Below are 72089 nucleotides of genomic sequence, written 5' to 3'. Positions count from 1 at the left end.
GATCCAGGAGCATTCGGTCTCCTAGAAACAAACTCCTTCTCACAATGACCTTGAATAGATTGGCAGAATCTCATCAGAAGCTAGATAAAAGTGGTGGTTTATTCTTCGGAGCTGTTGTTAATGTGCACTTATGCGTTGCGCGGTGCTCAAACATAGCTTTACACGGGCACCCATCAGCTTCTTCTTGAAGTGCAGGTTGGAGAAAATTAGCCAATTGGATTGTATCTCTTGAAGTCCACCACCCCCGGAATATTCAGTACAGCGTGTTCTTTCTATTGGCCTTGCTTTCTAAAAGCTGCCACTTAAGTCATAGTAATGTGGATTTCCACACTTCATTTTCATGGACTTTTCGGTGGACCTTAGTGGAGGAATAGACAAAGCTACAAACCCAGGCAATACCTGGTTTGATTCTGGTAGGAGTCCTGCTTTGTTAATCGCGATCACTGCATGTTACAATTTAGCATGATCAAGCGGGATTACCTTGTAGCTAACATGTATGTTCACAATACCTGCTCACATTTCAGGATACTAGAGCCATTTTGGTCTAGTGGTTAAGGCACCACGCTACAAAGCAGGAGAGGGTGAGTTCTAGTCCCATCTTAGGCAGGAAAGCCAACTGGGTCACTTGGTCCAATGTCCAGGAGATGGTGAGTTCTAGTCCCACCTAGGCATGAAAGCCAAATGGGTGACTTGGTCCAAAAACCAGGAGATGGTGAGTTCTACTTCTGTGTTAGCCATGAAAGTCAGCTGGTAGATTTGGTCCAATGACAGGAGATGGTGAGTTCTAGTTCCAATTTAGACATGAAAGCCAGCCAGGTGACTTGGGCCAATCACATGGAGATGATGAGTTCTAGTCCTGTGTTAGCCATGAAAGTCGGCTGGGTGTCCTTGGGCTACTCACTCTCTCATTCCAGTTGAGGGTTGTTGTTGTGGGGACAATAGGAGGCATTAGATATGCATCATGCATTAGATACGTTAGCAGGCTTGAGTTATTTATAAAAGTAGTAAACGTGGGATCTAAATTAATTAAATAAAAATAAAATACTTAAGATTCTAAAGATAGTACGCCTGGAAAATAGTGTAGATAAGAAAGCACAATAATATGTGTCCTATTCTCTTTTTCCACTCGCTGTTTTCCAAAATAAAACCAAAAAACCCAGAAATGGACCGTTGGAATTAACAAGCCGATGGGGGAAACTCAAACAAACAAACACACACTTGAGCTATGCTTTCCCATCAGGAGATCTCTCTCTCTCTCTCTTATTCTATAAAGCAGAAAAAGAATGACCTTGAAGCTTTTAAGCAATGGCTTGATTGAAAGGAAATATTTATTTTTTAAAAAAACGCATATCCCTTTTTTTTAATCTATTCGGTTTTTTTCTTTAGCCTGGCCTGCAAAGTTTCACCTTTTTTTTTTAATAGCACGATCGCCATCTCCTGTTCGACCCCAGGATGGCAGGCACCTTAAATGAGCAGGCCCAAATTTTGTCGGTTGTTCACGCGAAAGGCCAAAGGACCAAGTAACCTTTCAAAGAGCATTCGGCTCATCATTATGGTGAGACCGTCTGTGTTTGCTGTTAACTTTAGGCTTCTGTGACCCATTTCTCCATAAGGTCAGAATCAAAAAGATCCAATTTCCACATTCTCGCTTGGCTGAGAATGCTTTTAATGATCGTGGAACTCTCAAGACATCCTTCAGCCCCTGCTGTGGCAAGCCAGGAGAAGACATAGATGTTCCTCTATTTTTGGACATCTGATATCCTGATTGAACAGAAAAGAACTTCGTAGTTGGCAGGACCTGATAGGAATATTTCTGATCAGGTCCATTTCATGCCTTGTGTCTTTAAATATTTAAAGGGAACATTAGACACGCTGGTGCGCTTATGCACGCCCCTTACAGACCTGCCAAGAGAAAGAGAGAGGAGAAATCAGCAGAGTTCTTGAATGCCTGAAGAACTTCAGGAGTTGTCCATCTCTCTGAGATCATCCCAGTTCTTGACTTCATTATCCACAGGCCTCAACTGATCATTTCCCAAGGATTCGGCAAAACAATGACCCTTTGCACGTCATCTTGGTAAACTCACAACACTGTGTGTTGAAATAAGACATCCATTTTTACATCATAGTTATTCTTAAGTGAGGGACGTGGGTGGGTGAGTGCGGAATATTGCATATTTATTATTTATTTGAGTGACGTGGTGGCCTAGAAGTGTCGTCTAGCCTCACAATCAGGAGGCTGTGAGTTCGATCCTAGGTAGCGGCAGATATTTTTCTCTCTGGCCGCAATGAGTAATTGTCTGCTGCAGACTCTCCTTAGGTGTCAGGAAGGGCATCCAGCCAGGAAATGCTCAGCTGCATTCAGTTACCTCAAGTCCCTTCTGACGTAAGGGTCGTTAAAAGAAAAAAAAATATTTGTTAGAGATACCACCTAGGACTGCAAAGAAATAAAGCTACTAGAGGTCAACAAAAGTTAAGAAGTGTCTGAATTTCTCTTCTGCCATCTAGAGCCCAGTATAGAAACTCTGTTCTTGATCTTGATATTCTTTGAGCTTGATTGCATTTTTGCAAGCTAGGTAACATCACTTGTGTGTGGCACACAATAGCCAAGCTCAGCAAACACCGACAACACGACAGTTCATCCCAGAAATGCATTTATTCTCCAGTATTGCAACTCTACTCTTTCTGGATATTTTGACAGGAGAGTTGATATGTGAGTGAAAAGTACAGAACAAGCCAGAACTCTGGCTTTATTGTTGTAATAAATTATGAGTTAATTATAGTTCCTTAGATTTAATAGTCTAAACATTGAATAGTAGCAGACGTAACTTAGCTACCAAATCTGGACTTGGTAGGAGGGTAGGAGGGGCCGTGATAGCTCAGGCTGTAACAATTAGAACACAGCAGCCTGCAATTACTGCAGGTTCAAGCCGGGCCCGAGGTTGACTCAGCCTTCCATCCTTTATAAGGTAGGTAAAATGAGGACCCAGATTGTTGGGGGGGGGCAATAAGTTGACTTTGTAAATATACAAATAGAATGAGACTATTGCCTTATACACTGTAAGCCGCCCTGAGTCTTCGGAGAAGGGCGGGATATAAGTGTAAATAATAAAAAAAAAAACCTATAATTGGCAGTGACGGGTTACATCAAGTCTAACTCTCAGCTAACGTCACCGTAAGGAAGTGTAGAATGAGTTAGCTGACCAGCAACTAAATACCATCTCCAACAGCAGATCATCATTATCCTCTTTTAACAACCCCATAATCCCTTGCGGGGTGGTATCTGGGCAAATGAATGGAGCTGGGTGTTTATTGGCCGGATGCCTTTCCTGTCACCGATGCAGAGGGATTTCCCCCCCCCCAGCAGATATAATAATAATAATAATAATAATAATAATAATAATAATAATAATAATAATAATAATAATAATAATAATAATAATAATAATAATAATTTAATTTGTATACCGCCCTTCTCTCGAAGGACTCAGGGCAGTTTACAGCCAAATAAAATAACAATCAAGACACATACATTATTACTAAAAACAATAATTTAAAAATTTATTAAATTTGGCCCAAATTTTAAAATACATTCAAACCCTAAAAAACTAATTAAAATTTAAAACCCATAAAATCATCTAAAAAATTAAAATTCAAGCCAGTCCTGCGTGAGAGAATAGATATGTCTTAAGTTCGCGGCGAAAGGTCCGAAGGTCAGATAGCTGTCGAAGTCCAGGGGGAAGCTCGTTCCACAGGGTGGGAGCCCCCACAGAGAAGGCCCTTCCCCTGGGGGTCGCCAGCCGACATTGCTTGGCTGACGGCACCCTAAGGAGTCCTCTCTGTGAGAGCGCACGGGTCGATAGGAGGTACAAGATGGCAGTAGGCGGTCCCGTAAATAACCCGGTCCTAAGCCATGGAGCGCTTTAAAGGTGGTAACCAATACCTTGAAGCGCACCCAGAAGACAACAGGCAGCCAGTGCAGTCTGCGCAGGATAAGTGTTATATGGGAGCTGTGAACCGCTCCCTCTATCACCCGCGCAGCTGCATTCTGGACTAACTGGAGCCTCCGGGTGCTCTTCAAGGGGAGCCCCATGTAGAGAGCATTGCAATATATTCTCAGTGTGCCCAGAGAGACAAATATCTGCCTCTACCTAGGATTGAACTCACAGCCTCCTGATTGTGAGGTGAGAGCTCCACCTCTAGGCTACCACACCACTCCACCATTTCCAACAGTGGATGGTGGTTGCAATATAGAAAGAACTCAGCCAATGCTAATATCAATGCATTCTCCTTTTCTTTTTTTTTTTGCATATTCTATTCTATTCTATATTCTACAGCTCCTGGGCCTTTATTATAGATAGATGATAGAGATGTCATTGTGAGCAGTTATTTACCGATCTTCCTATCAGCAAGAGTTTGTGTTGAATTAGTAACTAAGGCCCACTGGTTTTTCATTTCCACCGTTACATCTTAAAGCAGCAAGCGCTCACTTTTGTAGAGGGACAATCGCATCGACAGAACGGCACACCTGGGGAACGGCAGAGCCCTAGAAGTGGATTTGTTCTATGGATCTGCAAATAAAGAAGAGGAGGAAAGAAGGAAAGGAAAGGAAAATATTTTTTGCCGGATGAAGAAAAGCGGATGATTGCAGGGAAGGAAACGCAGACACACAAAAGGAAGTACAAGAGCACATTGTCTAATCGTGACTCATCAAGTACACTTTCTCTAGCAGATGAAAGAAATACCTGCAGCCTTTCATAGGGGTAAAGTACAACTTGCTAGAAATGGCTAATGAAAAGAAAGCCTTTAATGGGACCACAGAAAGATAGTGGTGATGGATTAGTAGTTGGAAAATCTTTTGCTGAGCATTTCTACAGCTTCTACTGTATTTATCAGGGTTCTTTTCAAACCATTAGCTGGAAAGCCAATATTTTTTAAAAAATATTGAAATTATATTTTAGGCAGCAACATGTACCTACAGTTCTAATGGGCTCTTGCTCTGATCTTAGATGAGTTAGGAGCTGTGATGGCAGAGTGGTTAGAGTGAGGTATTGCAGGCAAACTCTGCCCACTTTCAGGAGTTCGATCCTGACTGGCTCAAGGTTGATTCAGCCTTCCATCCTTCTGAGGTTGATAAAATGAGGACCCAGATTGTTAGGGACAATATTCTGACAATATGCTGACTCTATAAACCGCGTAGAGAGTGTTGTAAAGCATGATAGAGTGGTATACAGTGGTACCATGGTACTCAACTGCTTTGAAACTCATCAAATTTGGTACTCAACATATTTTGATGCACAAATTTTGTCCCGGCACTCATCATTTATTTGGTACTCAACGAACAAGCTAGAACATGTCAGCTGCCTTGTGACTCACTATATGTTCCCTTATGAGAAAAAAATTGTCTGGTACTCTTCGTTTTTTGTACTCATCGCACCTCCCAGAACCAATTAACAATGAGTACTGAAGTACCACCATATAAGTCTAAGTGCTATTGCTATGAGCCATGGTGGCGCAGTGGTTAGAGTGCAGTACCGCAGGCTACTTCTGCTGACTGCCGGCTGACTGCAATTTGGCAGTTCAAATCTCACCAGGCTCAAGGTTGACTCAGCCTTCCATATTTCTGAGGTGGGTAATATGAGGACCCAAATTGTTGGGGGAAAATATGCTGACTCTGTAAACTGCTTAGAGAGGGGCTGTAGAGCACTGTAAAGTGGTATATAAGTCTAAGTGCTATCGCTATTAAAGGAATGAAACAATTCAGCACAACAGTGTAGAATGACAATAAGCAAAGAGATGCATTTCTTGGACCTTCCTCATCCATATAAAGTCAACAATCCATTTCAAACGTATTCTTAAGCAGCAGTGTGAAGCAGGGGGTTGGACTAGATGATCTCCAAGGTCCCTTCCAACTCTGTTACTGTTACATGAATCTCTCTGATCCTTCTTTAAACCCATATAAACTATCAACTGTCAACGTGTTTATCGCAGCGAATTCCACGGTTTATTTACTATCATGTGACAAGGTGTTACTTTCCCTCAATGTGCTGTCCATCATATGAGTTTCACGAAACAAGGCATTATTTAAAGAAGAAGAGAGAGAGAGAAACATGACATTATTGAAATGAGCTTCTTTCAAACTGAAATACGCCCCCATAAAAAAAAAGTTAGGTAAATAAAACACTTTGGTACTGAATTTTGCAGTAATTAAACACGTTCTTAGCTTGTGTACAATGCACAATGGGTGTTGTTAAAGAAAGACAATTTTCTCAGGTTTGAGGGGACGGGAATAACACATTTGCTTGTTAAATCTAGCATGCATCTGATTTTTTTTTTTTTAAACAAATAAAGCAGATTATGTGAGGCATTTTTTAAAAATTCAATCCAGGATCCAGGTGTCTGTGAGAATCCCTGAACAGACTGACTGCAGGAAAGAAATGGCTTTCGATGAATTTCCAAATTTGTACATTTTAATTTTGGCTAAGGAAGCACAGCTCACTGCTTCAGCCTGCTGCAGAGGCGTTGAACGCAAACAAGTAAGGGCAGACTAAATGGAAATGAGCACGGATGCAATCCAACACATCTGGAAGACATCTGGTTGGGGAGAACGGATTTAACCACCGGGGAAAGGCAGATTGAAGCTGCTGTTGGGACCTTCAGATCCTGACCTGGGGTTAAGGTGGGTTGCAGAAACAGAGCTCATAATCAAAGTTAGTTGCAACAACGCCTCTTCTGAGACCCGAACTAAATACAATAATCTGATGGAAATGAAGTGCATGGAAGCACAAGTGAAAAGACTACAGTTCTGAGAGCAGAGATATCTGTTATGCTCAGAGGATTCCTGAATCCATCACTCCGCATGGGCTGTGGTGAATGGTAGTTGGAGTCCAGCCACATCTGAAAGCTTTCATCCCAATGTCCATTATCTTTTCAACAACCTTTTACGAGTGTTATCCTGTTCTCTGCCTCAGATTTTTCATGTGTTCTCTCTTAATAACAGTCTTTTGTATACCCACAAATGCGTATGCACACCTACGCACAAATAAACCACAATTTTCTCAAGTGAGAAGATAGCTTTCCCTCCCTTAATGCAGGGTGGTTGCTGGTCAGCTATTGTGGTAAAGTCGGAATCCAATTTAAAAAATTGTCAAGCCCGTCAGTCATAGTTTTTTTCCCCTGAAAAATGGACTATACCCAAGGTCAATTGTGGTATTTTCAAGGTACTTAAAAATGACGGCTGGCAGTAACACAACCGTGACTATATTGAACTGCCGCTATTATTCGCTTACAGATGTGCTTGTTCCTTTTTTTTTTAAGCTACACAATCATCCAAGTTCTAGTACAAAGTTAGAGTTTATTTGGTTGATCTCACCATGGAATTTCCTTATCTGCTCTTGCAGGTCTTAGACTTACAATGGCCTGAAACCAGGGATGAAATGCTCCTGGTTCGGACGGTAGTGGCTGATCCGGTAGCGATGGGGGCGGGTGGTTTGGAGAACCGGTAGCAAAAATCCCTGCCCCCCCCCCATGCCCAGCTGAGCCATGTGATCATCAGAGGCTTTTTTTAAAAACTTTTTAAAATGCTTTTAAAAGGTAATAATAATAATAATAATAATAATAATAATAATAATAATAATAATAATAATAATAATAATAATAATAACAACAACAACAACAACAACAACAACAATAATAATAATAATAATAATAATAATAATAATAATAATAATAATAATAATATTTTAATTTTTATACCGCCCTTCTCCTGAAGGACTCAGGGCGGTTAACAGCCAGATACAATACAATACACTAAAACCAATTAAAAAACTTATTCAATATGGCCAATAATTTAGTTATAAAATACATAATTTAAAACCCCATTTAAAATCCAATTTAAAACCCGTTTTATGCCAGTCCTGCTCGGAAGAATAGATACATCTTCAGCTCACGTCGAAAGGTCCGGAGGTCATGAAGTTGACGGAGTCCAGGGGGAAGCTCATTCCAGAGGGTAGGTGCCCCCACAGAGGAAAAAAAAGAGGCTCAGATGATCACAGCTGAAGCCAGCTAGGAAAAAAGTGGGGGGTGTAGGCAAAAATGGGGGTGGGGTTCATGAGAGAGAGAGAGAGAGAGTGAGAGAGAGAAGGAAGGAAGGAAGGAAGGAAGGAAGGAAGGAAGGAAGGAAAAAAAAGAAGGAAGGAAGGAAGGAAGGAAAGAAAAAGAAAGAAAGAAAGAAAGAAAGAAAGAAAGAAAGAAAGAAAGAGAGAGAGAGAGAGAGAGAGAGAGGGAGGGAGGGAGGGAGGGAGGGAGGGAGGAAAAAGGAGAGGAAGGAAGGACTACAGACCTGGCACTAGATGCAGCTTCAGAGGATAATCCAGGGCTGGAAGGGACCTGGAGATCATCTAGTCCAATCCTGCTCCAGCAGGACATTGTTCGTGAGTTTCTATCTTTTGATCCCCCAGTCACATGGTTACACAGCCACGCCTACCCAATCACATGACCCCACCAAGCCACACCCACAGAACTGGTAGGAAAGAAATTTAGATTTCACCACTGCCTGAAACCCCATTCCTTATTAAGAGACATAAGAGTCCAAACTAGATCTGTAGACAAACTCCAGAACTAAGAAAAAGTCTACTCGAACGAGTCAAAAGTTGTATACAATCCACCACTCAGCAACCAACCAACCCACTCACTATTTGAACTCAAGAAACTCATAAACAATAGCCCTCTTCTATTAGCCCATGGAGATTCTCAGTCATCCACGTCATCGTTGTCCCAAGGGTCCTTTTATCAGGAGGCCACTTTCTTGTTTTTTTAATTCTTCAGCTCTGATTGGATGGTGGGGAATGGAAGAATTTACACTCCTTGCAGACAGCTGGTTATCTTCATTCTTTTGGAGTGTCGTTAAGGCCACTTGGAGGTTTATCTGTGTCCTCAGGGTCACCTGAGCAGTGCAAATGGGTGTGGAGCCTCTTCTATTGTTGTTCATCATCAACGGTTTCTTAGACATCTCTCAATCCTCCAAGTATACAGTGGTCAAGAGTACTAGCCTTGGGGAACTGTATTCTCCATGGATTTGTCAATCTCCTGAAACCATTTAAACTGGGAGTTCTAATCACAAAGAGGGACTCCTCAGGGTGCCGTCCGCCAAGCAATGTCAGCTGGCGGCCCCCAGGGGAAGGGCCTTCTCTGTGGGGGCTCCCACCCTCTGGAATGAACTTCCCCCTGGACTTCGTCAATTGCCGGATCTTCGGACCTTCCGCCGCGAGATGAAGACCTATTTGTTTATTCACGCAGGGCTGGCATAGGATTTTAATAGTTTTAATATTTGATATAAATTTTATGGGGGTTTTATGATTTTCAATGTTTTAATTCGGCCATATGTTTAATAAGTTTTTTAATTTATTGTTTTAATTGTATACTATTGTCGTTTTATCTAGGCTGTAAACCGCCCTGAGTCCTTCGGGAGAAGGGCGGTATAAAAATCCAATAAATAAATAAATAAATAAATAAATAAATAAATAAATAAATAAATAAATAAATAAATAAATAAATAAATAAATAAATAAATAAATAAATAAATAAATAAATAAATAAATAATCATTTCTGCTAACTGAAGCTTCCAGTTTAACTGTGGACCTTCTCCCAGCTTCACTTAAGGCAACTATCTGTATTCCATAACATTGTTAAGAAAACTACCCCAGAGTAGTGATTAGGAACCAAGCTTCATCATCAGTGGTGGGTTGCTACTGGTTCTCCCTGGCTCTTGTGAACCAGTAGTGGAAATTTTGAGTAGTTTGGAGAACCAGTAAATACCACCTCTGCCTGGCCCCGCCCCCAATCTATTCACTGCCTCCCGACTCCCAGATGATCGGCTAGAAGGAAAAAAAAATCAGGGCTCCCTTGACAAAGAAGTTGGGGGGAAAACAAGACACCATCGCTTTAAATTGAGAAGCCAAGAAGCCTCCCAACAGATCAGCTAGAATGAAAAAAAAACCAGGACTCACTTCTCAGCCAGGAGATCACTTGGCAAAAAAGAAGAAGAAGGAAAAAAAAAAAAGACGCCGTCACTTTAAGTTGATGCAGCTGCTGGAAGGAGGTTTTTACTTGCAGAAGTGAAGTGACATTCAGCAGTTCGTTTCTGGGTCAGCTGAACAACAAACTGGATAAGAGGAGGGATTCTTATATGGTTCTATGTTTTTGAAGTTTTGGGGTTTGTGCAACATGGGCTTTGTGTTTCTAAAAAGGCTTGAGTGATTTCCATTGTGAAATATCCTGTCTTGAATGAGTTTTCTGCCTGTTTGTAAATGGAGCCGACCTTCCGGCTTCCACTTTCTATTATCTCTAAGCACCGGTAGCTGTTTTCTTCTTACAAAGTTTCCTTTACGCAGCTGGCAGGAATGCGGAATGAGTATCAGGCAGGTTCCTTGTTAGCGGCTTGATTTTTCCTTGCTTTTCTGGGAGCCTTTTCCTATGCATAATATTTTATTTGGGGAAATGAAGAGGCAGGAGTTTGATTCCTTCCCAGAGCAGGTTAGTAGGATGGGGAGGGAATGGGGATTTTTGAAATAACCTTCCCCTGTCACGCCCGCCACACCACACCCACGAAGCCACACTCGTAGAACCAGTAGTAAAAAAATTTGAAACCCACCACTGATCACCATCATCATCATCATCATCACACTTCCCAAGGAGTCATGATGGTGGCACCTTTGATACAAAAGGAGAAGAAGAACAGCAGCACGATGCCAAATGCCAACAGATGGGTTCATCGTAACGCAAAAGGGACATTATTGATTCCTCTCTCTGTGTGTGTAATTATATTTCTCCATGTTTTGTAGCCATCTGCAGGAACTTGCTACAGAGATGGAAACGGCCATTAGCATTCTTCGCAAGGAGGACTTCACAGGCCATTGCCAGTGCAGTCAACAGAATCAGAAAGAGCCAGGGAAAGCCATCATCCTTGATTTAATGTGTGCGTCAAGTGGAAAGGGGATGCACAGCTTCTGTGCAAACTGGTCACCGTGATCGGCAAGTCCAGCCGGCCAGCCGGCTGGAGAGAAAATGCCCTGACTCTTTTTCTAACTCCATGGACTCCTCCTTCCAACTAACACAAAACTCTGCAATGGGAGACCCTGTCTGGGTTTGGTTCTGCAACCCAACAAGACAGACACAGACTTCAGAGGATAATTGAGACTGCAGAAAAAAACAATGGCTAACAACCTGCCTTCCATTGAGGACCTGTATACTGCACGAGTCAAAAAGAGGGCTGAGAAAATATTTACAGACCCCTCACATCCTGGACACAAACTGTTTCAACTCCTACCCTCAAAATGAGGTTATAGAGCACTGCACACCAGAACAACTAGACACAAGGACAGTTTTTTCTTGAACACCATCACTCTGCTAAACAAATAATTCCCTCAACACTGTCAAACTATTGACTAAATCTGCACTATTATTAATTTTCTCATTGCTCCCATCACCCATCTCCTTCCACTTATGACTCTATGTCTGTAACTTTGTTGCTTGTATCCTTACAATTTATATTGATTGTTTCCTAGTATGATTCAATTGCTTATTTGCAACTTATGACTATCATTAAGTGTTGTACCTTATGATTCTTGACGAATGTATCTTTTCTTTTTATGTACACTAAGAGCATATGCACCAAAGACAAATCCCTTGTGTGTCCAATCACACCTGGCCAATAAAGAATTCTATTCTATTCTATTCTATTCTATTCTATTCTATTCTATTCTATTCTATTCTATTCTATTCTATTCTATTCTATTCTATTCCACTCCACTCCATTCCATTCCATTCTATTCTCTGCAAGGAGAGGTTGAAACAGAGAAGGTGGCAGTTGCAACATTGCAATCGAAGACCTGGCCCTTTGCACAAGTGCGTGTCACATATAAAAGTGGTGACGTTTTAACTGCATTGTCATGAACGCCATCTTGCCAGTTTGGACATCCACACCAGAGAGGCCACTGGTGGATAATACAGGAGTATCAGCTTAGGTGACAGGTGGTCACCTCTCTCCAGGAAAAGACAAACTCTTTCTGGAAAAAAAAATGTACCAAACGGGCATCGCTTTTGGGTTGATCTTATTCTAATAGCAAAAATGGCCCATGAATTTACAGGGACTTTTGTTCTGACTTAGGCTTCCCCAGCAGCACAAAGCCGAGTCCTTGTCCCAATAAACCCCTTTTATTTAATTTACAGTGAATTCCTCTCCAGCAAAGCCTTTCCTCTCCCACAGTCTTTCAAGATAGTTCACAATTATCTGACCTTCATCAGACTTGGAAGCAGTAATGAACTAATGGTCTCCTTCAAACTCCGCTCCCCTTTCGCTCCTCTTTTATTCCCTCTGGGAGGGGCCATTCATTGTCCACCTGTGGCCTTACTCCCAAGTCGACCCTTGTTCTTTAGCTGTTCCCTTCATCTGGCAACTCTGTGCATGCGCACACTGGGAACAGGCTCCAGCTGTTCGTCTGCCTCACTGATGTCTGACTCCGAAGGCAGCTGATAACTGGTATCCGGCCCTGGCCCCCTCTCTGCCTCAGATGCAGAGCCCTCATCAGAGCCTTCCTCAGACTCCAGGACTGGCCCATGTTCCTCCCCAACCTCCACACTGTCCAAATCTGCTGCAGATCCGCTGGCAGGCCACAACAGCTTTTCCTTCTGTGCACCAGTTCTTGGTCTAATTATGAGACCACGCAAATGTGTATGAGTCTGTAGATTCCTGGAACAAAAAAAGACAGAAATGGCTCTCATGTAGTCAGTTAGAACAACTCAGTGTAGTTCTCAGCTGCTTTTACTGTTTTCAAACTCCTGTTTGCTCCCAGGAGAGACAGAGAGAGAGAGAGAGAAATCTCTAAGTGAGAGAATTATTGAAACAAATCAGATCAGCAGGAGAAAAAGGGATACAAATTGAGAAAGGTAATGATATGGTAGGAAAAAAATGGCATGTTTTAGTTTTTAGTTACTGAAAAGCACTGAGAAATATTTCAGGTCAACAGATGTTCACAGCACATCACACAAACAGTGTGAATCGACCAAAAATGCAATGTCGCCCACATGTCCTTCTGTTGATATACTACCATTCTGCCTACATCGGTTGTGTCTTTAAAACAGAAATTGTCAACAAAGGTAGGGAATTCAACAAGCACTCCAAACAATGGTGACTTCCATGAACAGAAGTGGCAGTCTTGGTGTTTGTTTTGTAGGGGAGGGGAGGGGTTTGTGAAGGAGAGGTTGGGGGAAAGGGGGGGAAAAAATTTTTTGTAAAACTTTTCGAATAAAAAAAAAAAAGAAGTGGCAGTCTTGGTGTTTGTTTTGTAGCTTGTTAAAGACCCCATTCTTAAGCATGTGTTAATGTCCAGATATCTGGATCTATTCAGTGAAGTTCTAGAATCAATTCAAATGTTGGAATCGATTCAATGGGATGAATCAGGGATTGATCTAGTTTGTTTAAACTGAAGGCATCTGAGAGGGATCAAGTGAAAGTGGACCTATAAAGATACTCTTCACACAACAATGGATTTTAAGAGTCCAAATCAGTTTGAAATGATCAGATCCAGTTCAAAATGTTGGTGTGAACAACTCAATTCAGGGGTATTATCTAAATTAGGTATTAACAAGTTCCTGAGCAGGAAACAAATAGGACAAGCTGAGCAGAAGGAAGTCCTCTTAACCAGATCTCTGATGATCATCTCACTTGTGTTTAATCCTCGATGTTTCTGGACTGGCATCTCCAGATATATCATTGAATGACTATGTAGCCTTCTAAATGCACTTTCCATCATAACTGTGGTGGAATGTAGTCTGGATTCCCAGGAGTGAGAAACAAGCTGCATTCCAGAGAACCAAGAAACAGTGAACTTTCGATAGCTTGGTTGGGAGGAAGGTCAAGTCAGCTCCTCCCTTCAATGATGTACGTCATTGCTTTAATTTGGCAAGATTTCTACCTATAGGTGAGGAACAATAAAAGAAACTGCTTACTGTACTGTACACTGTACACTGGTCAAATTGTTGGAATTATTATGGAAAATAAAAACTTTTTTGGAAAAAAAAAGAAAGAAACTGCTTAGAAGTAACTCTGCTTAAAGAAATTGCTTAGAAGTAACTCTGCTTAACTTTCTTGGGTTTTTTGGAGCTTGACAATGCCCTCCCAAAGGCCAAGTGGAGATGCACCTCATCCTTAGTAAAAAGCAAACAACCATCTCTCACAAACCAGACCAAGATGCTGAGAAAAAACACCCTTGCCGAGATAGACTTCCCTAATCAGTTTGACCATTTGAATTGAACTGAGTGGTGATTGAATTGAGTGGTGGAGTGGCCTAGAGGTGGAGCTGTGAGTTTGGTCCTAGGTAGTGGCAGATAGTTCTCTCTCTGGGCACAATGAGAAATTGTGCCGCGAACCCTGCCTCAGTGACAGGAAGGGCATCCAGCCAGTAAACACACATCTCCATTTAGTTGCCCTGACTCCACCCCGATGTAAGGGATTATGGGGTCCTTAAAAGACCCCCCAAAAAATTTGCACATATCCCTAGCAATCCAAGCAATGTGATTCCAAGTGTCAGATGGAAAGAGAGATATGTAACCAAATATAATGATTGTCTTCCTGATCGCATGCTTATGAGATTTGAGAAATAGGTGCCTACTAATTGTTGGATTCGGTAATCTAGAAAAGATGGCGCTTGGTCTTTGGTCAGTGGGATAATTCGTGTTAATGTTTTGCTGAAATTTGTCTCAAAAGTACTCTTCCTCTAAAAAAAAGAGAGATATTTTTTGTAATCTCATTCTTCAAACACTTGAAAATTTCACTCCGTCTTCTCTTGATAATGTTTTTGAGTTTGCTTTCTGGTGGGAGGCAACCCTGGCAGGTAGGTACTGACAATGCGCCTCTGTTTTCTGCTCTATATCTTTATATTGGCATGAGGCTTCTTAGCTACTTGTTGAAAAAGCACTCAAGATCTCTTCTGCAGTGAAAGGAAGCAAAGGAGGAATGTATAACATGACTAAATGACAACTCTAACGTGTTCCGCCGTCAATTGTTCCACTTAGGTTGACAAATAAGAAAAACTTTCTGTTTGCTTGTGGGTTTGTTTGTTTGTTTTTTGGTCTTTTCAATGGTCCAAAATAGCTTTTGGAATGTGAATTATGGAACCTGAAGCAAACGTTACAAAGAAGATTAACCATCATTTCCAGGAAATGGCTCGTTCAATGAATAACATTGAATAACTTCACTCAAGAGAGAAGTGGGGGGAAAAAAGATTGCTAAACAGAATAATGCTCTCAAATTTCACTTTTCCAGTTTGTAAGTAAATAGAAAAGTCCCCTCTGGAGATCAAATGAGGACGACGACAACAAAAAGTCAAAAGCCCTCTTTTTTTAAAAAAAATCATTGATTTACTCAATTACAACTTCAAGTTAAAGAAGCGAAGGTTTTAAGTATTCTAGTAAACTCATTACAAGTGTGCAATTCTTAGCAAATTCTTTTTTTTGTTTGTTCTTCCTAGTGTTTTTTCTGCAACTACACGGTCATTGAGACTACTTGGAGATGAATCTGGTTACATTAATCCTGGTTGCAGGAACTGGGTATGTCTAGTTTAATGAAAAGAAGAACTCGGGGTGACATGATAGCCGTGTTCCAATATCTCAGGGGCTGCCACAAAGAAGAGGGAGTCAAGCTATTGTCCAAAGCACCTGAGGGTAGAACAAGAAGCAATGGGTGGAAACCAATCAAGGAGAGAAGCAACTTAGAACTAAGGAGAAATTTCCTGACAGTGAGAACAATAATCAGTGGAACAACTTTCCTGCAAAAGTTGTGAATGCTCCAACACTGGAAGTTTTTAAGAAGAGATTTGATAACCATTTGTCTGAAGTAGTGTAGGGTTTCCTGCCTAAGCAGAGGGTTGGATTAGAAGACCTCCAAGGTCCCTTCCAACTCTGTTATTCTATTCTATTCTATTCTATTCTATTCTATTCTATTCTATTCTATTCTATTCTATTCTATTCTATTCCCTGAAGGTCACCTATGGGCGTGGAAACTTCTTGGAACTGCTGAAAGAACTATGTTGTAAACAAGAGATAGGTGGTGTTACTTCCTTCCCCCTCTGTTGAGGGGAGGGCTGTTCAATCTTAATGTATCTCCTGTTTACAACAGTCCTTTCAGCAGTTCCAAGAAAGTTCCACACCCATTTGCACTATTCACATGACTCTGAAGGCACAGTTAAACCTCCAAGTAGCCTCAATGACTCTCAGAAAGAGTCCCAATGACCAGATGATTGCAAGGAATATAAATCCTTCCATCCTCCACCATTCAGTTGGAACTGAAGAAGTTTTTGGATGAGAAGCAAAATGTCTTCAAGGAAAAACAAAGTCCAGTTGCCTTTCGAGAAGCACTTTGTCAGGGTTCCAAGTAATATACCCATAGCAAGCAAAACTCAGTGGCAGATGAATTCCTCAAAGAATAGCTTTATTGGATATATCATATTGGCACAGATCTGGTGAAAACCGACTCTGAAGATTGGCACTGTTTTCACCTACTTAAAAGTAAAGGTTTTCCCTCAACCCCAAACAATCAGTCACATGGTCCAATCAAGGTACTGTCTGGTTGCTTGGTGACATTGCTCCTCCTTCCTCTGGCCGGGTGTGAGATTGTCCTTGGTTCCCATGAAAAAGTATTTTATTTTGGCTAGAAAACCCCAGCTATCTCTAATCCCCCCTCCCTATCCCTCAGCTCCAATGTGGCAGACCAAATGAAAATCTATGGAGCCGACTAAAGAAATTTGTTAGTCAGAAGCGACCCAGCAATAATACCCAGTTAATAGAAGCAATCATTCAATCTTGGTTTCACATGATAACAGCTGCAGAACTAAAAGACTTCGTTCACTCCATGGGAGGACATTGTAAGGACGTAATTCATGCTAAAGGTTACTCAACGAAGTATTAACTGACATGGTGATCATTTTTGTATATCTTGTTTTTTCTACATTGTTTTATTTTTCTTCTTTAACTGCTATTCTAATAGCAAATCCTTCATAAAACTTATTGCATTACATTCTTGATTAAATTATCTTTCCATCGATATATAATTTTATGGTACTACCCCCCCCCCCCAAAAATGGTGTTAATTACTAGTTTTAGAAGATACACTTTTCCCAAAAGGTTTCCACAAATTTTGGCCACTACTGTCAACAGGGTGAGATATCTGCACGCATTGCTTTGAACCTTAAAATTGGGCTATCAAAGATCTGCACCACATTGTGGATTCTGCCATTCCATAGATCCATCAGTCACCCAGGATTTCAGGTTTTTTTTTAAAAAAAAAAACCACAATGTCATCTGGGAACTCTTAACTAAAGCCTTAAGAACCTGCATTGTCAACCAGGGAGAGGAGGGTTATGCATAGTGATCATCTCATTAAAAGCAGCTGATGCTCCAGTTTGCAAAAAAAAAAAGAAAAAAAGAAAAACCTTAATTTGATGCTGGTCTCCACAGGGAAAGATTCCCCTCCCCCACTTCCTATGGATTCTTCTCTCACAGCTTGATGCAGCTGAGCTCCAGGGCCGCCAATGACTGCTTATTCCTGACTAATGACCTACCTTTAAAGTGTCTACTTTCTAAAGTAAGGAATTAGTTCTCTGTAGTCGGGCAATGCCGGGCTGAGTTGCAAATGACAGAATGATGGTTCTGATTGCTTTGGGACTCCAAAGATGGGCAGGTGTGCAAAACGCAAACACCTTTGGACAATTCCTTTGATGTGTCAGGACTGAACATTACGAAGCATCTAAATGAAAACACCAAAGGCTTTGAATTACTCATGGGGGGGGTGTTTCTAGGGAACAGGACTGGCAACATTCTTTGCCTCCCCACTCTAGTGGATCGGGTAGATGTGACCAGCAAGAGACGATCCCTCAGATAATATCAATATTAGTATGAGGAATAAGGGACGTGGTAGCTCAGTGGCTAAGACGCTGAGCTTGTCGATCGAAAGGTTGGCAGTTCAGCGGTTCAAATCTCTAGGGGTGAGCTCCCGTTACTGGTCCCAGCTTCTGCCAGCCTAGCAGTTCGAAAGCACGTAAAAAATGCAAGTAGCAAAATAGGGACCACCTTTGGTAGGAAGGTAGCAGCGTTCTGTGCGCCTTTGGCATTTAGTCAAGCCAGCCACATGACCAAGGAGACGTCTTTGGACAGCGCTGGCTCTTCGGCTTTGAAACGGAGATGTAGCACCGCCCCTTAGAATCAGGAACAACTAGAACGTATGTGCAGGGAACCTTTTACCTTTTATGAGGAATAATGAAAAAGTCAGCAGAGAAATATTGTCTTCTCGTCCATCCTCAGGTCATCCCATGAAACTAGTTTCATCAGAGGTTCCACAAGAGAAATGCTTGATGATTTTGTATGGTCCGCAGTCTTAAACAAATGGAAATGATTCACGTTTCATAGATTATCCGTGTTGGACTGCAGGAAGGATTTAGGTGTCACCCTCTCCAAATTCAGGGTGATCCCGCAATCCAGCTTCTTGGATCAAGTACAGATTTTGTAGAGCTCTGTTTACCTGCTCCCAACTCTTTCTTCCCGATTGCTAAAATCCTAATTAAAGGTTATTTGTTTAGGTTTTCTTTTAATAAGACATGCATGAGAAGTGCCCAGAACCAGCCTTGGTGCTCACTGCTGTCACTCCGACTACAAGTCACTTGCAAAGCAAAATTAGGTGATTATCTGTCAGAGATAATTAAGCATCATGGGCAGCTTAATTCATGCAGATCAAGCTCTCTGCCAAAATAATCTCTATTGTGGATGTTCTGAAAACAATCCTGCAGCCATAATAAGGAAAAAGAACACTGATGACCTGCAAGGACACAGCTTAGAAGCAAGAAAAGTACAATGAGCCTCCATTGTCAATCCAGCAACCCTCTGTCCCCAAATGAATGGCACTTTGCTGGAGGATATTTTTTTTTTCAAATATAAATCCCCTGTAGCATATCAGTATTTGTTCAATCATCTCTTGGATGTTTCAAAAGAAAAATCAACTTTTGTAAATGAATGTAGACACCTGGTTGCAGGGAGCCATTATTTTTGTGGCTATCATTCTGTTGATTTTCTTAGCAGTTAGAGACTCTTGGCTGATTGCCCCAAAGTTAAGTTAAACAATAAGCACTTGGACTTATATACTGCTTCACAATGCTTTACAGCCCTCTCTAAGCAGTTGTCGTGTCCCATTCCTCCGCTGACGGCCGGGTCAGGGAAATCCGAATCAGGCGTGCCTCTGCAGCTCTGCCAAAGTCCTAGCAAAGTCCTCAGGGCAGGCAGGAGACCAGAAAGTGACTTCAGCAAGATATGTTTAGACTTTGCCTGACTCAGAGAATGCCAGAAAGCAGGTCCTTTATATAGGCCATGGGGTGTGGCTCCATGACTCAGCACTTATCCAGGCCTGCCCCTCCCTTCCTTCTGTTGCCTCCGTCTATCAAGTCTTCTGACGCGAGGGTCACTCCAGTCTGCAGCTGTTGGCAATTGACCTCCCTCAGGCTCACATGCTGTGGAGGAGGGGGAGGGGTCTAGTTGCTCCGTTTGCCTGGGCATGGAGCCAGAGCTGGGGGCTGGAGATACTTCCTCCTCTTCAGCCTGTCTGGGCATGGAGCCAGGGCTGGGGCCGGGAGGCATACTAGGACATTCCTCCGTGTTCGGAAGCAGATAAGAAGGCCCCGGCTGTGGTGAGATCGGACGAGACACAACAGCAGTTTACAGAGTCACTCTATTGCCCCCAACAATCTGGGTCCTTATTTTACCCACCTCAAAGGATGGAAGGCTGAGTCAACCTTGGGCGATCACGATCAAACTGCTGGTGGTAGGCAGAGTTGGGCCTGCAATAGCAATAGCAATAGCATTTAGCACTTACACTTATATACTGCTTCATAGTGCTTTACTTAGCAATAGCACTTAGACTTATATACCGCTTCAGAGAGCTTTACAGCCCTCTCTAAGTGATTTGCAGAATCACACATTGCCCCCAACAATCTGGGTCCTCATTTTACCCACCTCGGAAGGATGGAAGGCTGAGTCAACCTCAAGCCGGTCAGGATCGAACTCCTGACTGTGGACAGAGTTTGCCTGCAATACTGCATTCTAATCACTGCATCACTACAACTTCTAGCAAGGACATACCTGGCAAGTATTTGGGTGAAAATACACACACACACACACACACACACACACACACACACACACACACACACGGATAGAGAAAGGGAGAGAGCGAGCGAGTGAGGAAGAGAGAGAGGGGGAGAGAGGGGGAGAGAGAGAGAATATACATAGATACATTTGGAAGAGATTTACAAATGGTAACTGTGCATATAAACTTCATTGAAGGTATGTACCATTTGCCTCTGGAATGGCAGGTAAGAAGTCAGTTGGCATAGTTCCTGCCACCACTTGTACCTTTATACATCTTTATATGGCATTGTAGGTAAGTTTTGTGCACTTATTTTGAACTGGTCTACTCATGATGAAATTGTCAGGGTTCCAAGTAATAGACCCAAAGAAGCAAAACTCCAAGGCAGGTAGATTCCTCAAAGATTAGCTTTATTGGATCATACTGGCACAGATCTGGTGAAAACCAACTCTGGAGATTCCTGCGGTTTTCACCTAATTAAAAGTAAACATTTGTCACTTTCTCAAAGCAATCATTCACATGGTCCAATCAGGGCTCTGTCTGGTTGCCTGGTGACATCTCCTTTCTCTGACCAGGTATGAAAATGTCCTTGGGTCCGAAGAATAAGTATTTTATTTTGGCTACAAAGTCCCAACTATCTCAAATCCCACCACCCCTCCCTATCCCTCAGCTCCTGTGTGGCAGCATTGAAGTTCCAAGATGGCTTCGGTCGAATCAGCTTTACAGACTCCACAGAAATGTGGATCCCGAAACCAAGTGGGGGTACCTGTTTCTAGCAACATGGGTTCCCTTAACTTCTCCCTGAGAAGTGTCACCAGTTTGCCACAAGATGGCAGCAATGTCTGGAAACGAGAAGAAGTTGTCAGTGATTCTCTCTCTCTCTCTCTCTCTCTCTCTCTCTCTCTCTCTCTCTCTCTCTCTCTCTCTCTCTCTCTGAAGAATATCTCAATTTTGGGAGAAATGAATCCGATTTCCTCTCGTTTTAATCTTCCATCCGTATCAAAGCTACAGCTGACAGTCCATTGTAGCAGGGAGCGTGTTCAGGCTAAATGGAGGAGGGCAGGAGGTGGTGTTGGCCTCCATTCAAAGCCTCTTAGATGTTTCCTGAATAGCTCTGAGCATGTATTGCAAAGCGCATTACAAAATAAAACAGATCTCTCTCTCGTTACACAGCCATAAAGTTATTGAAGAAGGCTGAGACATAAATGAGGATATTAATAATATCCACCCAGAATATTTAATCCAGCCAGCCAAATGAAACATGCTCACTTACGCCGGAGATAAATGGGATTTAATGTCTCCTTTTTAAAACAAATCCTTATATTGGGACCAGAATTCATGTAGAAATAGGCATTTGCCTTGAATTTCAATGAACTCAGCATGGCAAATTGCATAAATATATTGACTATTCCTCCCTTAATTAGAGGCTTGTTCACCCAAAAGGGGGTTAGGCCAAGATGAATGTGTCCCAACCAATTCAGAGAAGTTTCTATTAGCTCCGTGTCTAATTTTTCAACTAATTACACACCAAATAAATTAATGAAAATCCAAAGAGAACGGCCTGCCTTTAGAAAACCAGCTTAATTTGGCATGCCCTAATGTGGTTCTGAAAGCAACAACTCGTTCTGGCCTTGAATTAGACCAGCAATTGCCTCTTTCTGGAATTAATCTTATAAATAATACCAAATGGAATTTGGCACTAAATGAAGTGTGAAATCCTTACACTACCTCCCTCCCTCCCTCCCTCCCTCTCTCTCTCTCTCCCTCCCTCCCTCCCTTCTTTCTTCTCTTCTCTCCCTCCCTCTCTCTTCCCCTTTCTCTCTCTCTCTTCCCTTTCCTCTTCTCTCTCTCCCTCCCTCCCCCTTTCTCTCTCTTTTCTCTCTCTCTCCCTCCCTCTCTCTCTTCCCCTTTCTCTCTCTCCCTCTCCCTTCCTTCCTCCCTCTCTCTTTTCTCTCCCTCCCTCCCTTCCTTTCTCTGTCTTTCCCCTTTTTCTTCCTCTCTCTCTCCCTTCCTTTTTCTCCCTCTTCTCTCTTCCCCCCTTCCCCTTTGTCTTTCCCCTACTCTCTCTCACCTTTCCTCTCTCTCTCTTTTCTCTCCCTCCCTCCCTTTCTTTCTCTCTTTCTCTCTCTCCCCTGTTATAGACATATTAGTGTCACAGTGGCAGCTTTAGTTTTCTGCTTCAAACAAGGAGCTCCATTTGGTTAAAAAATTAGTGGTTAGCGAGACATGCCAGCCGAGAGACATTGTGGTTTAAAAAAGGAAGGAGGGAAAGTGGAGCAAAGGAGCTACCATTAAAGCTGACAGTTATTTTCGGAGCTGAATGGGTTTCCTTAAACATTGCTTTCAGACATGCATATTATTTTATTAAAGCACATCTTTCTTGCTCGCAACGGAAAGAAGCCCTGGGTTGAATACATCTACAATGGCTCCCTCTTCAGATGGTAATATGGGGCCAGCTATACAGGTAGTCCTCAAGTTACAACAGTTCATTTAGTGACCGTTCAAAGTTACAACGGCACTGAAATAAGTGATTTATGACCTCTTTTCACATGTAACGACCATTGCAGCCATCCCCATGGTCATGCTGTTTACATTCGGATGCGTGACAACCAGTGGTGGGTTTCACATTTTTTTACTACTGGTTCTGTGGATGCGACTTGGTGGGTGTGGCTTGGTGGGCATGGCAGGGGAAGGATACTGTAAGATTTCATTCCCTCCCAACTCCAGGGGAAGGATACTGCAAAATCCCCATTTCCTCCTGATCAGCTGGGACTCGGGAGGCAGAGAATAGATGGGGGTGCGGCCAGTCAGAATTTTTACTACCGGTTCTCCAAACTACTCAAAATTTCCACTACCGGTTCTCCAGAACTGGTCAGAAATCTGCTGAAACCCACCTCTGGTGACAACTGGGTTCACATTTATGACGGTTGCAGTGTCCCAATCCCTTTTTGCGACCTTCTGACAAGCAGAGTCAATGGGGAAGCAAAGATTCGCTGAACAACCATGTTATCACCTTCACAGCTGTCATGATTCACTTAACAACTGTGGCAAGAAAAGTTATCAAACAAGGCAAAACTCACTTAATAGCCATCATGCTCAGCAACGTAAAGTTTGGTCATAAGTCAAGGACTACCCCGTATTTGGATCGTGTCATGGTGGCGACCATGGCTCATCGTTTCTCCTCTCTGGATTTTGAAGAAGCAGGAGAGAAAGAGTTCTGACATTTTGAATTTCTCAGATTTATGAGAATATTATGGACAGACAAGAAAATAAACAAATGAGACTAAGTTGATTTTAAATTTAATAACAGCGGCAAGATTACTAATAGAACGGTATTGGAAGAAAAAAGAAGTACCTACAATAGGAGAATGGATATTGAAAGTTGCCAATTTGGCTGAGATGGCGAAGATATCAGCCTTTTTGAAAGACAATACGCAAGAAAGATATTTAAACGAATGGAAAAAATGGATTGACTATATTCAAAACAGATATCAGACTAAGAGTTATCAGACTGCCTTTGAATGATTAGGATGTATTATTTCTGATCTTTTTGGGGGAGGTTAGGAACTGATGAGAATTGTAGGAGTATAATTTAGTTAGGAAGGAAAATTTTTTAGTATATGTTTGCTTTATTTTTACTATACCTTGTGTTTGTTCCTGGAAGTCGGGGGAGGGGTTTGTGAAGGAGGGGAAGGGGAGGGGAAAGGGGAATTTTGTAAAACTTTTTCAATTAAAAAAAAAGAAAATAAACAAATGAAACATGAAGAAATAAATTCCATACAAAAAATCAACTCTAAGTTTTCACTTGTTGCCCCAATGACTAGCCTCGAGTTATTACATACTGGATATATTATATACTGGATGATCGCTAGAATATGAGCCAGCAGTGTGTGGCAGCAGCCAAAAAAACTAATACATAGTAATAATGTGTTGTATAAACAGAGGTATCAAAATCATGTGAAGTATTAGTACCTCTTTACAAAGCCTTAGTAAGACCGCACCTGGAATACTGCAACCAATTTTGGTCACCAACCTACAGAAAAGATGTTGAGACTTTGGAAAAAGTTCAGAGAAGCGCAACTAAGATGATCAAAGGCCTGGAGACTAAAACATATGAAGAACGTTTGCAGGATTTGGGTTTGACTAGTTCAGTTTTGGTCGCCACGATGTAAAAAAGATGTTGAGACGCAGAGAAGAGCAACAAAAACGATTAGGGGACTGGAGACTAAAACATGAAGAACAGTTGCAGGAACTGGGTATGTCTAGTTTAATGAAAAGAAGGACTAGGGGAGACATGATAGCAGTCTTCCAATATCTCAGGGGTTGCCACAAAGAAGAGAGAGTCAGACTATTCTCTAAAGCACCTGAGGGCAGGATAAGAAGCAATGGGTGGAAACTAATCAAGGAGAGAAGCCACCTAGAACTAAGGAGAAATTTCCTGACAGTGAGAACAATTAATCAGTGGAACAACTTGCCTGCAGAAGTTATGAATGCTCCAACACTGGAAGTTTTTAAGAAAATGTTGGATAACCATTTGTCTGAAATGGTGTAAGGTTTCCTGCCTGGGCAGGGGGTTGGACTAGAAGACCTCGAAGGTCCCTTCCAACTCTGATATTATTATTATTATTATTTAGTCTAGATAGCAGGGTTCCAGTATTTCAGAGGCTGCCACAAAGAAGGGGAGGTCAACCCTGTAGTGAAATCCTGCTGGTTCTGTCCGGCTCGCGTGAACTGGTAGCGGCAGCGGAACGTGATTCAGTGAACCGATAGCGGCAGCAGCATGAGGCTCCGCCCACCTGCCTGGACATCGTTATTTCCTGGTTTTAACCAGGAAGTAACCCATTTTTGATCCTCTGCGCATGCGCAGAAGGCTTTGCGCATGCGCAGAGGGTCAAAAATTGGACACGACGGCGCACGCCCACTTCCGAACCGGTAGGGAAGGTAAGTAGATTTCACTCCTGGGTCAACCTATTTTCCAAAGCACCGGAAGACAAGACAAGAAGCAATGGATGGGAACTAATCAAGGAGAGAAGCAACCTGGAATTAAGAAGAAAATTCCTAACGGTGAAGACAATTAACCAGTGGAACAGCTTGCCACCAGAAGTTGTGGGTGCTTCACTGGAGGTTTTTAAGAAGAGTCGGAGAACCACTTGTCTGAAATGTTATAGGGTCTCCTGCCTGAGCAGGGGGCTGGACTAGAAGACCTCCAAGGTCCCTTCTAGCTCCATTCTATTCTAAATTCTAAATATTACATTATATGAAGATTCCATTTCTCTATAGAGCTGCAAATTTATTTTCTGTGCTCCTTGATCCTTCAGACATGAAACGCCAGTGCTCGAGCGCCTTCCACACTTTACTTCAGTCTCTTTTGTCTGAAGAGCTGAAATTATAACGTTCTTTCATGGCTAATTTGGTGCTTTTCGCCTATTCTGTTGGGCAAACATTGATTTTCTATTAGTGGTTTGTTTTTTTTCTGCACACAAGCCAGCTGTTATGTCTGATGAAAGGATTTCAGGAGGAAAAGGGGAAAGATGGCTCAACACCCAAACAAACAGATAAACAAATAGAATGAATTTAACAACAAAAAAAAGCCCACTTATTCTGAATTACTTCATTCCGCTGCTACTCATCCATCTTTTGAGGACTGTCAAAATAGATGCTAATTCATTGGATTGGACACTGAACCATCACAGCTTCAAATTAACAGATAAACAGGGTTGGGAGGGATCTTATGGGTCGTCTAACACCATTTCTGACAGATGGCAGTCCAGTCTCTTCTTGAAAGCTTCCAGTGATGAAGCTCCCACAACTTCTGAAGGAAACTTCTGTTCCATGGGTTGGTTGCTCTCACTGTCAGAAAATTTCTCCTTATTTCCAGGTTGCTTCTCTCCTTGATCAGTTTCCATCCATTATTCCTTGTCTGGCCTTCAGGTGCTTTGGAAAATAACTTGACCCCCTCCTCTCTGGGACAGCCCCTCAAATATTGGAACACTGCTATCATGTCTCCCCTGGTCTTTCTCTTCACTAGACTATCCATGCCCAGTTCCTGTAACCGTTCTTCATATGTTTCAGCCTCCAGTCTTGGTTGCTCTTCTCTGCACTTTTTCTAGAATCTCAATATCTTTTTTATAGTGTGGTGACCAAAACTGGATGCAGTGTTCTAAGTGTGGTCTTACTAAGGCTTTATAGAGTTGTATTAGTAAAAGGAAAAGGTTCCCCTCGCGCATATTGTGCTAGTCGTTCCCGACTCTAGGGAGTGGTGCTCATCTCCGTTTCAAAGCCAAAGAGCCAGTACTGCCCAAAGACATCTCCGTGGTCATGTGGCCAGCATGACTAAACACCAAAGGCACAAAGGTGGTCCCTATTTTTCTACTTGCATTTTTTATGTGTTTTCGAACTGCTAGGTTGGCAGAAGCTGGGACAAGGAACGGGAGCTCACCCGGTTATGCGGCACTAGGGATTCGAACCACTAAACTGCCGACCTTTCAACTGACAAGCTCACCGTCTTAGCCCCTGAGCCACCACGTCCCTTTGTGTGGTCTTACACACTTACTAAGTGTGGTCTTACTAAAGCTTTACAGAGTTGTATTAGTACCTCCCTTGATCTTGATTGTATCGCTCTCTTAATGCAATTTAGGATTGCATTGGCTTTTTTGGCTGCCGCTGCACACTGTTGACTCATATTTAACTGGTTGTCCACTAAGACTCTTAAGATCCCTCTCACAGTTACTGTTGTCGGAACCTCCCTTCTAAGCAAGCAGCAGCTTAACGAAACTGGAGAGACTAACCGGGTCGCTGTTGGCAGTGTAGGAACAAACTGTGGTAGGCAGGGGTACCTCGAAGGCAGACATTAGGAGTCTCTCTACCAGTTCCAACAGAGAAGGTTTTCTGTTGAATGCCGCCATGCTGTGATTAGTTAATCATTTAAGTACATGGTGCTTTTAATTAACTGCCAGCTCTGGTTGGGCATCTGTTCCTGGAGTTCACATTGGATGCTGAGTGTTCCAATGCCTGCACAACCGAGACGTTGCACGAACCTCCAATTATTTGTGCCTGCTCCATCACAGGCTGTAAACGAATTGAGAAACCTAGTTGATTAGACCTGCCGAGACATTTTAGAAAAATATCAGCCCCTCCCCCCCCCAAATAACTGGTCTCTTCCACCACCCACCACCACCCACCCCGTCCCACCCATAGCACTTACGGCACCTGTAGTGTAATTTCAGCTGGGAATATTGAAATAAAACAATCAGAGCAATCGGATCAATATGAGGGATTGAGAGGAGACCGCCAACATCCGCAGTGCCGTTGTGACCGTCAATGGTTCCGCCAGCAGGAAGGAAAGGAGAGAAGCAAAGCAGCGGCAGCTTTGTTTTCCCCATCTCAGCCACGTATTTGACCAGGCCAATTTTAAAAACCCAAGGAGAAGAAATACATTTCCAGCAGCTGCTCTGGTCCTGTCTGCTTTAGTGGCCCTAAATCTAACATCGTGTCTTCTTCTGAACCTTTGGAGGGTAACCAGGGGAAATCAGAAAAGATTGGTCTTAGAAGCTGGGATGGATAGAGGTATTTTCAAAGTGAGATTTCTCCCCTGAGATCTTTTTCACTCCTCAACCTCCCAGGGAGGAAACTCAGTAACGATCCCTAGAATATCCTCTGCGAGACTGGATCCTAAGGCAACGGATCACTAGAAAAAGGAACAACGATGCTTTCTCGGTTCAGTAATAAAACAATTGTGGAAAATCCATGTTTTAATTAAGGATAGATGAGAGAGGGAGGGAGGGAGGGAGGGGATAGATGATGATGATGACAGACAGACAGATTAGATATAGAGGATAAGAAAGATAGATAGATAGATAGATAGATAGATAGATAGATAGATAGATAGATAGATAGATAGATAGATAGATAGATGATAGATAGATAGACAGACAGATAGACAGACAGACAATTAAATATAGAGGATAGATAGATGATGATGATAGATAAATAGATAGATAGATAGATAGATAGATAGAGATACATATAAATAGATGATAAATATAAATAAATTTAAATAGATAGATAAAGTGTTGTACTTTATGATTCTTGATGAACGTATCCTTTCATTTATGTACACTGAGAGCATATGCACCAAAGACAAATTCCTTGTGTGCCCAGTCATACTTGGCCAATAAAAAAATCTATTCTATTCTATTCTATTCTATTCTATTCTATTCTATTCTATTCTATTCTATTCTATAAGATAGATGATAGATAGATAGATAGATAGATAGATAGATAGATAGATAGATAGATAGAAGATAGATAGATAGATGATAGATAGATAGATAGATAGATAGATAGATAGATAGAAGATAGAGAGAAGAGAGAGAGAGAGAGAGAGAAGAAAGATAGGTGATAGATAGATAGATAGATAGATAGATAGATAGATAGATAGATAAAGAGAAGATAGAGAGAGAGAGAGAAGAAAGATAGATGATAGATAGATAGAGATAGATAGATAGATAGAAGATAGAGAGAGAAAGAAAGAAGAAAGATAGATGATAGATAGATGATAGATAGATAGATAGATAGATAGATAGATAGATAGATAGATAGATAGAAATAGAGAGAGAGAGAGAGATGAGAGATGAGAGAGAGATGAGAGAGAGAGAAAGATAAAGTTAGACTTCAGCAAAAGTACGAAGGGGTTTCATTCTTATACAGGAAAATAAGGGTTTGTTACATAAAGAAAATATATACATTGCCCCCATCTACAGTTACGTCCACCGTGAATGATGCTGTAATAAACCAAGTTCAAGGGTGTTTCCTGGAACATTAGAAGAGCACTGTCACTTAGGTAACTAACTTTTGTTACTATGGCAACTGCAGCCTTTAAGCCCAAGCCACAGAAGGACCCTGACCAAGTAAATTGGAGTTTTGCTAGCAAAATGCATGCTGGTAACAGTACAATTCCATTCATCAGGACAGCATGGGAGCATTTTAATTTTTTTTTTTTAAGGGAAAGTTGAAGTAACCGGAAGTTTGGCTAAAAGGGAGAGTGAATGGGGGTGCCAAGAGGAATAGCAGAAAATCTAAAATTATCTGAATAGTTACCAGTGAGATTAGTGAGGATTTGGCATGCCCAAATTCAGTGACTGATACTCTGTAACTTGATAAGCAAAGCATCTTCTGCGAAACAATGCATAATTCCCTCTCTGCATACAAAGAGATTTTTAAAAAATTGCAGTTAGGGAAAATATATATATATATACATATACCATATTTTTTAGAGTATAGTTTTTTTCCCCAAAAAAAGAGGGTGAAAATCTGGGTACTCCAAATGTAGCCCCGCTCAGCTTCTCAAACAGAGGTTTCAGAGGCTGAAAAAAGCATCAGAAACGAAGCTTCAGAAAAGAAGCCCCAAACGGAGCTTCAGAGGCTTTTTTTCTGAAGCTCTGTTTTGGAGGCTTTCAGAGGCAGATTTTTTTCTTCTTCTCTGAAACAGAGTTTCAGAGGGGGAAAAAAAGCCAAAAAAAGCAAGGCACAGAGCTCACAATCGAGGAACCTGTTGCTAAAATTCACCTCTGTGAAAAGATGATTGAGGGTATTCCAGGAGGCCAATCCACCTGCCAATCAGCTTTTTTCTTATTTTCCTCCCCAAAAACTAAGGTGCCTCTTATACTCCGAAAAATACGGTACTCATCTCAAATGATCTAAGTGCCAGAGCTCACTGTAACAGCATTGCTAAAAACACATTAAGAGTTATTAACCTAATCTTGCGTAGCTTCTTCTCTGGTAATATTGAACTGCAAACTAGGGCATACAAAACTTTTGCCAGACCAATTCTTGAATACAGCTCATCTGTCTGGAATCCACACTGCATATTGGACATTAATACAATTGAACGAGTCCAGAGATATTTCACAAGAAGAGTCCTCCACTCCTCTGCTTGCAACAAAATACCTTATGCCACCAGACTCCAAATTTTGGGCTTAGACAGCTTAGAAGTTCTCTGTCTTTGGTCTGACCTAAGCATAGTACATAAAATCATCTGCTACAATGTCCTACCAGCCAATGAATACTTCAGCTCAGTGGTGGGATTCAAGTAATTTAACAACCGGTTCTCTGCCCTAATGATTTCTTTCAATAACCAGTTTGTCAAACTGCTCAGAAAGTTAACAACCGGTTCTCCCAAAGTGGTGCGAACTGGCTGAATCCCACCACTGCTTCAGCTTCAGCCAAAACAATGCAAGAGCACACAATAGATACAAATTTATTGTAAACCAATCCAAACGAGACTAAAGAAAATATGACTTCAGCAACAGAGTGGCCAACACCTGGAATGCACTACCTGACTCTGTGGTTTCTCCCCCAAACCCCCAAAACTTTAATCTTAGACTGTCTACTGTAGACCTCACCGAATTCCTAAGAGGTCTGTAAGGGGCGTGCATAAGTGCACCAACGTGCCTACTGTCCCTGTCCTAATGTTTTCTTTTATTCGTATCCTTTACATGTATCTATAATTGTGTTTTATCTGTCATAAAATACATGCTTGACGAAATACATAAAATGAATAAAATAAAATGGAGTTTACTGGTGGACACCTTCAAGAAGATTCCTCCAAAGAGTAAGAACTGAAATGTCAAGAAAAGTAATATCTTCTTGGAGACATGGAAAAATGGCCAAAAGAGACCCAATCACAGCTTCTTGAGATGTGGAATTCTCGTTCCAGGAAGGAAGCTGATATCCCATCCAGTCTGAGGCCTACATATAAAGCAAAAATAATTTCCAGGTATCTCTTCAGGGACCAACTTCCAGAAATCTTCTTAGGTGAAGCTATGATTTAGGTCAGGGGGGTCTAACCTTGGCAACTGAGACGTGTGGCCTTCAACTCCCCGAATTTCCCAACCAGCATGGAAAATCATGGAATTCTAATCAGCACACAGAAACATAAAATACAGGAATATTTTATAGAGGAATACAACTTCCACATAGAAAATGGCTTCTCTACTTATCTACAGTACATGGATCTGATTTAGATTATACCCTGCAATAAAATTTGAGAGACGTAGCCAAGGAAATGCCCAATCCATATTTATATGCAGATAGACTGGAAGTATCTAAATCCAAACAATGGTACCTCGGTACTTATCATCCATTGGTTCTGGGAGGTGCAATGAGTACCAAAAAAAAGACAAGTACCAAATAAATTTTCCCTATTAGGAGTAATGTAGCGAGTCACAAGGCAGCTCACACTGAAAAATTCTAGCTTGTGGGTTGAGTACCAAACAAATGATGAGTATCAGGGCAAAACGTTCATGCCAAAATGCATTGAGTACCAAATTCAGTGAGTTTCAAAGCAGTTGAGTACCACTGGATTTTAGCATATTACGCATGTCCTTACGACTTGGACATCATTTCTCCACGATGGTTAGAAAACAAATGCGAATCCGTGACCCCGAAATCAGCCAGAATTTCAAAGGCTGGTGGAAAAGCCTCTCATTTCCCAATGGCCTCATAAGACCTTCCAAAAACCCCTGTACAATTAACCACAATAGGCAGGTTTTGATCAGTTCAGGTCTACAAAATAAATCTTTCAATTCCCCACCAGTTTTAAGGCTACACTAGAGAGTCGTACAGAGAGCTTGCTCTACTTCTGGCTGAGTTAGATGTTTGCGAGTGACAAATAGCCTTCAATTTTCAGCCGAGATCTGATGCAATCTGCAGGGCCTTTTTTCTCTAAATTAAATTATAAGGTCCTAGAAATATGAGCAGCCAAGTGGTCGTAAAGACAGAAAGAACATTCCAGATCAATGGGTGTTTTTTCTGAGGTGACCCTGGTCTGCTGTCGGTGAACCTATTGGACATCATATTCCTTTATTTCTAGGGCCATCACAAATGAAGCTGGACCAAGATTCTTCTTTTGTTTATTTATTTATCAAATTTATTGGCTGTCCATCTCACCATAGGGTAATTCTGGCCATGATAAAGAATGTAACCCTAATGAGGCAAGGAAGAAATTTGCTTGGGATCCTTGGACTTTTCTGATATCTTTTAAGTTCTTTTCTTCCAAGTATTTGAAAATTCCTTCTTAAGACTGACTCTTAACTATGAAAGTTACATCTTAAACAGCTCTTGTAATTTTTGGATTTTCATAATTCATCCTCAATCTTTGTCGGAAGAATAGAATAGAATAGAATAGAATAGAATAGAGTAGAGTAGAATAGAATAGAATAGAATAGAATAGAATAGAATAGAATAGAATAGAATAGAATAGAATAGAATATAGAATAACAGAGTTGAAAGGGACCTTGGAGGTCTTCTAGTCAAACCCACTGCTTTGTCTGAAGTAACCACTTCAGACAAATGGTTATCCAACCTCTTCTTAAAAACTTCCAGTGTTGGAGCATTCACAACTTCTGGAGGCAAGTTGTTCCACTGATTAATTGTTCTAACTGTCAGGAAATTTCTCCTTAGTTCTAAGTTGCTTCTCTCCTTAATTAGTTTCCACCCATTGCTTCTTCTCCTGCCCTCAGGTGCTTTGGAGAATAGCTTGACTCCCTCTTCTTTGTGGTAGCCCCTGAGATATTGGAAGACGGCTATCATGTTTCCCCTAGTCCTTCTTTTCATTAAACTAGACATATCCAGTTCCTGCAATCGTTCTTCATATGTTTTAGCCTCCAGTCCCCTAATCATCTTTGTTGCTCTTCTCTGCACTCTTTCTAGAGTCTCAACAGAAAGATGGCTGAAAGCTTGAAAAGCTTGTAGACTCTGGTGACATTTTGATTTAGGACTGGATTCAGGAGTTTTGTCCTTTCCTCTTTTTCAGACTTAAGGAGAGAAAGAGCTCTTCTCAAAAAGAAAAATTTGAATCTCAACATTTTAAGTGTTCTACGATTTGATATATATTTCTATCTTGCTCTTTCTCCAGAAAGTTCAGCATGGTGCATATTGTTCATTTCCCCCTAGGTGTGTTGTATTTTCAGAAAATCCCTACAGGATAAGGCTGCAAGAAAGTCAGTGTGAGGTTTTGCAATGCGTGTTTGCAACTTAACAAAATGTGAAGCTTAAATTTCACAATCTACCATACGATATGGTGCAATTGTTATGTGCTCAAAAAAACAACAAGGTCCACTGTCGTTAGTTTTTGGGGAGGTGAAATTCTTCTGATAACTGGAACCAACATGGGTTGATTTCCTTTCCCTTTTTTTAAAATTTGCATTTATATCCCGCCCTTCTCCGAAGACTCAGGGCGGCTTACACTATGTTAGCAATAGTCTTCATTCTATTTGTATACAAAGTCAACTTATTGCCCCCCCAACAATCTGGGTCCTCATTTTACCTACCTTATAAAGGATGGAAGGCTGAGTCAACCTTGGGCCTGGTGGGACTAGAACCTGCAGTAATTGCAGGCAGCTGCTGTTAATAACAGACTGCATTAGCAGTCTGAGCCACAGAGGCCCCTTGGTCTAACCTTCTCCCTATGCCAATCCATCCAGTTCCTGAGCATTCTCATCACTTCAAAGCAGTGGTGGAATTCATTTTTTTTTTACTACCAGTTCTGTGGGCGTGGCTTGGTGGGCATGGTGTGGCTTGGTGAGCGTGGCTTGGTGGGCATGGCAGGGGAAGATACTGCAAAATCTCCATTCCCTCCCCACTCCAGGGAAAGGATACTGCAAAATCTCCATGTCCACCCCACTCTGGGTCCAGCCAGAGGTGGTATTTGCTGGTTCTCCAAACTACTCAGAATTTCCACTACCGGTTCTCCAGAACCTGTCAGAACCTGCTGGATTTCACCCCGCTTCAAAGTTAAATTCATCAGGAAGAGCTGCCATTTTTCACCTTGCTGGTTTCCAGCTTCACACAACGCTGAGCTCACTTTCACTGAAAAGAGCAGGGATGGGCAATGATGGCCCCTTTACAACCTGTGGACTTCAACTTCCAGAATTCCTGAGCCAAACCAGGGGGTTGGACTAGAAGACCTCCAAAGTCTCTTTCAACTCTGTTATTCTATATTGTATACCTGAAGGACCGAGTCGAGTGGAGTGGAATAGAATAGAATAGAATAGAATAGAATAGAATAGAATAGAAAAGAAAAGAAAAGAAAAAAGAGTAGAGTAGAGTAGAGCAGAGCAGAGCAGAGCAGAGTAGAGTAGGATGGGATGGGATGGGAAGGGATAGAATAGAATAGAATAGAATAGAATAGAATAGAATAGAATAGAATAGAATAGAAAAGGAGTAGAGTAGAGTAGGATGGGATGGGATGGGATGGGATGGGATGGGATGGGATGGGATGGGATGGGATGGGATAGAATAGAATAGAATAGAATAGAATAGAATAGAATAGAATAGAATAGAATTCTTTATTGGCCAAATGTGATTGGAGACACAAGGAATTTGTCTCCGGTACATAAGCTCTCAGTGTACATACAAGCAACAAAGTAATATAATCATAAGATTCCAATAGGAGAAGGTAGACGGTGTACAGTTTAAACAATGAGGACTTCCAGAAAGGGAATCTTGATAATGAGTTGCAGCAAAACCAAAGGCATCGTGAAATCTCCTGGCTTTTTAACTTTTGTGGACAAAAGTCCTTTTATGGTTAAATAGGGTAAGAAGGCCCAGTCCCCGGGAACAAAACGATTAGCAAGTCATTTAGCTCCAAATGTTTGTCTCCTGCTCCCAGAGGTATGGACCTACCTAATCATATAATCCTTTAAGAACAAGGTGGTGGTGATGAGGGAACTAAGTCTTGTGCCCAACCCTTAATGTTCAACCATTAGTTAGCTTCCCTGTCCAATATTTCTAACAGGGGTCCAATACCACTGATAGCTCCAGTTCCCAATGGAAACCAATCTCTTCCTGTGACCTTCTTTCATCAAGCTATTAAGATGTCTAAAAAACCCCTTGGAGGCTTAGATGAGCAGATCCGAACTTTTTCTCTCTCTTTTTTTTAATTCTCAGTTCCATCTTCCCTTTTGAGGAATGTTTATGGGTGAATGATTTTTTCTCCCATTTCCTAAGATTTATGGATTTAATTTAACATCCCTCTGAAAATGGTAACATCCTTCCCCATTCGAGAGCCATAGCTATGGCGTCAAAGTAATGTACCTCCACTATGGCTTTTGGGGCACCGAAAGGCCTGTGTCGGAGCTCACAATTGGATGCCACTGAAGGGTCACGTCATTTAGGATTTCAAAGTCTTCCTCTGAATACTCAGAATTTACAGACTATGTTTACAGACCCCTCACATCCTGGACACAAACTGTTTCAACTCCTACCCTCAAAACGACAGTACAGAGCACTGCACACCAGAACAACTAGACACAAGAACAGTTTTTTCCCGAACGCCATCACTCTGCTAAACAAATAATTCCCTCAACACTGTCAAACTATTCACTAAATGAGTCCTTTGGGAGATAGGGCGGTATATAAATATAAACAATAAATAAATAAATAAATCTATTTTTTTTTACTACCAGTTATGTGGGCGTGGCTTGGTGGGCATGGTGTGGCTTGGTGGGTGTGGCTTGGTGGGCGTGGCAGAGGAAGTATACTGCAAAATCCCCGTTCCCTCCCCACTCCTGGGGAAGGATATTACAAAATGTCTCTTCCCACACCACACTGGGACCAGCAAGAGGTTGTATTTCCTGGTTCTCTGAACTGCTCAAAATTTCCACTACTGGTTCTCCACAACCTGTTAGAACCTGCTGGATTTCACCCCCAATCGTTACTATTACTGTCGCTATTTCCAACGGAAAAACCTACAAGGAACGAAACAGGATTTCTAGTGAAGATTGGTTATTTATCTTGGCCGAATCCTCTAGTAATAATGCCACAGTCATGTTTTCAGGTTGGTTGCCAAGACAACCCTCCCAGGAGATGGGCAAGAACACGGATTATTGCATCACAGTTCTTTAGAAAAGACTTTGTCAAGGTCAGCTAATGGTTTCAGCAGGAATGGGTACCATTAGCTAAATGATGCAGATTGCAGACCGCAAGCGACTTCTCGGCTGTCCACGTGCCTTTGGCATGACTCCACAACTGCAGCTTCTCCTCCTGCAAAACCAGAACCATGACTGAAAGGAACTGGACGCCAGTAGGCCCTATGAATTGGCTCGATAACAAAAGAGCGAAAGCTCTCAGAGTATCCAACGATAGGGAGATATTTCAGGTATACGGCGTGAAGTCCATTGTATCTGCAATTCGCCTTTCTCCACCAGCTGGTTGGAGGTGAAAGTCTGGTTTTCTTGAAAGAGGAGGAGATGGCTCAAATCTAGGGCCTGGAATAGAAATCAACACCCTAACCCTGGAAAGAAAAAAATGCAAATACAATAGCGATGAGAAGAAAGAGGCAGGTGTGAAGAATGAACGCTGGAGGAGGTTATTATTCCATATATGGGGATAATCAGGGTTTGCTCCTTACTGACATGAGGGGTGTCATAGATGTTTCAGGAATCATCTTCTTTTAATGACCCCATAATCCCTTGTGGGGTGGAGTCTGGGCAACTGAATGGAGCTGAGTGTTTACCGGCCAGATGCCCTTCCTGTCGCCAATGCAGATGTTTCAGGAATGGTACCAGCTAACCTGTCTTGAAATCCTCTTTGAGAGACCCATTGTTCCCTGTGTCATTATATACGGAAGCAGGTGAATTCTGAAAAGAAGTTCTCTTGCCAAAAATATATCCCTAAATTGTATCAAAGGATGCTTTCTAATACTTCTGGGGATGGAGAAAGTAAGAGGTGGGGCTGAGAAACTGTCAAGCTACTTCTTCAAAAGCCATTTTTAAAAAACCTCCACCATCTTAATAGCAATAGCACTTAAACTTATATACCGCTTCACAGTGCTTTACAGCCCTCTCTAAGCGGTTTACAGAATTAGCCTATTGTCCCCCCAAAATATGGGTCCTCATTTTACCCATATTGCAAGGACATAAGGCTGAGTCAATCTTGAGCCGGTCAGGATCGAACTGCTGGCTATGGGCAGAGCCTACAATAATGCATTCTAACCATTGTATCAGGAAGGAAGGAAGGAAGGAAGGAAGGAAGGAAGGAAGGAAGGAAGGAAGGAAGGAAGGAAGGAAGGAAGGAAGGAAAATAGCACTTAGATTTATATACTACTTCATAGTGCTTTACAGCCCCTCTCTAAGTGATTTAAAGAGTTAGCCTATTGCTCCAAACAATCTGGGTCCTCATTATACCCACCTCGGAAGGATGGAAGGATGAGTCAACCTTGAGCCGGTCAGGATCAAACTCCTGGCAGGGAGTTAGATTCTGTCATCTTCAAGCTACTATACCTTCGCATTGCAACTGGGTTAAGCTTCATAGCCACATGTTAGAAATATAAATATATAAATATATATATATATAAATATATAAATAAAAATAAATATAGAAATATAAAAGCGAAAAATATTTTAGACTGTGCTAAAATAGACAGACTAAGTTTAAAAATAAAAGATAAGACACAGAATATTATGTGATACAGAACAGATTTTATGAATGGTTAGAGACGAGAGGTAGAAATTAGAGGAAGAAATACTATGAATGTATATATTAAAAATAGAGGTGATTTATAGCTACAATCATACTTAATAAAAATATAAATAAGCCAATGTAAAAAGAAACAGTTAAATTATTTGGTTATATTATTACTATTGTTATTAGTACATGTGTTATTGTACTATTATTATTATTGTTGTTGTTATCAGTTTATGTTTTGATACTTATTATTGTCTTTTCTCTGGTCTTTTTTTTGTTGCAAATGGTATACCTTGACAATACACTGTATTCAAAAATGTTTATAAATAAAACTATTAATTTTTTTTAAAGAAATATAAAAGCATTGGTTTCAAAAGTGAGTGAGGCTATTTATATGTCTGTCTGTCTGTCTGTCTGTCTGTCTGTCTGTCTGTCTGTCTGTCTGTCTGTCTATCTATCTATCTATCTATCTATCTATCTATCTATCTATCTATCTATCTATCTATCTATCTCTCATCTCTCATCTCCTATCTATCTATCTATCTATCTATCTATCTATCTATCTATCTATCTATATCTATCTATCTATCTATCTATCTCTCATCTCTCATCTCCTATCTATCTATCTATCTATCTATCTATCTATCTATCTATCTATCTATCTATCTATCATCTATCTATCATCTATTTATCTATCTATCTAGTAAAAGTATATGAAACAAAGTTAGAAAAAGGAAATTGAAAAATTGATACAATTAAGCCTTCCGTTCTTCTATCTATTGAGTAGATAGAAGAAGAATAACTTATTCTTTTCCCCATCTTCTTCATAATCTATGAAACCTCATCAATTCTATCTTTTCTTCTTTCAATAAAAGGTCTATATAAAGCTTTGGATCTTTCAAAACAAAAATCTTTTGTCTCCCCCCACCTCCAATCAAACCGATCACGTTTAGCATTTCTACAAGTTTGGTAAAATTTATAATCCAGTTTTTTCACTGTATTTCATTGTTTTTCCAAACATTTTGCACACTTTCCAATTTTTATTTTTTATTTTTTTGCACGCTAAAGTGGGGCAAAGCAATTTCCTGATAAAAAGAATCCATTATTCAAATCTTGGTTGCCCTTAATGAATATTTCTGAGAGTTTATTTATGTTGCGAAATGAGGGGAAGCCCAGATTAACTAACTTTCCATCCCGATCCTTCAGCTGAAGAAGATTAGACGATCGCTGGATTCCATGAAGATGATGAATGAAAGCCTCTTGCTCCAAGAGGAAAGGAAAGTGAAAAGGTGGCTTAGGAATCAAGCATCTCTCTCCCCCACCTGTTCCTATAAAGCCGTGTATTATAAGGTACTGATGCACTTTGGAAATGACACCAACAAGAGAAAAGAAACTTGCCCAGGTGTGTTTGGTGACATGGCCCCTTGAAAGGGTGAGAGACACAATGTCAGATGTCTATGGAGATTCTCAGTCATCCAGGTCATGGTTGTTCCAGATGTTGTTGTTTCTTGTTTTTTTCTCAAAGGCAACTGGATTTTTTCCCTTTCACTTCTCATCCAAGAACTGAAAAAGCTTCTTGGATGAGAAGCAAAATGTTTTAAAGGAAAAAAACAAAATCAAGGTGCCTTTGAAAAAAAGCAAAGACAATGTCAGATGGTTGCTTGCTGAATGTGTTGTGACTTGCTCGCTCCCCCCGCAGCCGGGTCCCTCTTATCTCCTGCCGAACGCTGAGAAATGTCCTGGCATGCCTCCAGGCCCCAGCCCTGGCACCATGCCCAGACAGGCCGAGCAAGAAGAAGGGCCTGATATGCCTTCAGCCCCCAGTCCTGGCACCATGCCCAGGCAAACGGAGCAACTAGACCCCTCCCATTCCCCCACAGCATGTGAGCCTGAGGAATGTGAATTACCAACAGCTGGAGCCTGGAGAGATCCTCGCTTCCGGAGAATTGATTGGTGACATCAGCAAAAGGAAGGGAGGGGCAGGCCTGGATAAGTGCTGAGTCATGGAGCCACACCCCATGGCCTATATAAAGGATCTGCTTTCTGGCATTCTCTGAGTCAGGCAAAGTCTATCTTGGATTGCTGAAGTCACTTCCTGGTCTCCTGCCTGCCTTGAGAACTCTGATAGGACTTTGGCAGAGCTGCAGAGGCACGCTTGATACGGACTTCCCCGACCCGGCCGTCAGCGGAGGAGTGGGACACGACAGAATGGGAACAATGCAGAATTTTCACTGGGGGGGGGTAACACAACTCTCCCTTCTTCATAGTCAATGTGTATAGTTGGAAATAAATCCTCATGGGTCAGGTATGAACAACCAAAACCATTCGGTGAATAGATCCAACTACTTTATTGCTGATTGCCTATATTACGAGAATCTCACCAGGCTGTCTACCTTCCCTTGGGAAATGGCAGATATGGACCGGGGTGAAATCCAAAAATTTTCCCTGCCAGTTCTGTGGGCGTGTCTTGGTGAGTGTGGCTTGGTGGTCATGTGACTGGGTGGGCGTGGCCAATTTGTAAAATGTGGTGAAACTCACTTAACAAGCTTTGCTCCCACTACCGCTGCCAGGCATGTCCAGATGGGAAAACTGCGCAGCGCAGCGCAGCCTTTGCAAGGTGGCCACGGGGATGCTGGGAAGCCCACGCTGGAAGGCAGGGAACCATGGCAGGGCTGCGGGCCACAGACCGGTTCGGGGGCATGGCCAGCCAGCAATTGCTTCCAGTTCTCCGAACCAGCCCCAATCTCTGCTACCGGTTCTCCCAAACCGGTCCAAACCGGTCCAAACCAGTAGCATTTCACCTCTGATATGGACCTAGAATTTGACCACAGATGTTTCCTTCCCCTGAACAGACTCCAAGCTGGAATGTGTCTTTATGCCTCCAGAGGGCAGGTAGCTTCCAAAAAGCTCCCCTTCTGAAAAGCTGTCAAGCCTAAATTCGCAGTCTCCTTGATTCTTCTCCCTCTTTAAAAGTTGGGGTATGTCTGCCTCTCCTAGCCTAGCCTGTAGAAATGCTATATATTTAATTTTTATATATTTATTTAGTGTGTCAAACATGTACAAGATAACAGGGATAAGTATAAACATGGACATGAACACAGGAAATGAGTATAAGAAAATGGGGACAGTAGGACAGGGACGGCATGCACGCCGGTGCACTTATGCATGCCCCCTTTACGGACCTCTTAGGAATGAGGTGAGGTCCACGATAGACAGTTTAAAGTTGAACCTGTGCGGGTTTGAGGATGTAACAATGGAGTCGGGTAAAGCATTCCAGGCGTTGACCGCTCGGTTGCTGAAGTCGTATTTCATTTTTTCCTGAATGCCATCACTCTGCTAAACAAATAATTCCCTCAACACTGTCAGACTATTTACTAAATCTGCACTACTATTAATCTTCTCATCGTTCCCCTCACCCATCTCCTCCCGCTTATGACTGTATGACTGTAACTTTGTTGCTGGTATCCTTACGATTTATATTGATATTGACTGTTTCCTGATTGTTTATTTGTACCCTATGACTATCATTAAGTCTTGTACCTTATGATTCTTGATGAAGGTATTTTTTCTTTTATGTACACTGAGAGCTTATGCACCAAGACAAATTCCTTGTGTGTCCAATCACACTTGGCCAATAAAAAATTCTATTCTATTCTATTCTATTCTATTCTATTCTATTCTATTCTAATTTGTACCATATGACTATCATTTAAGTGTCATACCTTATGATTCTTGATGAACGTATCTTTTTGTTTATGTACACTGAGAGCATGTGCACCAAGACAAATTCCTTGTGTGTCCAATCACACTTGGCCAATAAGAAATTCTATTCTATTCTATTCTATCCCTGCAATCAAGTTTGGAGTGGTTTACCTTGAGTTTGTATCGATTGTTTGCTTGTGTATTATTGCCCTTGATGCTGAAGTAGTCGTTGACAGGTAGGAGGTTGTAGCAGACAATTTTGTGTACTATATAATAAAAAACCTGTAATCCCCCAGGTAAACGGAACTTTAAAATTAAAGGGGTGATGTGCTCATTTTTGATATGCCTCTGTGCTTTTCAACTGTCAGCGTCCTCCTGTTTTGGTTTGCATTAAAATGTAGCATGGTGTTTAAAATTGCATCCATTAAAACCGGCCCTTTCCAATTGCTTCTTTGCCCACTGCCCAAACATTCTTTTCCTTTTGGAAAATAATTATTGCCCACCCATCCCCAAAATTCTGCTAATCCATCATATTTTCCTTTCAAATAATAAAAAAAAGAGATTACCGCTGCTCCTTAAGTCCCTTAGATCATATTTTCCTTAAGTAGCAGATTATCATCTCTTGGGGAACATTTGTCTGTGTTTGCCATCTGTCTCTCATTTTCCCCCCGTGAACGGGCTTATTTTTTTATTTTATTTTTTTAAGGGAGAAAGAAGTGCTTCTTCCTTAAAGACGAAGCAGGTTTAATCACCAGCTGCCCATGAAAAGGGACACCACCATGTTTTAGTTGGAGTTAAGGTGGAGATAGGTTTAAGTGGCCAAGAGGACATAGCTTCAAGTACATTGTAATAAAAATTAGGGATCTCTTAAACTTCCTGCCAACATCTGAAACTTGCCTGGTCCAGTCATAACCACAAGTACTATCTAGGTCTGCTTCCTGAAAGAGCCAACCCAAAACCCCTAGAACAGTGGCCTCCAAACTTGGCAACTTTTAAGACTTGTGGACTTCAGCTCCCAAAATTCCTAGACTGGCTGAGGAATTCTGGAAGTTGAAGTCCACAAGTCTTAAAGTTGCCAAGTTTGGAGACCCCTGCTCTAGAAGAACCTTCTCCAACCAGGTGCTTTGTAGACGAGTTGAACTTCCCATCATGGTCGTTCTCAAGAAATCAAAGTATCACATCCTTTGTTTTTATCAGCAATTTAGGAATCTTATGAGTTGGGCTTACTTAGTGAATTTCTGCTCAGGATAAGCCAAACAATCTGTTAAGGGTAATCTGAGTTCACAACCAAGGTTGTGGACTGTTGAACAGAGTACCCTACACATGAAAACGACTAAGACTGGTTGTATACAATAACAGTCACTTGCAGACAAACTGGGGTTTGATATTCCTTTACTTTTAGGGAAAAGGCAAAGTCATAGTCCAAAAACAATTCCAGGTCATACACATATAAAGTCAGTCTTCTTACCAAAACATAGACTTGCAAAACACACAAGCAAGGTCTTCTTTCAGTTCAGTTCAGTTCAATTCACAACAGTCAGTATCTTGAGGAATCAGTAACTAGCCATGATCAAGCAACGATCATAAAGCTCAAATATATAGTTGCAGCATGTCTTCAGTTTACAATGCTGTAGCGTCCCTGTAGATTCCCAACAAGCCATAATTTAGTAGTCCTTTTATACATTGGCTACAGAGCTCAACCAATCAGGATGCTTGCATGATGCAGCACAGCCTTAAAGGAATATCATGCCTTTCTATAAACATACATAGTTAGTTTATATATTGCCTGGTCAACTAGTTAGGCAAATAATAATTTCCTGACACAATCCATTAAAAAAAAAGAACAGGGATCAGATAACAAATTATATTATGGATTTATTGCTGCAGTGATGTATATTAACCATAGATCTTCACTCAAGGCCTTTCTGGTTGAACATTGGAAGATCTTTTTCTCTCTCTATCCCCAACTTTTAATGCATAATGTTGTATTGGTTTTCATACTAATGGAAAGATGAACCTGGGTGGGGGACCTTGGTACTCTCTGAGCTTGCTTGTTTAATTGCAGATGTTTGTAAGTGCTAGTAAGGAGTGCTGTTTGCTGTCAGTTTATATCTTGGTCCCAAAGGTGCTATTTTTCAAGAGGCAACTGGACTTTCTGGTTTTTCTTTGAAGATGTTTCGCTTCTCATCCAAGAAGCTTCTTCAGCTCTGACTGGGTGGTGGGGAATGGAAGGATTTATAATCCTTGCAGGCAGCTGGTCATCTCTAAAAGAATACAAATGGCCAGTTGGATGAGAAGCAAAACATCTTCAAAGAAAAACCAGAAAGTCCAGTTGCCTCCTGGAAAAAAAAACACCCTTGAGACAACCATGACCTGGATGATGGAGAATCTCCATAAACATTTATCTTCTGGTGGCTTGCTGTTTGCTGATGGCTCTTTGTTTCTTGATTCCTTCTTGATTGTTGATTGGGGTTTCTTGATTGAGGTATTGCTTACTTGATTGTTGGTCTGAAGCAGGGGCGAAATCCAGTAGGTTCTGACAGGTTCTGGAGAACCGGCTGCAGAAATGCTCCAACTGTGAATGTGAACTCCAAATGTGAATGCTCCAACACTGGAAATTTTTAAGAAAATGTTGGATAACCATCTGACTGAGATGGTGTAGGGTTTCCTGCCTGGGCAGGGGGTTGGACTAGAAGGCCTCCAAGGTCCCTTCCAACTCTGATGTTATGTTATGTTATGTTATGTTAAATTTTGAGTAGTTCAAAGGACCGGTAGCAGAAATTTTGAGTAGTTCGAAAGACCGGTAGCAGAAATTTTGAGTAGTTCGAAGGACCAGTAGCAGAAATTTTGAGTAGTTCGAAGGACCGGTAGCAGAAATTTTCAGTAGTTCGAAGGACCGGTAGCAGAAATTTTCAGTAGTACGAAGGACCGGTAGCAGAAATTTTCAGTAGTTTGGAGAACTGGGAAATACCACCTCTGGCTGGCCCCAGAGTGGGGTGGGAATGGGGATTTTGCAGTGTCCTTCCCCTGTCGCGCCCACCAAGCCATGCCCACCAAGCCAAACCATGCCCACCAAGCCTTGCCCACAGAACCGGTAGTAAAAAAAATTGGATTTAACCACTGGTCTGAAGTTAAGCTTGAAGTTAATCTACCGTGGCCTGGGCACTGATTACTGGTGGAGAGGTGCTGGAGTCTTTCTCTTTGGGACTGATTGTCTCTTTTGCATAGTCTAGAGATGTTGTCATGTCTATGTGTCTTTTGACAGCTATAAATGTCTATGTGTCTTTTGACAGCTGATTTCTCAGCGTGCCAGGCTTCTAGAACTTCCCTGGCATTCTTAGACTTGGCCTGGTCTAGGATGGTTGCCTTGAAAATTGTCAAGATGAACCTGGGTTTTGAGTATAGTTTTATAGAATAGAATAGAATAGAATAGAATAGAATAGAATAGAATAGAATAGAATAGAATAGAATAGAATAGAATAGAATAGAATAGAATTTTTATTGGCCAAGTGTGATTGGACACACAAGGAATTTGTCTTGGTGCATATGCTCTCAGTGTACATAAAAGAAAAGATACGTTCATCAAAGTACAACATTTACAATGTTGTTTATATATATGTTGAGTATAGTTTTATTATGTATGTTCTTGCTATTTTTATTGTAAATTCCCCCAAGGTGTTTCAGAAGAGGAAGGGATCTATCAATGTATCAAGTACTGTATTTTTCAGAGTATAAAAACCTTAGTTTTTGGGGAGGAAAATAAGAAAAAAACTGATTGGCAGGTGAATCGGCCTCCCAGAATACCCCCAATCAGCTGTTCCCAGAGGTGAATTTTAGCAAAAGGTTCCTTGGTTGTGAGCTCTGTGCCTTGCTTATTTATTTATTTATTTTGCTTTTTTTTCTGCCTCTGAAACTTCTGAAACTCTGTTTCAGAAAAAACTTTTTTCTGCCTCTGAAAGCCTCTGAAACAACTTCAAAAAAAAAAAAAAAGCATCTGAAGCTCTGTTTGGAGGCTTTTTTTTCTGAAGCTCTGTTTGGAGGCTTTTTTTCTGAAGCTCTTTTTGGGAGCTTCTTTTATGAAGCTTCATTTCTGATGCTTTTTTCAGCCTCTAAAACCTCTGAGAGGCTGGGCGGGGCTACATTCGGAATATTAGACACACCCAGATTTTCACCCTCTTTTTTTTGGGGGGGGGGGTAAAGGTGCGTTTTATACTCCGAAAAATACGGTAATAAAAATAATAAGGTGTGCATGCAAAGCAAAACCTCAGAATCTTTTTGGGGTGGGCTACAAGTCTAACAGAGAGATATCAGCCTAGGATATCAATAACAGCATCGTATTCCTTCCCTCTTTTCAAGACTTCCAATTATCCTGGGTCCAGCCAAGATCAAACTATAACAGACACTCACCCCATCTCTGGGAAAGCCTCAGTGGACATCCCTTGGAGCCAGTTTGGGGACCATCTGTCCAACTTTGTGAGCTTTCTACGACTACCAACCAAAAGACCCATCTATGGTAGGAAATGGCCAGGTTTCTCCTAACTGGAAGGCTCATAGCCAGGAATTCAAGGATGTGGATTCAGATAAATTACTGTTTGGCAGAACCTAGTAAAGTCCTCCATGATGAAGAAAAGCAGCTCTTGAAAACTCTACTGTATAAACCCCTACATTGTAGAGCAATTTCCAGTTGATGTAGACTTGATACCATTGGAAGAAATGCCCATCTGGGTTCAGTTCCAAGTGGGGAGAAAGACACTGGAAACATGGTGGCTGTTTGGAAAGATGGTTTTAATGGTGGATAGGACCACATGGTTTTGAGGTCCTGGGCAAAAAAGCACATGATATGTATGTATGTACGTATGTACATATGTATCTCTATCTCTATCTCTATCTCTATCTCTATATCTATATCTATATTTGTTTTCTGAGGTTTCTATATCTATATCTATCTATCTATCTATCTATCTATCTATCTATCTATCTATCTATCTATCTATCTATCTATCTATCTATCTATCTATCTCCTCTGTTGGCCTTTCAATTTGAGCTTGTATTCTGATTGGTTGTCAGACTCCCATGGGGCCATGCGGACAAAGTTTGTAGGTTGTCTTTTGAGTCCCAAGCTGGGTTGAGCCTTGCTGGGTGATGCAATCTCCCCAGGTGCCATGTGGTGAGTTCTGTTGCTAGATGGGTAGAGGGCTAATCCTGCCTTTGTTGGATCTTGGGTGAGGGCATTTGCTTATGAATAGCCCTAGCTATCTCTTTATCTCTTAAGTGCTGACATCTGTGGTGGGCTATTGAGGAGAGTGGGGGCTATTAAGAGTGAGTCTGCTTCCTGCCTACAAAACATGTCTCTCCATTTCTCATCCAGGGAGATATAATATTTCTGCCTTTTTAGTATTTCCTAGAATATTTCATTCTTCTAGGAGAGGGGTGGGTGCTAACCTCCTACAATACCTTGCAAATGTTGCTAGGTACAACTCCTTGACCATCAATCATGGTCATAGAAGTTGGAGTATGACCCTTCTACTCTACAAAAGGTGAATTCCTGATGGGTAGCTCTTTTCCCAAGCATAACCAGTGGTGGGTTTCTACTGGTTCACCCGGGTTCAGGCAAACCAGTAGTGGCAGCAGTGGGAGGCTCCGCCCACCTACCCAGACGTCATCACGGATGCTCTGCACATATGCAGAAGGTTCTGCGCATGCGCAGCAGCGCTGCATGTGGGCAAAGCGCGTGCCCATGCACGCGCGGTCACAGTTCCGAGTGGTAGCGAAGGTAAGTGGAACCCACCACTGAGCATAACGTTCTTGATATTTCTTTTCTCTCCCTGCCCCCCCCACCCCCAGACCGGAAACATGCCAACAATCTCACACCCTTCAGTGGAATGGATTTGCCTACTCAGACCCTTTCAGCCCGAAATGCGAACGCTCCACGAAACAGCATCCACAGCTCAGCCTCGCCCAAGGAGATTCGGAAAACCAGCGCCAGGAAGCCATCCAATTTAGAAAACACCATCTCCCTCCAAGAGGCGATGGCCTTGTTCCCTTCCTTGCAGCGCCTGCTTACCAAGAAAGGCAAGCTCTCTATTTCATCTCTCTACTTTCAGAGTCCCACCACAGGATTCAACGCCTTGCAGAAGAAGCTCAAAAGCATGTTGGACAAAGATCGAGAAGACGAGAACTTCAAAATCCCACAGCCGTTGCCCGAGATTAAACCCGAAGAAATTCTGAGCTGCAGGTTAGCAACTTCGTTCATTGTTTCATTCCCTCATTCTTCTCATCGACCTTTGTCCCCATCTCGTCAAAACTTTGGCACTTCATGGTCTCTGAGCATTCAACTATATCCCCATGGGACTCTCAAACTATTCTGAAAGTTCCTCCCCCCCACCTCATTTTATTTTGTGTTTCAGCAAATTTGGGGTTACATTCCTTCTGTAAGCCAACCAAATGTAGAAAACTGTTAGCATGCACATTCTGGGCCTCTATATTCTCTGGTACCCCTATATTCTGTGATATGATGAAGAGCTGAGGTGGTGCAGTGGTTAGAGTGCAGTCCTGCAGGCTACTTCAGCTGACTGCTAGCTGCAATTTGGCAGTTCAAATCTCACCAGGCTCAAGGTTGACTCAGCCTTCCATCCTTCTGAGGTGGGTAAAAGGAGGACCCAGATTGTTGGGAGCAAGAGGCTGATTCTGTAAACTGCTTAGAGAGGGGCTGTAAAAGCACTGTAAAGTGGTATATAAGTCCAAGTGCTATTGCTAGTTCTTCCTTCCTTCCTTCCATCCATCCTGGTACAATGGTTAGAATGCAGTATTTCAGGCTCTGCCCACAGCCAGCAGTTTAATCCTGACTGGCTCAAGGTTGACTCAGCCTTCCATCCTTCCAAGATGGGTAAAATGAGGACCCAGACTGTTAGGGGCAAGAGGCTGATTCTGTAAACCGCTTAGAGAGGGGCTGTAAAAGCACTGTAAAGCGGTATATAAGTCTAAGTGCTACTGCTAGTCCTTCCTTCCTTCCTTCCTTCCATCCTGGTACAATGGTTAGAATGCAGTATTTCAGGCTCTGCCCACAGCCAGCAGTTCAATCCTGACTGGCTCAAGGTTGACTCAGCCTTCCATCCTTCCAAGGTGGGTAAAATGAGGACCCAGACTGTTAGGGGCAAGAGGCTGACTCTGTAAACCGCTTAGAGAGGGCTGTAAAAGCACCATGAAGCAGTATATAAGTCCAAGTGCTATTGCTATTCCTTCCTTCCTTCCTTCCTTCCTTCCTTCCTTCCTTCCTTCCTTCCTTCCTTCCTTCCTTCCTTCCTTCCTTCCTTCCTTCCTTCCATCCATCCATCCATCCATCCATCCATCCATCCATCCATCCTGGTACAATGGTTAGAATGCAGTATTTCAGGCTCTGCCCACAGCCAGCAGTTCAATCCTGACTGGCTCAAGGTTGACTCAGCCTTCCATCCTTCCAAGGTGGGTAAAATGAGGACCCGGATTGTTGGAGGCAAGAGGCTGACTCTGTAAACCGCTTAGAGAATAAAAGCACTATGAAGCGATATATAAGTCCAAGTGCTATTGCTATTGCTATCTTCAGTATCTTTAGTTCTGTATCTCTCCATATTAGGTCTCTCTAGTTGACACTTTGTTATGATTGAACATAACCCATAAAGTGCAAGAAATTAAATAACCGTTGGTGATCAAGTGCACTGCACACATCTTAACCTTTTATTTTCTTTGCACAGGTATCTTCGTTTGTCTCAGAGCAATATTGATACACTACTGGAGCTGTGTAAGGAATCTGGGATTTATATAGATTTGCACCCCCATATGAAAGAATCTGAAATTGATGCTAGCTCCGTACTCTCACCGAACACCCACCGACCTCTGTAGACTGTATTTCTCCTCCAAACTTGGTTGCTTTTAGATTGTGTGTTGCGTAGAAAACGAGACTTTTCGGCCTGCATCTACCTGGAAACGAACAAACCAATTTCTCAGTTGAAATGAAAAACCAAAAAACTACAGACTTTTTGGGAAAGGATGAATGATGCGATGGTTTAAAAAAACACTTATTGTCAGTAAAATTGTAAGCAAGTGAAATTGTTTGTTGATATTGGTTAATGTCCCCTGGAAGATGGGAGAGGAGAAGAGAGAGACAAGAGAAAGAGCAGAGAGAGGAGAGAGAGGGGAGGTGAGGAGAGATATGAGACAGAGAGAGAGACAGAGAAGGGAGAGAGGAGAGAGGGGAGGGGAGGAGAGGAGAGGAGAAGAGAGAGAGAGAGAAACAGACAGACAGACAGACAGAGGAAAGAGGAGGGGAGGAGAGGAGAGGAGAGGAGAAGAGAGAGAGAGAAACAGACAGACAGACAGACAGACAGACAGACAGACAGAGGAGAGAGGAGAGGAGGAGAGAGGGAGGGAGGAGAGGAGGAGAGAGAGGAGAGAGAGGAGAGGAGGAGAGGAGAGGAGAGGAGAGGAGAGGAGAGGAGAGGAGAGGAGAAGAGAAGAGAGGAGAGGAGAGGAGGAAAAGATACCAAGAGGTCTGAAATCTCTGAAATACGTCATGTTAAACCATGACATCACTGTTTTTGTGATTTCTCAGGTTTCCTTCAAAATATTAGGCATCAGGGCATTTCTTTTATTTATTTATTTATTTATTTATTTATTTTGTCACAACAGTATATATAAGCATAAGCATGAAAGTAACTATATAATATATAAGCATATATATATAAGCATAAGCATGCAATAACTATATTAATTGAATATAATGAAAGGAAACAATAGGACAGGAAAGGTAGGGTGCTCTTATGCACGCCCCTTACGGACCTCTTAGGAATGGGGTGAGGTCAATTTAGGTCATTAAGGTCAGTTAGGTCATTAAGACTGTTGCCAATTGCTCATTCATATCCTAGGATGCTGAGGATCTACAATCAGTTGGGTCTCAAATGGTTTGGAGAGTTTGGTGCAACTCTCAATTTATTTATTTATTTATTTGCCAAGTCTTTTTAGCCAGGAATTTTAGGATTTACAAGGACAACACATCTGGAGAGTATGTGCTTCTTAGATGAGAAGCAAAACATCTTCAAAAAACAACAACAACAACAACCCAGAAAGTTCAGTTGTCTCTTGAAAAAGCTCCTTTGGGACATCTCAGATAGTTCTTCCTAGTTCTCTGGAATGTAAAGGCAAGAGAAGAGAACATGCTTTCAAACTTGCAAGACTGATGTCAGCCTTTTGAGGATAATTCAGGCTCCTCAAAGTCTCTTGTTTTCTTCTTGTGTGTGGATGGTTCTTTATTAACCATAAAGGTTCACTCTTAGTTTCTTATTCATATATAACATGATTAAGCCCATTTCTTTTGCTGCAGTAAAAATGTCTCTTGTTGTTAGTTGCAAAGTCATATCCGACCCATTGCGACCCCATGGACAACATTCCTCCAGGCCTTCCTGTCCTCTACCATCCTCTGGGGTCCATTTAAGCTCACACCGACTGCTTCAGTGACTCCATCCAGCCACCTTGTTCTCTGTCGTCCCCTTCTTCTTTTGCCCTCAATCTTTCCCAGCATTAGGCTCTTCTCCAGTGAGTCCTTCCTTCTCATTAAGTGGCCAAAGTAAAGACACTGGAAATATAAGCCTAGGAAGCAGATGCCCCCAAAAGAAATATCAACGAAATTTCAATCCCAAACAATAACGATTGCAAAATTGACATAATTTAATATCCCAGCATTATAAATGTTGGTTATTCTTGCATATCGCCACCAGATGGGGCTCAATAATAACTGAAATACACTATTTTATGTATATATAAACACAAGCTTTCCCAAATTCATCACCTTTGGCATCGCTCATACACTGTATTAACAGCCTTTGAAGAGAAAAAACAAAGAAAAGCAACTTGCCACCTTTCACAGTTCACATTTTGAAAAGCCACTAATACGACAACTTAAGGACTTGCAAAAAACTTGAGAAATTTACATTTAAGTCTTAAATTGACAGCAGCTTGCTCGGAGTCTGTAAAAATCACATTCAAGGAAGGGTGCACCTGTTTTAATACATGTTTAAATATATTTTGTGGGGCAGCATTTTATACATACTTTCTTATAAAATATCTACAGCAGTGGTGGTGGCTGCTGGTTTGCCCCGGTTTGGACAAACCTGTAGTAGCGGCGGTGGGAGGCTCCACCCACCCACCCGGATGTCATCAAATATGCTCTGCGCATGCGAACCGGTAGCAAATGTAAGTGAAACCCACCACTGGTCTACAGAGATTCTCTGACATCTACGTCATGGTTGTCCCAAAGGTGCATTTTCAAGAGGCAACCTGGACTTCCTTGGGTTTTTTTTTTTTTTGAAGATGTTTCACTTCTCATCCAAGAAGCTTCTTCAGCTCTGACTGGATGGTGGGAGAATGGAAAGAGTTACACTCCTTGCAGACAGCCGGTCATTTGCATCCTTTTTAGAGAGTCGTTGAGGCCACTTGGGGGTTTTGTCTGTCCCCTCAGGGTCACCTGAGTAGTGCAAATGGGTGTGGAGCCTTCTTGAGAACGGATGAAAGGACTGCATTGTGGAGCTGTGTTTTCTCCGGGATGTTTTTCTCTGCCTTGTGTTCCTTCACAGTTCAAAACACATGAGGGCTGTTGGAGATGAGACTGTTGTCTGCATCTAAAACTGAAGTACAAGTGGTTCCTGCAATAGTCTGCAATTTTTCTTATAAAACCCCCCCTTAGAGAGTCCGATTACCCCTCTAATATTAGTTCTGCTGCTAAGTGAGAGTTCTCATAATTCACCTGCCAAGGTTATCCCAAACCTCTCGCCTCTCGTTGAAGATGGTAGGAATTAAACCTGAGACCTTGATTTATGCAAATCTAAGTATTGAACGACTTAAGCTGTTATCTCATACGAAAGCCAGGAAGAAGTTTGTAAGAGTATCGGGAACCTGTTTCCTGCTCCTTTGATGCTACAATCGCATCTAGCTGAATGCAATTTGGGCTCTCCGTGGATGCGCAAATCCTGACGATTCAAAATTTATGCTTCTACAAAGGGTTGGAACTCATAAATATAGATTGGTGGCCTTACTTGCAATTAAAATCAAGATATACAAAAGATAAAGATGAATATGGTATTGAAATACTGCCAAAACAATTAGACAAAATATTGACTGGTCCGGATGAAAAATTAATAACCAAAATTTATAATTATTTACTAGAATTCAATAGAGCTGAAGATATTGTAAAAGGAGACATGATAGCCTGGGCTAAAAATATTGGGCGTAATATCGAATTAGAGGATTGGGAAATAATTTGGAATAGAAATTATAAACTAACCAGATCAGCAAAACATAAAGAAAATTAATATAAAATGTTTTACCGTTGGTATCTGGCACCTTCTGGATTGGCAAAAATAGATCCAAATTTAAGCTCCAATAGTTGGAAATGTGGGCAAATATGTATCTTCTTCTTAACAGTCTTCTTAAACTTGACACATACACAGAAACACTGGGAATGGTCAGAAATGGCCCACTGTTGCTGTTATTTCAATTAGTTTGAAACCCCACTAGATTCAGTTTCCAAATTTCCCATCGATGTTGCTTTCAGTTAAATGGGATGTTAACACTAGTTGGTTGTAGGTGGACAGCTTTAATTAATTTAATATTTAAACAAATTTATTTGTGGTTGTTGCGAAGTCATGTCCAACCCATCGTGGCCTCATAGGCAACGTTCCTCCAGGTCTTCCTGTCCTCTACCATCCCCCAGAGTCTATATAATCTCACACCGACTGCTTCAGTGACTCCATCCAGCCACCTCATTCTCTGCCGTCCCCTTCTTCTTTTGCCCTCAATCGTTCCCAGCATTAGGCTCTTCTCCAGTAAGTCCTTCCTTCTCATTAGGTGGCCAAAGGATTTGAGTTTCATCTTCAGAATCTGGCCTTCTAAAGAGCAGTCAGGGTTGATCTCCTCTAGGACTGACCGGTTGGATCGCCTTGCAGTCCAAGGGACTTGCAGGAGTCTTCTCCAGCACCTGAGTTCAAAGGCCTCAATTCTTTGGCACTCATATAAAACAAATTTATATGGCAGTTCAACTGACACATTGGCGACTTGAGGCCAGTGGTGGGTTTCAAAATTTTTTACTACCAGTTCTGTGGGTGAGGCTTGGTGGGCGTGGAATGGCTTGGTGGGCATGGCGTGTGTAGGATACTGTAGAATCTCCATTCCCACCTCATTCCAGGGGAAGGTTACTGCAAAATCCCCATTTCCTCCCAGTCAGCTGGGACTCAGGAGACAGAGATGGAGGTGGGGTCAGTCAGAATTTTTACTGCCGGTTCTCTGAACTACTCAAAATTTCCACTACCAGTTCTCCAGAGCTGGTCAGAACCTGCTAAAACCCACCTCTGCTTCAGGCAGCTTGGAGCATTAAACCTCACAACATAAATACCCATTTTATCCCCACCCCACAACAGGGCAACAGCAACTTAGCCACTTCATCAGCTCCATCTCCATTCGTGGTCCCCCAGATCTGCTGAGAAAATGAGGGTTTTACGGCCTCATTTTGGAAAAGCAACAGTGGGTGGGAGGCCACCAAACCTCAGAAGGAACAATGCTTTGTAGAGAAGGGGCCACCACTGAGAAGGTCCTTTTGTACATCCCGTCAGATGTACATCCCTAATCGATAGGGGACCCGTAACATCCCCTGCCAGTAAATTCACACTCTTTTCCTTTCTGTGAATTCAATACCCTAATAAAAAGGATGGTAAAGTTAGGTGGGGGATACATTTCAGTGTAGAGCTACTGAAAGGCACCTGGAATTCAACCTCCCCTCATTACACCGCCATGTGAATGAGCTCTTACGCAGAGATAATTTCCAGTTAGCATAACGCATGTACGCCGCACAATGCCTATAAAAATAGGCCTGAGAATGTAGCCATTCAGTAGCTCAACATCATCTTCAACATGTTATTGCGTAAAACGTAACGGTTGGTGTGTTGGTGCTCTGAAGGCTCCAGGTGCGCTGATCAGATGTGAACCCCGCAGAGATTAAACTGGAAGGAGCATCAAAAGGTACTTTGGGCTATCGACACACTCTCTCTCTCTTCCGTTCGTTAAATAAATAAATATAAATCTGGATCGTGACTAACTTGATTTAGACAGCTCTGACCGCCGGGCCTTCCGCCCGCTCTCTTCTCCACTGATTTGATAATGCAAAAAACATGATGTTAGGCATGATTGACCTGTCCATTGATCAGAACGGGGGATGGGGGGAAATGCCAACTCCTTAATAGGAACTTGATAATCCTGCAAGGATTTTCGCTGGGTTCTGAAAACCATTAACTTCGTCAGCGTTCTCTGTGGCAATGGATGACTAGGGGTGTCAGGGAGTTTCTTTTGGGGGAAAAGAAAAAAGAAATAAAGTTTCTGGGGCTCAATCAATGGCTTGCTTTGCAAACCTTCTTCCGATATATGAGCGAGGCAGAAGTTTTGCATCAACGGTGGTATCGGTTTACAAGTCGCCCCCGTTTTCCCACGGTCTCGTTCACCAGTATGGTGGGGGATGGAAAAAAGAACTTTACGCCGATCCTCTCATGGACGACCTTTTTAGATCTACAGTATAAAGCAAAGTTGAAGTTGTTGTAAGCCATGATTCAGAGTTTGCTTCGGACCTCGGAATCAGACAGCGTTGCTCCGGCTGTGCTTCAGGACGGTCAGCCTCAGGAATCAAGAAACCAGGATTCAATGGTTTGGATGAGCCACAGACAAGTCCCGTTTAGCTGGAGAAGTCAGGTGATAAGGACCATCCTTACGGCCCAGGGCAATGCTCCTCAGTGATGCTCCTCACTAAGCAAAGGTCAAGATTTAGTTAGCCCATTTGCTTGCAGTCTTTGTTGGAGGTAAGTGTTTGACTTCCTAGTTCTTGCATTGTTCTGTCCCTCCTGCATGTTAGTCTGCGTGCAGCTCGACAGGCAGCTAAACCAGTGGTGGCCTGTTGCTGGTTCGGACCGGTTTGGGAAAACCGGTAGTTCCAACCAGTGGCAGGCCCCACTCACCCGCTCTGGTGCTATCATGTCCTATATAATCGCCAGTTTTTCAATCCTGTGCAGAAGGCACACACTCACATTTTCAGTTCCGGGTGAACCAGCTGTTACAATCGACAGCAGCCCATCACTGACCTAAACCCACCTATCCTCCAATAAACATATCCTTCCCCTGGAGTGGAGTGGGAATGGAGATTTTACAGTATCCTTCCCCTGCCACGCCCACCAAGCCACACCCACAGAACCAGTAGTAAAAAAATGTGAAACCCACCACTGCATGGGATGCAGGTAGCACATGAAAGGACACTTCCTCCGGTCCAATGAAAAAAACCTCTATCCACGGAACCGGTCTCTGGTGCCCAAATGGTTTGGAGTTGGGGGTGGAGCGTGCTGGTTTAAAGAATAGGACCCTTTTCCAGGGAAAATCTGCCGAATGTGTGAGAGGAAAGGCCAAGTTGCATAAATGTAGCGCAGGTCTTTGTGGGGAGTGACATTTCTTCCCCTCCGTAGGGAACCAGGTCTCTCAGATTAGTTTGGTGAGCCCTGCAGTTACAGCATGCTGACTTACTAAATTCAGATGCCAGAAACCCCCGCCTTCGCCTCCAAAATAATTCACTTATCAAAGATTACTTTCTCCATCCAGCTCTCCCACACAAATATACTTTTTAAATTTTTTTTGTGTGTGTGTGCAGGTGAAATGAAAATAGCATTTATGTTTGTGTACAGACAGGGCTGAATTCAGGGGGGTTTTTTGTGGGGTTTTTTTTTTTTTTTTTTGCAAAAGCCATCCTCCTCCCACACCTTTCCCTATTGCTCTTAACTGAAAATAAAATTACTTTCTCTGTTATTCCTCTATGCTTTTGTTCATCTTTTTATTTTATTTTATTTTATTTGCATTTATATCCCGCCCTTCTCCAAAGACTCAGGGCGGCTTACACTATGTCAGGCAATAGTCTTCATCCATTTTGTATACTATATACAAAGTCAACTTATTGCCCCCCAACAATCTGGGTCCTCATTTTACCTACCTTATAAAGGATGGAAGGCTGAGTACACCTTGGGCCTGGTGGGACTTGAACCTGCAATATTGCAAGCAGTTGCTGTTAATAACAGGCTGCATTAGCCTGTTGAGCCACCAGAGGCCCTTTTTTATCTTATACCTGGTCTAGGGAAAAGAAGGACCGGGGGGTGACATCATAGCAATCTTCCAATACTTGAAGACAGTGGTGGGATTCAAATAATTTAACAACCGGTTCTCTGCCCTAATGAATGGATGGGTGGGCGTGGCCAGGTGGTGTGACAGGCAGCGCACGGCCTCCTGCACCCCACTGGGAGCAAAAATGGGCCGTGGAGGGATGCCCCACCCCCCACCCTGTGCCCTGTTTTGGGTCTAGTCGGCCTCCCTGCACTTACCTGGGAGCCAAAATAGGGCATGTGAGGACTCCTGGAAGGGGCAGGGTGGGGCAGGACCAGCCAGCAATTTAACTACCGGTTCGCCTGAACCGGCCCGAACCAACTAATTGCCACCAGCACTTGAAGGGCTGCCATACGGAAAAGGGAGATAACTTATTTACCAAAGAACCCAGGACAAAAAACAGTGGATGAAAACTAAGAGAAGCAATCTGCAACTAAGGAGAAAATTCCTCTAACAGTGAGCACAATTCACCAGTGGAACAAAACCGCCTTTGGAAATTGTGGGTAGCCCCCTCCCCCGCCATCACCGGTGGCTTTTAAGAAGAGACTGGAAGCCATCTATCAGAAATAGTATAGTATCGGCCGGATAGGTTGTAAAAAAAATGCTTTTAAAAGTAAAAAAATAAGGCTTTGTCGATCGCGCGGCTCAGCTGTGATCGCCAGAGCCTTTTTTTTTTAACTCTTTAAAAGCATTTTTTAAAAGACATTGCAAGCAGGCAGGGAGGCAAGCGGGCGACTGGATGATTGGGGGGGCATAGGCGGGGGGTGGGGGGGCAGAGATTTTTGCTACTGGATCTCTGAACTACCCGCTGCCATCGCTACTGGATCGACTGATCCGGTCCAAACCGGGACCATTTCTCCCCTGCCATAAATTTCCAAGAATTGACTGGTGGCAGTTTTTACTGAATGTACATACGCACACAGACTCTCTTCCTTCATTCCCCCCCCCCACTTTTTGAGGGGGGTGGGGGGGGGTCATGTATAAACAGGTTTCTCTTGTAGCTTGCTGCTCCAATGGAAGTCAAATCAACCTGCTTTTATCTTGCCAAGGAGCAGGAGGGTTAGGATTGTTATCCCAAGTCTCAGGTCTCCAATCAGACAAGCCTGAAGCAAAATGAACTGCAAGAAATCCAAGGGAGCGAAAACAAACAAGCACAGGAGGAGACGTAACTAGCAATGGAAGCTAATCTAACCCATCAAATATTTGCTTTTTTTTTTGTGTGTGCAGCCAAATCAGACTTGACTTTATGTTGTCTTTTTCGCTCCCTCTCTAAACACACACATACACACACGTCACAAGCATACCTATCTAGACATAGACATTTGCACATTCGTTTGTTGTAGAGGGATTGGAACAGGTGGAAAAAGACAAATTTACTATTTCTGTTCTGGTAAAAATAGTTAAGGATGGTCCAGGGTAATTAGGTTTCTGATGAAAACTTCCCCTGGGTTTTAGGAAAGACAGAAAAAGAGAACAGTTAAATATAAATTCAAGAGGGGTCTTTTCGATGGAAAGAACAGGGGCTTTGGGCGAAGGCTGGAGGGAAGCGCCATTGGTGGGGAAGAGCTGGAGGGTCTTGTTCTAGTGGGACTGCATTATGGCCTGGAACTGGCTGAACATCTCAGCCCGCTGAGCCGCCGGGCACCGGTACCTGGCCTTGCACTCCTGCAGGTCTTCCCCCTTTTTGGAAAGCCTATGTTCATAGTCCTCAGTGAGGTGCTTCTGCTGAGCCTCCTTCTTGGTCAGATCCAGTTGGAACTGAGCCAGCTGTTTTGCCAACCCTTTCTCGTGGTGGCTGTTAGCTCCAACAACTGCTTCTTGTTGGGGCCCTAAGGAACCTGGGTGGGCAGGCTGGGAGGGGAGGGGAGAGTAGAGGCTATTAAAGTGCCCCTCAACTTCAGTGACATTGAGTTGACCATGCCCACCCAGTCATATGACCACCTAGCCATGCCCACCTAGCCGGTCATTAGGCAAGTCATATTAGTGGGATTTAAAATTATGAATATAGTGGTTCCTGAGGTCTGAAAGGTTGGGGACCCCTGCCCTAATGTATTGTTCATGGGGGAATTAAAGTTATAGCTGTTTGGGTTTAGTTGATGTTTAAGAGAAAGAATTAGACGATTCCCACATTATTATTTATTTATTATTTATATTTTTATACCGCCCTTCTCCGGAGACTCAGGGCGGTGTACAGCCAGAATAAAACAGTAACACAACAATTAAAACAATATATCACTAAAAATCTAATTCAATTTGGCTAGAAAGTTAAAAAGTAATAAAATAAAATTATAAAAGCCCTATAAAACCCCATTAAATTTCCCATTAGGCCAGCCCTCCTCGATGAAATAAGATAGTCTTGAGCTCGCGCTTAAAGGTCCGGAGGTCAGGGAGTATGCGTAGCCCCACAGGTAGTGCATTCCACAGGGCAGATGCCCCCACCGAGAATGCTCTTCCCCTGGGAGCCGCCAGCCAGCATTGTTTGGCTGACGGCACCCTAAGGAGGCCCTCCCTGTGAGAGCGCACAAGTCGATGGGAGGCTATTGGTGGCAGTAGGCGGTCCCATAAATATCCCGGTCCCAAGCCATGGAGCGCTTTAAAGGTGATGACCACCACCTTGAACTGCACCGGGAAGACCACCTGCAGCCAGTGCAGCCTGCGCAGGAGAGGTGTTATATGGGAGCTACGAGATGCTCCCTCTATCCCCCACGCAGCTGCATTCTGTACCAGTTGGAGCCTCCGCGTGCTCTTCAAGGGGAGCCCCATGTAGAGAGCATTGCAGTAATCCAGGCGGGAGGTAACGAGGGCATGAGTGACCGTGCATAAAGAATCCCAGTCCAGGAAGGGACGCAACTGGCAAATCAGGCGTATCTGATAAAAACTGTTATTCTTGCAACCAAGTGCTTGTTCTGTGGGATTATGAAGAAACAGGTTTGGGAGTGGGAGAGAGTATTGTAACGACAGAATAAACCAGCAGGGATCAACTTCAAATTTACAATAATTTCAAGAACCGAGAGGACTACTTTTTTTCTTCTTACCTTTCTTTTATAAATGCTTTAATCTAGGCAATTTAACCTTAACTGTACACCAAATAAAGATTTTTTTTCCTCTAATGTTTTAAAGTCATATTATTTTTTATTCCTTTTTTTTTTTTTTTGGCTTTCTCTTTCTCTTATTCTTTTCTTGCAGCGAGCGCCGAGAATGTCGTTTCTTCCTGCAGTGTACAAAAAGTTTTGTCTTTAGCAAAGCAACACAACCCTATACAGAGCAGGAGTTTTCAAATCTGAATGTTTAATTAGACACGCTCTCTCACCAGGAAAGGCCCTTCAAAAATATTGGATCAGTGTATCAAACTTGTTTTCTAAAAAATAGTAGTCTTTTTTTTAAATCTCTCCTGCAGTCACAAAATAGCTCTACCACATATCTGTTTTCATAATCCAGCTCTGTATCATAATCGCTGCCCAACATCTCATTATGTGAGGTTTGAAAAACAGACCAGGAAAATGAAGAAAAAAGTCCTCAGCACTAGAAAGTACCAGAGTATCATAGTTGGAAGGAACCAGGGATGAGCTGCTGGGGGTTCTCAGGGGTTCAGGAGAACCTCTAGCTAACATTTTGTGCACCTTCGGAGAACCCATAAATCCCACTCCTGGATGGCCCTGCCCACCCCATTCTGCCCCTCCCAGCAGTCCCCACACGGCCCGTATTTGAGGCAGGGTGCGCACGGAAGCTCAGGGAGGGTGAAAAATGGGCCTACTAGAAGTTCTGAAAGGCTGGAAACAGGCCCATTTCCGGCCTCCAGAGGGCCTCTGGAGCCTGGGGAGGCCATTTTTGCCTTCCCGGAGGCTCGAGAAAAGCCTCCAGAGCCCAGGGAGGGCAAAAACGCCTCCCCCCCCACTGTGGTGCAGGAGGCTGACTAGGCCACACCCACCAGGGCCACGACCACCCAGCAACCAGGCAGAGAACCCCTTCCTAAAATTTTTGAAGCCCATCCCTGGAAGGAACCCATAACTTCTGGAGGGAAGCCGTTCCACCAATTATTTGTTCTCTCTGTCAGGAAATTTCTCCCTCATTCTAGGTTGGTTTCCTTCCATTGGTTCTTGTCCTGCCTTCAGGTGCTTTGGAGAAAGAGAACGGAAAGGCAAAGATAGGGAGTGGAATAACCTGAAAAATTGTAGGACAGAATTTGGTGTTGGAATCATATGGGGTTGTGTTAATAATTGACACTGAACATCAGGAAAAGGTTCATAGTACAGGTTAATAGTAATAGCGCTTCGACTTATATACCGCTTCATAGTGCTTTACATCCCTTTCTACCGTAGGTGGTTTACAGAGTCAGCCTCTTGCCCCCAACAATCTGGGTCCTCATTTTACCGACCTTGGAAGGATGGAAGGCTGAGTCCACCTTGAGTCAGTGAGACTCAAACTGCTGAACTGCTGGCAATCGGCAGCCAGCAGAAGTAGCCTGCAGTACTGCATTCTAACCACTGCGCCACCACAGTGGTGGGTCTTTGGTTTGGAACACTGCGTTCTCAACAATTATTCAAGAATACCATGAGCCAAGAATCATCATCTTCTTTTAATGACCCCATAATCCCTTGTATCCAGGTGGAGTCTGGGCAATTGAATGGAACTGAGTGTTTACGGGCCGGATGCCCTTTCTGTCACCAATGTGGAGTTTTTTTCACCAGATATATTCTCATGGTGCCCAGAGAGAGAAATATCTGCCTCTACCTAGGATCGAACTCCCAGCCTCCTGATTGTGAGGCAACAGCTCTACCTCCAGTCCATCGCACCATGAGTCAAGAACATCACCTGGATTTGAAGGAGCATTCCAATGAAGGAACTCATGGAGATGGTTCCCAAAATGCGATTTTTCTCTCCCTTCCTGGGCCATTTTCCTTCTACAGGGAAAGACTTGCTGCTATCTGTAGTCCCGATGAACCTCAAGCTTGCCACCTACATATCCTTCCTTTTTGAAAAAAAATCCCTGAGGAAGGATAATGCATCCTTTGTAATGCTGAAATGAATAATGCACCGTTTGTAGTGCAGCAGCCAGGTATTCGAAGTAGGCCATGGGAATTCCTCAGAGTGCAAAATTCATTGTCATTTGTCAACCCACTGGGAATAAAGTGTGCACCTCCTATTAAGAAAATATTTTTTTTAATTTAAATTTGCATAATTTAGGCGTTAGGATTAACCTTGGCCCGGTCCTTTTTGTGGAACACCAAAAACTACATTGTGTAAATGCAAGAAGCATCCAGCAAGTAAGGAAATGTTTAGAGCACTTTACATGAGCCTTATTCGGTTAGAGATTAATTTCCCTTAGAATAGAATAACAGAGTTGGAAGGGACCTTGGAGGTCTTCTAGTCCAAGCCCCTGCTTAGGCAGAAACCCTGCACCACTTCAGACAAATGGTTAGCCAACATCTTCTTAAAAACTTTCAGTCTTGGAGCATTCACAACTTCTGGAGGCAAGTTGTTCCACTGATTCATTGTTCTAACTGTCAGGAAATTTCTCCTTAGTTCTAAATTGCTTCTCTCCTTGATTACAGATTAACAGAATTGGAAGGGGCATTATAGGTCATCCAGTCCAACCCCCTGCTCAAGCAGGAGACCCGATACCATTTCTGATAAATGACAGTCTAATCTTTTCTTGAAAGTCTCAAGTGGTGGAGCTCCCACAACTTCCGAAGGCAAGCTGTTCCACTGGTTGATTGTTCTCACTGTCAGAAAGTTTCTCCTCATTTCTAAGTTGAATCTCTCCTTGGTCAGTTTCCATCCATTATTCCTTGTCTGGTCTTCAGGAACATAGCTTCACTCCCTCTTCTTTGTGGCAGCCCCTGAGATTTTGGAACACTGCTATCATGTCTCCCCTAGTCCTTCTTTTCATTAAACTAGACATATTCAGTTCCTGCAGCCGTTCTTCATATGTTTTAGCCTCCAGTCTCCTAATCATCTTTGTTGCTCTTCTCTGCACTCTTTCTAGAGTCTCAAACATCTTTTTTACATCTTGTCGACCAAAACTGAATGCAGTATTCTATGTGTGGCCTTATCCAGGCATTATAAAGTGGCATTAACACTTCACGTGATCTTGATTCTATTCCTCTGTTTATGCAGCCTAGAACTGTGTTGGCTTCTTCTGTTTCCTTTTTAAGCACGCTACTGTTTCCAGGTGGTCCTCGACTTACGACCATCATTGAGCCCAAATTTTCTGCGGCTAGGCAAGACAGTTTGTTAAGTGAATTTTGCCCCATTTGTCCCATGAATCTGGCTTTCCCATTGACTTCCCTTCTCAGAAAGTTGCAAGAGATGACCCCTGGGGGGCCCTCTCCAACCGTCATAAATGTGAGTCTGTTGCCAAGAGTCTGAATTTTGATCGTGTGACCCTGGGGAGACTGCAACGGTCGTACGTGTGAAAAATGGCCATGAGTCACATTTTTCAGTGCTGTTGTAACTTCAAATGGTCACTAAACGAACTGTTGTAAGTCGGGGACTGCCTGTATGTTTATTTATTTATTTATTTATTTGATTTCTATACCGCCCTTCTCCCAAAGGACTCAGGGCAGTTTACAGCCAGATAAAACATAATTATACATATAATATAAAAATTTAAAAAACCTAAAAAAACCTATTTCTTCCTGGTGGAACACCATGGCAACCCACCTCAGGGGTGAAATGTAAAATTTCTTACTATCGGTTCTGTGGGCATGGCTTGGTGGGGGAGGGGGTAATGTGACTGGGTGGGCATGGCCACCTTTTTTTTTTTTTTTTACTTTTAAAAGCATTTTTTCTACAACCTCTTCGGCCAAAGAGCTTATAGAAAACATGCTTTTAAAGGGTTCTGATGATCAGGCAACTCAGCTGGGATTGCCAGAGGGAAAAAAAGCTTTTAAAGGGTTCTGATGATCCCAGCTAAGTTGCCTGATCGCCAGAACCTTTTAAAAACATTTTTTCTACAACCTCTTCAGCCAAAGAGCTTGTAGAAAACATGCTTTTAAAGGGTTCTGACAATCCCAGCTGAGCCATGCGATTATCAGAGGCTTTTTTTTTTTACTTTTAAAAGCATTTTTTCAGTGGAAGAAAAAATGCTTTTAAAAGTAAAAAAAACACCCTCTGATGATCGCATGGCTCAGCTGGGGCGGGAGGGACAGGGATTTTTGCTACCGGTTCTCTAAACCACCCACCACCATCGCTACCGGATCAGGCAGTCCAGTCTGAACCGGGAGCATTTCACCCCGATACACCTGATTTTCTTGCTTTTGAGAAGAATTGCCTTGGTCCTTTAGAGGTTAACTAATTTACCAATTAACTAGTAGTTTGACACCCTGATATCCGTCTTATCCCATGCATCTTTCATATTTTATGTGCCGTTTGTAGCTTTAGAATTCGAGAGAGAGAGAATAAGATGAAAAAGTTCATTCCAATGCATGACATTAAACCAAATCAATGAAGGTATATTAAGTTAGAAGCCAAGAAGAATGTCTCCCAATTACTATGCACGGGGGGGTCAAGAGGAAAAAAAGAGAGAGAAAAGACAACGAAAATGGTTTTTTTCTTGCAACCTGTAGAACATCTGTAATAACCTCATTTCTCCTGCCATGATCTCTCATTACAACAGAAGGGGTGGCGGAGGAAATAACAGGGGAGGGCTCCTGGCTTTGCATTGGGTTGTCCTGAGGCTTTTGTTTCCAGGAACGGCCATTTTTGCACATTGGAGATCTAAACCAGGGGTGTTAAACTCAAGGCTCGCGGGCTGGATCCGACCCACGGTGGTGCTTAGATCTGGCCCGCCAGGCTGCTCTGAAAACAGCAAAGGATCAACTCACGGTGGCTCTGCCAGCGAAAATGGAGCTAGGGAGGGCTATGCACGGGCCACCCCAAGCTCTGTTTTCGCTGGCAGAGGGGTAGCAAAACATATTCAAAACAAAATGATACAAAAAGAAAAATATTTCTCCTTTTGCATTTGAGCATTCAAGAAGGGACAGGAAAGGAGAAAAGGAAAGAGGAAAGAGGAAAGAAAAAGAAAAAGAAGGGAAGGTGGGAAGGGGAGCAAGGAAAGAAAAATAAGGAAAGAGGGGAAGGAAAAAGAAAGGAGAATGAAGAGGGAAGGAAAAAGAAGAGTGAGATGAGATGAGATGAGATGGATGGATGGATGGATGGATGGATGGATGGATGGATGGATGAATGGTTGGATGGATGGATGGATTGATGGATGGAAAGAGGAAGGAAGGAAGGAAGGAAGGAAGGAAGGAAGGAAGGAAGGAAGGAAGGAAGGAAGGAAGGAAGGAATCCCCCTCCCAGCCCCCTTGAGGTCAAACACAACTCTGATGCAGCCCTCAATGAAGTCGAGCTTGACACCCGTGAACTAGACAAACAATCTAGTGTTCATCACCCAGTACTTTTCCTTAAATTATCTTACATCAAGTTTGTGTTTGACAGTTGCATTCAAAAGGGTGACAGGCTTAGCAAGGTCTAATAACCAAGGGAAGTTCATTCGATTCACAGTTCTTGGATAACAGGTATCCTTGCCTTCTGAATAACACAGGGTTTTGTCCAGGGATGGGCTTCTGGGGGTTCACAGAGGTTCGGGAGATCCTCTAGCTAAGATTCTGTGACGTTCAGAGAACCCCCAAATCCCACTCCTGGCTGGCCTCACCCACCACACCCCTCCCAGGAGTCCCCACATGGCCCATTTTGGATGCAGGTAAGTGTAGGGCATGCGTGGAGGCTTGGGGAGGGTGAAAAACGGGCCTACTGGAAGTTCGGAAAGGGCCTCCAGAGCCTGGGGAGGCCGTTTTTGCCTTCCCAGAGGCTTGAGGAAAGCCTTCAGAGCTCGGGGAGGGAAAAAACACCCCCCCTGCTGTGGTTCAGGAGGCTGACAAGGCCACGCCCACAATGGCCATGCCCACCCAGCAACGGGGCAGAGAACCCCTTGCTAAAATTTTTGAAGCCCACCCCTGGTTTTGTCAGATGATCTTTAACAATAATCTGCATTATTATTATTTTTATCAGCTATGAAACATGGATTTGGGAAGTCTTTGTGTTCTGCTCTATGAGGCAGAAACGGTCTGTTTTGCCACCCAGTTGCTCTGTTCCCCAAGCCGAGAAGATGTTTCTTAGCAAAGTTTGCAATGAGTATCTTTTTCTCTTTGCCTTAGATCTGTCAGGGAGAGCTAGAAAGAAAGAAAAATAGACTCTTTGGGAGTTTCTACCCTGGATACCAGTTGCCATTGTTCCCAATCCAAGAAAGAACTAAGCTAAAAGAGGGTGGGGGTGGGGAGTTCCAGTTAGAAGATAAACAAGATTCTTTCTCAGCCCTGCTGGGGTATATGTATTTTGTTTTAATGACTGCTATTGTGCATGACTGCTGACCTACGTTGCATAAGTTCAAGTCTAATAGGTTCTCCCCAACCATTTTTTTTCTTTTGCATTCCATTGCCATTTCACCTCGTTATTTATCATTTCCTCTGCCCTCTGTCCTCAGGTGTTCACATATACCTGCAAAGTGAACGTAAAATATTCTTTCATTCTGTGAAACCAGTCTACCAAACCTTCTGCAGAAACCGCGTGTTAATACTAAATAGAGCAAAGAAATAACGCACACACAGAGAGAGAGAGACACAAACAAAATTTGCCCTGCAATATTTTTGAACCTCTTGTTTCTGCATCACTTGGAAGTCCAGGGCAAGGGTGACAACTTGCTGAATGCTGGATCTTCTCCTCCGAGACAGATGGGTGTCCCAATCCTTAGAGAAGATCAAAATAATCACTTGTCCACATTTAGATGGCTCTCCAAGAAATGAACCAGGTAGACTAGTAAATGACTAGTCTTGGAGGATCCCAAACAGTGGTGGGTTTCAAAATTTTTTACAACCGGTTCTATGGGTGTGGCTTGGTGGACGTGGCATGGCTTGGTGGGCATGGCATGGGAAGGATACCGTAAAATCTCCATTCCCTCCCCAATCCAGGGGAAAGTTACTGCAAAATCCCCTTTTCCTCCCAATCAGCTGGGACTCGGGAGGCAGAGAAGAGATGGAGGTGGGGCCAGTCAGAATTTTTACTACCGGTTCTCTGAACCACTCAAAATTTCTGCTACCGGTTCTCCAGAACTGGTCAGAACCTGCTGAAACCCATCTCTGGTCCCAAAACAATGTGTGTCAACAGGCATGGTTGGAAGGGCCTGTAGCACTCCAGGAGCACAAACACACAAACATTGTGGGTCAACAGGCATGGTTGGAAGGGCTTGTTGCGCTCAAAGAACCCTCAACGTTTCCAGTCTTTTCTCCAAGAGGGGAAACATAGGAGAATATCCTAAACAGAACATAGAATAACAGGGTTGGAAGTCTTCTAGTCCATCTCCCTGCTTGAGCAGGAAACCATTTCAGAGAAATAGTTATTCAGTCTCTTTTGCTGGCGCAGTGGTTAGAATGCAGTTTTGCAGGCTAACTCTGCTCACTGCCAGGGGTTCGATCTTGACCGGCTCAAGATTGACTCAGCCTTCCATCTTTCCGAGGTCGGTAAAATGAGGACACCGATTGTTGGGGGCAATAGGCTGATTCTATAAACCGCTTAGAGAGGATTGTAAAGCACTATGAAGCAGTATATAAGTCTACTCTAAGGGCTATTGCTATTCCTTCCTTCCTTCCTTCCTTCCTTCCTTCCTTCCTTCCTTCCTTCCTTCCTTCCTTCCTTCCTTCCTTCCATGGTGGCACAGTGGTTAAAATGCCATATTGCAGGCTGACTCTACTCACAGCCAGGAGTTTGATCCTGATGGGCTCAAGGTTGACTCAGCCTTCCATCTTTCTGAAGTGGGTAAAATGAGGACCCAGATTGTTGGGGGCAAGAGGCTGACTCTGTAAATTGCTTAGAGAGGTCTGTAAGGCACTGTGAAGCGGTATATAAGTCTAAGCGCTATTGCTAGTCTCAAAAACATACCGTGTTGAAGCACCCACAACTTCTGGAGGCAAGCCATTCCACGGATTAATTGTTTTCACCGCCAGGAAATTTCTCCTTAGTTCTAGGTTGGATCTCTCTTTAATGATCTTCTACCTGTTACTTCTTGTCCTGCCCTCTGGTTGCTTGGGAGTATAGGTCGACCTCCTCTTCCCTGTGACAGCCCCTCAAGTACTGGAAGACTGCTATCATGTCACCGTTATCACGATATAATATATATACATAGCATGATATATCACCATATCATATCATGCTATCATATCATGGAAGATTGCTACATCATGTCATATTCACATGAATGTGGCACTTTGCTCAATAGTCGTACCTGTGAGAGGGATCTTGGAGTCCTAGCGGACAACCATTTAGATATGAGCCAGCCGTGTGCAGCAGCTGCCAAAAAAGCCAACACAGTTCTGGGCTGCATAAACAGAGGGATAGAGTCAAGATCACGTGAAGTGTTAATATCACTTTATAATGCCTTGGTAAGGCCACACTTGGAATATTGCATTCAGTTTTGGTTGCCATGATGTAAAAAAGATGTTGAGACTCTAGAAAGAGTGCAGAGAAGAGCAACAAAGAGGATGAGGGGACTGGAGGCTAAAACATACAAAAAATGGTTGCAGGAACTCAGTATGTCTAGTTTATTGAAAAGAAGGACTAGGGGAGACATGATAGCCGTGTTCCAATATCTCAGGGACTGCTACAAACAAGAGGGAGTCAAACTATTCTCCAAAGCACCTGAGGGTAGAACAAGAAGCAATGGGTGGAAACTAATCAAGGAGAGAAGCAACTTAGAACTAAGGAGAAATTTCCTGACAGTTAGAACAATTAATAAGTGGAACAACTTGCCTGCAGAAGTTGTGAATGCTCCAACACTGGAAATTTTTAAGAAAATGTTGGATAGCCATTTGTCTGAAATGGTGTAGGGTTTCCTGCCTCGGCAGGGGGTTGGACTAGAAGACCTCCAAGGTCCCTTCCAACTCTGTTATTATATTATGTTATGTTATGAATATTCAGTTTGGTTTACCTGATTACGCGGCTGCCTTCCTCCTTGTGGGTTTTCTGGAGACATCGATTTGGCTGCCTTCGGAAAGTCAGTATCAGAGAAAGTATACTTAGGATCTCCTCGAAGAGAAACTCTCTATATATAATCATTACCCCATTGCAATTCACATCTATATTTAATCACCTTGCTGCAGGCGAGCCTTTTCTTTTTCCCAGTCCAGCCCAATGATTTACGTACAGAGAAAAGAAATCAATCAAAGGATGACAAGGGGCTGTCCATTTGGTGCTCGCGCCCCAAGATCCTTACCGCGCCGGTTGAGGGGGGAAACGAAAATGCCACCGGGTCAGACTTCAGACAAACAGGAAACCTAGAGACTCAATACATAAACCCATCTTCCTTCGGTTTTAAAAAAAATAAACCACCTAGAGCCCATTATATGCACCGCCTACCGAGTCGTAGGCGCAAATGTATAAATACATATTTTTATGGCCATCTCAGCGGAGCAAGGCAGCCTACTGATATTAAATAAGTCACCTGCTACCCACCGTCTGTGGTTGCTCCTCCAAATGATTAAAATATGACCTTATCCAGCAAAAGCCCTTTTTTTATTCTAGAGAGGACTTCCATCTCCGCTCACTTTCCTGCATTGTTTGTTTTGCTTAAGGGTTTATCTGGGGCCGTATTATTGATGCGTTGCTGTTTTAAAAGGGGCCCGGGGTCTGAAAAGCAGCGCATAGAGAATCCCACCCCCCCATATTGGTACGGTTTTCTTCTGCCAGTGCACACATTCAGTTTTGATGGAAGAGTTTTGGCCTTTCCATTTTTGGTTGTTTTTTTTTTTTTTCCAAAAGGGTAGAGAATTTTAGAAACTCTATTCTTGGTAAGGTGAGAAAATGAAAAAGATGATTTTTTTTTTGAGCCATCGAGTCATTTTGGACTTCCAGAAACCATACAGACCAAACGATACACCATTTTGGGTACACCATTTACGCTTATGGCTTTATTTATGTCTTGGCAATCGGCAACTGCTTGGACACAATTACATTGATATATGGTCTGGGTCGGTGTTTCTCAACCTTGGTACCTTTAAGATAGTGAGCTTCAACCGGCGGTGAAATCCAGCAGGTTCTGACAGGTTCTGGAGAACCGGTAGTGGAAATTTTCAGTACTTCGGAGAACCGGCAAATACCACCTCTGGCTGACTCCAGAGTGGGGTGGGAATGGAGATTTTGCAGTATCCTTCCCCCTTGAGTGGGGAGGGAATGGAGATTTTGCAGTATTCTTCAGCTGGAGTAGGGTGGGAATGGAGATGGAGGTATTTCACTTGCAGCGGTGGGATTCATTTTTTTTTTTTACTACTGGTTGTGTGGGCGTGGCTTGGTGGGCATGGCAGAGGTAAGGATACTGTAAAATCTCCATTCCCACTACACTCCAGGAGGAAGGATACTGCAAAATCTCCATTCCCACCCCACTCTTGGGGAAAGGGTATTGCAAAATCTCCATTTCCACCCCACTCTGGGGCCAGCCGGAAGTGGTATTTGCCAGTTCTCCAAACTACTCAAAGTTTCTGCTACCCGTTTCTCCAGAACCTGTCAGAACCTGCTGGATTTCACCCCTGTTTCACTGTTTTAAATATAACTATAGGAAAAGAAGACTTATAAATGAGAAGACCTGTATAATACCGGAAGAGTCTATTTACGGGAGAAAGAAGTGCAAAAAGAAAAAAAGAAAAGACTTGCAATCATTCTTGCTGTCAGGCTGCCTCTGATTATAACTAGGAAAGAATACACCTTGACTTCATTTTCAAATAAAGAAAAGTACTTTTACTAGTTACAACTGGATAGCAGCAGTGCTAAGTTGAATCTGAGACAAAATATGGCTAACAATCTGTATCACCCTATTCCTCCCTCCTCTTTCCAAAAGGTCATCAGGTCTGGTCCAATGCCAGCTCCTTCCCGTGGTCCCGTGGTAATCTTCTTCTGCAGGTCTCTGGCTGTCAATCATATCAGGAATGCAATGTCCGTTAGAGTTTGCGCTCAAACATTCCTGTTGAATTCAAAACATTAATCTCCCCTCCCACCTTAATTATGTCAGACCGACACTCTTAAAGGGCCCTCTCTACTTAACTTGAATCCAATAGCTATTTACATTAGAAATACAATCCCATTCTATCTAACAACTGAATATAAGGAGTACAAAGAGATACGAAGTTTGGAATGGAGGCTGACACTCGCACTTGTAACCGATACAATATCCCCAGGGTTACGTGATCAGGATTCAGACGCTTGGAAACTAACATGTACTTATGACAGTTTCACTGTCACGGGGTCAAGCGCTCACCATTTGTAACCTTCCCAAAAGGGGCTTCTGAGAAGCTAAGTCACTGGAGGGAGCCTGATTTCCTTAACGACCATATGATTCCCCTAATGACGGTGACACACACACACACACACACACACAAAAAGGAAGGTAAAATTGGGCACAACAACTGCCTTGCTTAGCAGCAGAAATTCTGCTCCCAATTGTATTCGTAAGTGGAGAACGACCTGTACCCTCCGAATTTCAGCTTTTCTCCTTTTCCTCGGGGGCAAGGAATTGATAAAAAAACGAACCTGTCAAGCCTTCATCCCAAATGTGGTAGGATCGGATCCTCCCAACCACCACCACCACCCCGACACCTTTGTGTATTTGGGGAGAAGAAGGGGGAGCCCGACCATCCGGCTGAAACGTTCTCGCTTTGATTCCAAACTTGAAAACCGGACATCGGGAGCGATTATTTGAAAAGTCTCATTTTTAAATGTGACATTTAAGTCTGTTTGAGGGGGGGGGAAAGGCACTCGCTTTCAGAGAATAATAGACTTCAGTCTTTCTCTCTTTTGGCATTCTTTTCGGTAGCCAGTTCCCCATCATACGAACTGCTGGACAATCACTTCTCCTTTAAATTATTTTTCATTAACCGTACAGCCAATCATAGGTGATTTAAGGTTTTTTATTTTATTTTATTTTTTTTACTTTCGCCTTTCTCTCTCTCTCTCCTTCTCTTACTTTCCCTTTCAATTACTTCCATCCTAAATACGAACAATAAGGGGACTTCATCACACAACCGCCGTAGGACTCCCAGAATTTAGATGGCATAGAGACAGGGGCATAGATAAAGACGAGATCTTTCTTCTCCTCTCCAGACAAAGGCTGTTTAATCTTTCCAAACTCCAATCTGCTTTGCACGGCCATTTAAACTCTAACCTAAGAGTAACTTTCACTGGCATGAATTTACGATTCAAAGGCATAGAGAGAAAAATGTTTGTGCCTGGGAACAAAAGCTTGGAAACGTCATTTTTTAAGCCTGTGTTTCTTTTAAGTTTCTTATCGGATTGCTTTTCTTCCTTTCTTTCTTTCTTTCTTTCTTTCTTTCTTTCTTTCTTTCTTTCTGCCTTCCTTTCTCTCCCCCCTTCTCTCTCTTTTCTTCCTTCCTTCCTTCCTTCCTCTCTCTCTCTCTTTCTTTCTTCCTGCCTTCCTTTCTCACTCTCTCTCACTCTTTCTTCCTTCCTTCCTTCCTTTCTCTCTCTCTCCAT

At 42.6% G+C, this 72089-nt stretch overlaps 1 protein-coding gene across 1 annotated transcript; it reads left to right on the top strand.

The window, feature by feature from the left end:
- Positions 1-38885: 38885 nt before the first annotated feature.
- On the top strand, positions 38886-49229 carry C12H16orf78 (chromosome 12 C16orf78 homolog). The gene is made up of 4 exons (XM_058155402.1): positions 38886-38973; positions 45682-45864; positions 47196-47586; positions 49082-49229. Exons 1-4 carry the CDS (start codon positions 38886-38888, stop codon positions 49227-49229), a joined length of 810 nt encoding a protein of 269 aa, XP_058011385.1.
- Positions 49230-72089: the final 22860 nt, after the last annotated feature.

Source organism: Ahaetulla prasina, chromosome 12, assembly GCF_028640845.1.
Source record: "Ahaetulla prasina isolate Xishuangbanna chromosome 12, ASM2864084v1, whole genome shotgun sequence".
Taxonomy (NCBI): domain Eukaryota; kingdom Metazoa; phylum Chordata; class Lepidosauria; order Squamata; family Colubridae; genus Ahaetulla; species Ahaetulla prasina.
This window is presented reverse-complemented; position numbering and strand designations above follow the sequence as displayed.

What these genes read in the sequence shown, in the direction of transcription:
- C12H16orf78 (XM_058155402.1), top strand. Translation starts at nt 38,886, where the DNA reads ATGAAGATGATGAATGAAAGCCTCTTGCTCCAAGAGGAAAGGAAAGTG. An exon ending in AGCATCTCTCTCCCCCACCT is followed by an intron (nt 38,974 to 45,681) that starts GTTCCTATAAAG and finishes TATCAATAACAG; the next exon opens with CATCGTATTCCTTCCCTCTT. An exon ending in AACCAAAAGACCCATCTATG is followed by an intron (nt 45,865 to 47,195) that starts GTAGGAAATGGC and finishes CCCCACCCCCAG; the next exon opens with ACCGGAAACATGCCAACAAT.